Source organism: Ylistrum balloti, unplaced genomic scaffold (assembly GCF_031769215.1).
Source record: "Ylistrum balloti isolate Yb309-2 unplaced genomic scaffold, AGI_CSIRO_Ybal_v1 Utg370038, whole genome shotgun sequence".
Classification (NCBI taxonomy): Eukaryota; Metazoa; Mollusca; class Bivalvia; order Pectinida; family Pectinidae; genus Ylistrum; species Ylistrum balloti.
The window spans coordinates 1483162-1546159 of NW_026782097.1; the positions used below are offsets into that span (position 1 = coordinate 1483162).

Genomic DNA, 62998 nt, shown 5'->3' on the forward strand with positions numbered 1-62998 from the left:
ACCTTCTGACTGTGTGACGTGTGATCAATGACTGTGTGATCGTGTGATCAATTATAAATAATACGACCTTCTGACTGTGTGATCGTGTGATCAATGATAAATAATACGACCTTCTGACTGTGTGATCAATTATAAATAAATCGACCTTCTGACTGTGTGATCAATGATAAATAATACCACGTTCTGACTGTGTGATCGTGTAATCAATTATAAGTAATACGACCTTCTGACTGTGTGATCGTGTGATCAATGATAAATAATACGACCTTCTGACTGTGTGATCGTGTGATCAATGATAAATAATACGACCTTCTGACTGTGTGATCGTGTGATCAATGATAAATAATACGACCTTCTGACTGTGTGATCGTGTGATCAATTATAAATAATACGACCTTCTGACTGTGTGATCGTGTGATCAATTATAAATAATACGACCTTCTGACTGTGTGATCGTGTGATCAATGATAAATAATACGACCTTCTGACTGTGTGATCGTGTGATCAATTATAAATAATACGACCTTCTGACTGTGTGATCAATTATAAATAATACGACCTTCTGACTTTGTGATCGTGTGATCAATGATAAATAATACGACCTTCTGACTTTGTGATCGTGTGATCAATGATAAATAATACGACCTTCTGACTGTGTGATCGTGTGATCAATGATAAATAATACGACCTTCTGACTGTGTGATCGTGTGATCAATGATAAATAATACGACCTTCTGACTGATCAATGATAAATAATACGACCTTCTGACTGTGATCAATTATAAATAATACGACCTTCTGACTGTGTGATCGTGTGATCAATGATAAATAATACCACCTTCTGACTGTGTGATCGTGTGATCAATGATAAATAATACCACGTTCTGACTGTGTGATCGTGTGATCAATTATAAATAATACGACCTTCTGACTGTGTGATCGTGTGATCAATGATAAATAATACGACCTTCTGACTGTGTGATCAATTATAAATAATACCACCTTCTGACTTTGTGATCGTGTGATCAATTATAAATAATACGACCTTCTGACTGTGTGATCGTGTGATCAACTGTGTTGATAAATAAATAATACGACCTTCTGACTGTGTGATCGTGTGATCAATTATAAATAATACGTGACTGTGTGATCGTGTGATCAATTATAAATAATACCACCTTCTGACTGTGTGATCGTGTGATCAATTATAAATAATACGACCTTCTGACTGTGTGATCGTGTGATCAATGATAAATAATACGACCTTCTGACTGTGTGATCGTGTGATCAATGATAAATAATACGACCTTCTGACTTTGTGATCGTGTGATCAATGATAAATAATACGACTTCTGACTGTGTTCTGACCTTCTGACTTTGTGATCGTGTGATCAATTATGTGTGATCTGTGTGATCGTGTGATCAATTATATAATACGACCTTCTGACTGTGTGATCGTGTGATCAATTATAAATAATACGACCTTCTGACTGTGTGTGATGACGTGTGATCAATTATAAATAATACGACCTTCTGACTGTGTGATCGTGTGATCAATGATAAATAATACGACCTTCTGACTGTGTGATCGTGTGATCAATTATAAATAATACGACCTTCTGACTGTGTGATCGTGTGATCAATGATAAATAATACGACCTTCTGACTGTGTGATCGTGTGATCAATTATAAATAAAACGACCTTCTGACTTTGTGATCGTGTGATCAATGATAAATAATACGACCTTCTGACTGTGTGATCGTGTGATCAATTATAAATAATACAACCTTCTGACTGTGTGATCGTGTGATCAATGACCTTCTGACTGTGTGATCGTGTGATCAATGATAAATAATACGACCTTCTGACTGTGTGATCGTGTGATCAATTATAAATAATACGACCTTCTGACTGTGTGATCGTGTGATCAATGATAAATAATACGACCTTCTGACTGTGTGATCGTGTGATCAATTATAAATAATACGACCTTCTGACTGTGTGATCGTGTGATCAATTATAAATAATACGACCTTCTGACTGTGTGATCGTGTGATCAATTATAAATAATACGACCTTCTGACTGTGTGATCGTGTGATCAATGATAAATAATACCACGTTCTGACTGTGTGATCGTGTGATCAATGATAAATAATACCACGTTCTGACTGTGTGATCGTGTGATCAATGATAAATAATACCACGTTCTGACTGTGTGATCGTGTGATCAATGATAAATAATACGACCTCCTGACTGTGTGATCGTTTGACCAATTGGTAATGGCAAAAAATGCCGCGCCACGAATCATATTTCATCAACATTACAGTGGACAGTCCTTACAGTAATGAACGTTCGTGGTAAGTGAACACTCATAGGAGATGTTTATAAACAAATATATAAAAACAAAAGCCACATTTATATCGACTGTCTCAACAAAACAATGAAACATGACGTTTATAAATTTTCCGGATGTAATCCCAAGTAAAACTAATTTGACTGGATGTGTTTAAAAATAAAACTTCCGTCTTAGTTCCTTGTAGTCGACTTTGTCTCTCTGTTCCCTACTGGTGCAAAGCTTCTTGTTGACGCCTGACAGTAAATCTGATCAGTGAAGGTTGTCGCTGGCGCTTGCCGTGTCTTTGTAGCCAAAGGTGATGCTAAATACTGCTGACAGCGTTAGTTGAAGGCAGTCATCTTAAAACGAGGATTACTCCGCCCATGATAATTAAGGTATTTTCCGTGGAATCTCTTTGCGTGCAGCATGCACATTTGTCTCTGGCTAATCCAAGGCCTGCATTACCTTCTGGGACTTGGAGGCTTAAATCGTGCTATGACAGTATCTTTCCGGTTCCTAGTATAAAGTTGATTTGTTTGGATTAACTCTCAGCAATTTATGGCCAATATTTGAATGTTTTCTTATTTTATATTTTAACTATAAAAAGACAACATAACCCTATTTTCTTCAAGAAGTGTTAAATTATTATCAATATATAACAGTGGATATTCTTTTCACAAGGGAAATTCATCATATTTTCTCTCTCAATTGTGTTTAGACAAAAATCTATCTGACAAAGAGATCAAATAAAATATAATCTGTCTTAACGCGTTTAACATGAAATGTCTTCACAAATGAGATCAAGGTCTAAAAATAACCAAACCAGATGAACTAAGTAGAAATCACATCATGCGTTCAATGAAATAATGTTATCCGTAAGTCACTAGCACTATGGAAGTCCCATACCTCTAGTTTCGTTGTTTCACACAGCTATCACCATGGATACTTTTTCGGGTGTTGACGTCATGAGATGCTGAGTCTACTAACAGATACAAATTAAATTAAATGAACCTGAGATACCTCAAATCTACCTAAAAAGAGAGGAAAAGAAAACAACGGAACCATCCACTCATTCAAGATGTCTTCCGAGGTCACATGGTGTATAGGTCGGTATCCAGCTAAACTTGTCGTCACCCATTCAATATGTCTCCCGAGGTCACATGGTGTATAGGTCGGTATCCAGCAAAGCATGTCGTATCCCATTCAATATGTCTCCCGAGGTCACATGGTGTATAGGTCGGTATCCAGCAAAGCATGTCGTATCCCATTCAAGATGTCTTCCGAGGTCACATGGTGTATAGGTCGGTATCCAGCAAAGCATGTCGTATCCCATTCAAGATGTCTTCCGAGGTCACATGGTGTATAGGTCGGTATCCAGCAAAGCATGTCGTCCCCCATTCAATATGTCCCCGAGATAACATGGTGTATAGGTCGGTATCCAGCAAAGCATGTCGTCACCCATTCAATATGTCTCCCGAGGTTACATGGTGTATAGGTCGGTATCCAGCAAAACATGTCTTCACTCACACGACATGTCTCCTGAGGTCACGTGGTGTAAAGAAAAGAGTGATATATATCGTACTAGGTTGAGAAGACTTGAAATTATATCTTATGCATTTATACTTCACAAATTACGTTATCACTTAAATAAATCATAGATCTCGTTTGTTTACACCTGTGTATCACTTTCACGACAAGTAGCCAATATGCAAAGTAAACAATGAAAACAAATAGAGCACTTAAACAAGTACTAGGTCGCAGTAGAATATCTGGCAACACTAAAAATAAATTACCTCATGACAAACATATTGTTTGCTAAATTTTATTCTGAGATTTATTCTGTGTTGGTTTTTACACGTATTGAAACAGACTTTAGCGGCCCGAAATACGATCCTTCGTATGTAATTATATATCTGTGTGTAAAGCCGTGTCGCCTCCCTCTCTTATCACAATATGATAACTCCATCAATATTTCACAAGCTCTACAATCACATACAATCGCATTAATTATGTTATCAAATTATCTGCCTACCTGAGGTAACCGAATCGGCTCTCTAATTTGGATCAGACTATTGTGACAGGTTGCTACCCTGGTTTTGATCTCACTTACAGAAAGCATGGTCATCTTTCGTTCCATTGTTATAGCGAATACCACCAAAACGACAAAATATAACGACACGTTTTTGTAAGCAAGTTGTATCATAGAACTTGTGATGGGCATTTCCCCAGGGAATCCAGTAAAGGATTTGATATTAAGATATGTGTCTTATCATTAATCTAACCGGTGTCAGCGTTCGTGGTATACTTTGAGTGTCAGTTAAGATATGTGCTGTTTTACATCACGAATATTTTCTATATATTAACAGAGTTGCTGCCCGGATTTAAAATGATAGCGATCAGACCATAAAATCAATTTTGAGTATGATATTCGGTGCATATTTTTTTGAATGTAAAATCCCGTGTTCAGTGTAGGTGTTCACTGGGACTGATAGGTAGGAGTGTCGATTAGACAAAATATTATGTGTTAATATTGAATCAATACTTTCGTGTTAAACCGCTTATTCGTAATTAAAGAACGTTATCATAAAACAATGACATATATTAACACACCTAATATATACATACATTTAAGAAGAACTGACAAAAAAAAAAAAAAAAAAGAAAAAAATTAAATTCCCAGGAATTTGTACTTCAGATTACAGATACTTGGTAATTCATGTTGATTACATAATAACTGGCAATATATATATATACATTGTATATATATTCTTAAACGTTGCTGAATATCTTGATAATATATGACTGGATGACAACATAGGTACAAATTCTGAAGATCTTATGTAACAAAATATCATAATGTTGATATATTTACGGAATTCATAATAAATGGCACATTGACATAAAAAACCTAAGAACTTGAAGTTAAGATCTCAGAACTTTGTAATTACTTAACACAAAGACGGAGATTCTTAAGATCTTGTACAGAAGATCTCAAAAAAATATATATTATTGTTCACTAAATATTAACTGACACTTAGACATATATTCTTTAGATCTGATATCATCAGCAGACAGATTTATACTTAGTTTATCTTTTACAGGATTAACAATGATACCATCTGTTTCCTGAAGCTTATTTGGAGTGAGAGGTACACTATGAAACCTCAGGGAGTTTCTCCTCCCATACTGTTCAAGATCTTCTAGATCACGTTCTAGAGCTGTCATGTGCTCAGTAAGTTTGTAGTTAGTTTCCTGTACATCTTTCAGGGTACCTTTAGTAGTTTCTAACTCATTCGTTGGCTATTTTGAGTTCCTTTTTTTCGAAAGCTACAAGCTTTATACGTTCTGTTAGAGAATGGATGAAGCTAATGCTGTATTAACAGTTTCTTGGAGGTCCGATTTTCTAACCTCGGATACTGATGCTCCGATCTGCTTCAGAAACGCAGGATTTGTCACACACGATGTGATAATTTAATTTAACACGTTTTCCTTTCCCCAACTGTAAGTTAAAACGGCATTACCTGCACTTGTATTGGGTGTGGTACAAACAAATGGTAATTCCTCACTTAAATCTGACATGGAATTACATCTTGTGGGAAGTTTAGCTCGTTTACTAGGAGGAGCTGTGTGGCTAACACTTTCACTGTTACTGTCACTCATCTTAAAGGCGTATGTACCGTACGTGTACCCAGGTATAGACAGGTAAAAACGTGGACAACGGACCCCGTCGATAAAGTACTCTATTTAGATACGTCCGAGCTTCGACCAAAACAATGATCGCGTACAAACAACAAAAATACTACACAAAAACGTCAAATTTCCAAATTCCATTTACACAGGCATATATACATGGTGTCTTTATATGTACTACTGCACAATCTCGATAATCGTACTTAGCTTAAAGTGGTCTTTTAGGATAATTTTTCTCTCCAGCATTGTTTACATGATCTTCACCAGGCCATTCGGATTGTTTTCAAAGTCAATATATATATATATTCCATAATAAGAAGCTCTTGAAGATTTTAGTGAATACGTCAACCATATTATTCTCTTTATATATATATATATATATTATATTTATTTATTTATTTCATCTCGGGAAGACTTTTGGTATTATTGTAACATTGACATTACAAAAACAAATATTCAAATAGTAGGAATACTACGTCATCAATTTGCAAGGATACCACGTCATTGCATCTCTAAGAAAACCACGCCATTCTATCTGAAAGTGTACAACGTCATTGCATCTCTAAGAAAACCACCTCATTCTATCTGAAAGTGTACAACGTCATTGTATCTCTAAGAAAACCACCTCATTCTATCTGAAAGTGTACAACATCATTGCATCTCTAAGAAAACCACGTCATTCTATCTGAAAGTGTACAACGTCATTGTCTCTCTAAGGATACCACGTCATTCTATCTGAAAGTGTACAACGTCATTGTATCTCTAAGGATACCACGTCATTCTCTCTGTGAGGGTACCACTTATTTCGATCAATGAGGGTACCACGTCATTCTATCTGTGAGGGTACCATGTCTTTCGATCTGCGAGGGTACCACTTCAGTCTTTCTATAAGGGTTTCACGTCATTCTTTCTATAAGTGTACCACGTCATTAAACTTGTATGGCAACCACGTCATCCTATTTGACATATTGGTATTTTCTGATCGTTTTTTTTCTTTTTTTTTTTAAATATTTTTTTTATAAGGCTATCGTGCCATTCTATTTGCCAAAGTTACCATGTCGTCACATTGTACGGAGTACAACATCATCCTATTAAAAATGGCGCTAAAGCATTCCATTAGGATACCACGTCATCGAATTGGTTAAGGTAATACACCATTCTATTTGTGTAAGGATACCGCATCATGTGGCGTTTCAGGGTAACACGTCGTCCTATTTCAAAAGGGTATCGAGTCGAGTACTAGAACCAAGTTATCAAAATATCGACAATTAGCGAGGAGAAAAGACGAAAATTGTCGTTTCTGTCGGAGTCACAAAAACGAAGCATGCACAGATATAGGCTTAATACAGCCTAGGCACCCAGACGATGTGTTGTTCCAGAACAAAATCATATAGGCATTTATTTCATGTTACACATTGTTTATACTCCGCTCAAAGCCAACCGTGTAGGTAAGAAATGCACTTGTTCTTCAACTTTCGGTGAACACACCACGTTAAAGATATGATTAAGGTATATCTGAGGTGGAGAAGAAGTAGGTAAAATATTGATTTATCGATAGTATACTATACATGTGGAAACGTTTAACCTATCTTCGTGATGGGTACTGCTGTATAAAATACACGTGTCCACGTACACCCCATCAGCGCATACACATCGTTTAGGTGTAACGTAATGCTATTTTTTCTGTCGAGGTAAAATTTTATAAGAGTTGTGTGGCTATCTCGTGTATATTATTGTTAACTTGCAAGATCAGAAACCGCTGCCTTTTTTCAAGGTTACTGTATAACTATCGATCAGGTGTTCGCGGCAAATAACGCCCTGATTAAATATATCCGCCTTTAAAACCACGTTACCACATGTATTCGGTCTGTTTTGTTATAAGAACACGCTCGTTTATATCATTGTATACGTAATATATTTTCAATGACTAAAATGTAAATTTGAAACTCTTATTTGAACATATTAGTTCATATTGTCAGGTTCTTCGATCGGCAAATAACGAGTCTTGACATTTGATTGCAGTAAAAAATCGTTCTATACAAATGTTTTCTGGTGGTCATCATACATACTGTAATTGGATAAATATAGATATAATTTCTCTGATTTTCTGTATGCAAAATTGATGGTGTTTTAGCGCAGTCCTATAGATTTTCGATTGTGTTTAGCAGAGTACTCTACATTTGATGATGTTTCAGAGACGCCCTCTAGACTTTTGATAATGCTGCTCTTTCCCTGTATACCTTCTGTGGTGTTTTACCGTACTTCCGAATTTCTATGTTACCTAACACACTCCCTCTAGACTGCTGCTCGTGTTTTAGTGCAGTCCTTTTTTTTTTTTATTTCAGCACAGTCCTCTGGACAAATAGAGGTGCTAAAAAGGTATATCTCCAGAGTTTTTAATAATATATTTAAGCGCGTTCTTTTTATGGCGAGTATGTGTTTCTATATATACACATGGTACAGTTGGATCTATTTATGTAGAGGTCGGCTCGATTTTAGAAATAATGGATTGATATTATCTGTGTTCTGTTAGAGCTTTTTTAAAATTTTACGTTATACATAATGGATAATCTCAACTTTATATAAAGTAATATCACCAATAGTCGTATTCCAATGTGTGAATATTCAAATTATTCCGGTCAAGAATATTAATTTTGAGAGTATAAGTCCATTTTTATCTCAATATAATTCATAATTGAAAAATCACATGACCCCCTCTTAGCCAATCAAACCTTGAAAGATGTAAACATTTATTTAGTGACAGGACTACATGAATTGTGTTGTTTGTAGGACAAAGGCGAGACAGATGAAGTATTGAAGTTTGAGGATGACACACAGGGCGCTGAGCTGTGGGTGTGGCATATTTAGGAGATGGAAAGGAAGTCTTCTGAATGCTCAACGATCTTTTAGTTCTGACGTACCTGACAAATTGTCGCACGGATTATCGAACGAATCTCCAGATGAGGGGCGAGAGGTATCTTTTGTAGATATTTCTAAGTTAATGAGATTGCGAAGTTTGAATGATTCTGACAAGAACTCAAAGAAGATCGTTATCATATTTGATTGGTTATATGCAAAGCCTGCTGCCGTCGATAAGTACTGCAATTTGTATCACGCTAAAGGTTTGGATGTCCTTACTGTGAAAGGCCGCCTGGCACATTTTCTGTGGCCACCAACAGGATATGAACTTGCAAAGAAAGTACTCAAATTTATTTTTCGCGATAATAGAGACGAGGTTCTTGTTCACGCTTTTTCTGTAGGAGCATACATCTATACTCTCTGTCTCATGATATCGAGGCGTGAACCAGAACAATACGGAGCTTTTCGAGATAAGGTCAAAGGTCAAGTCTTTGACAGCGTTGTCGTTGGTTCTTATGACCATATGTCGACAGGGATAGCAGTGGCGCTTCCTGGGACTAATGCTTTGAAGAAACCCATTCTACAAATAATGGATGTCTACTACAACAAGACCAAGGAAACGACCCGTGACGAATACGATAAATTAGTAGATTTATTCAAGGCCGACCCTATCACGGTCCCCACTCAACTATTTTACAGCTACAGTGACCCGATGTGTTATGTACCGGCCATGGAGGATATCATAAAGAATTGGCACCGTTGCCATCCGGACTTTGATGTGACCAGTAAGTGTTGGAACAAGTCTATTCACGCTGCACACCTCAAGTGTCACCCGGAAGAATACCTACAACATTGGGAAGAATGGATACAAAGAACCAAGATTACACAGGATGAATGACAATGCTTATTACGAGTTGCTCACGACATAACGAAATGATAATATTTATAATCTAGCACAAACCTCTTGGGAATCTCAAGATTTTGCAACAGAATAGCGACACTATCGTGAATGGCTGCGAACAATACTCTGACTGCCAATTCTTATAGACCCTATGAGATACTGTGCTATTTTCTGTAGTATTAATCTAAGTTTGGTATTGATTGAGGTGGGTAGAAATAGTTTAGAAACAGGAAAGAGTGAATTGTAATTTGTGTTTTGAGGGAAATATCCATTTGATAGTGTTGTCTTGTAATGGCATTGGACACAGTCACCTGTAGTTATTTTCCATTTTTAATACATAAGCGTTGTATGTCGATTTATCTGATTTCTCCATAGGACATGTAAGTTTGAATGAAGAGAGAATTGAGATACAAATTCAAGCGAGAGTCAAGTTCGCATTTTCTATGAAACAATATAATGCAAACATTGACTATTGATAACTTTCTAACAAGCTGGTATGACGATATATCTGGATATATGTTAAACAATTCTTGTAAAGTATCTGTTTTATGAACACTTTCTCTTTTCTCTATGGATCTATCAAAGTGTACTCATTTATCGTGTCAACGGTGCGAATATTGGTCATTCTTACAGCATTGACCAATTAACTGCCACAGTTTCAATCATTCCCGATGATAACGCTCGTTTTATTTCAATATATTTTGTTAGATCGAAAAGATTTAACGGAAATTAGGCTACAGGCAATGCCTATACACAATACATGTACAAGCCCTCTTCCTACCGACCAGACCAAGGTATCATGACAAATACGTTTGAAGTAGAATACATGTCTTCTAAAAAAATTGTGGAGTTAAGTAAAATTGTGGTTGAATTTGAACAAATTTAGCCTAATGGATCTTTACTGAATGAGATCTACTAAGTACCTTTTACATTCCAGGTCTTTCTACTGTCCATATTACTTCAGTACGAGGTCCATACGATTGATGTAATCTCTGGACAGTCACTATGTGATGATTTCAATATTGTATCGTGTGATATTGGATAGTGGATTAATTCAATCCCTATGTGGGTCAAGGTGTAATTTTTCTTTCATATTTTTACCTGTTCGGATTGATCCACGGTATCCATGTCTTATTCCCATAGAAAAATATTTCTTGTCTTTATATTATTTTGTTAACCTCTTGTTTTAGAAATAAACAATAAGCTGAATCTACCACTTCTATTCATTTTGATATGGGAACCACATTCTTCAGTCTAACACTACAGATACATATAGTTTGAAAAGGGGAAAACCATCTTAACTGGAATCAATTTATAGAAGATTTTAACCAGTTCAATCAATTGTATTTACACTGTCCTGTCTTGGTGATATAAACATTTCTTAATTGTAAGGGACTTCATCGTAAAATTTGAGAAGATCTTTCAAATTCCACAGAATTCTTATTCATGTTTCTACATTAAATTCATTCAAAAATACTAAAAGACGTACGTTACACTTTTAATAATTAAGTCACTCATCATATCATGTCCAGAAACCAAGCCGTTGCTGTATAAATATACTAAAATACTAAATCTAACAGAAATGCCAATTAAAATAAGAGATTATGGCACCAACCACAGTTTATTTTTATTTGTTCTTTAAAAAGTGGGATATTTCCCCCCTCATTTCTGTGGTTTTGTTCTTAAATATATGAAATGTGAAAACTCGTCTTAAAAAGAAGCAATAATAATGCAATTGAGAAGGTTGCCTGTCGGCCATTTTTTATGTTCTAACAACAAATGTGCCAAATCGATGTGTAAAGGTCAACCTGCTCAGGAAATTTGATGCAGGTCTATTAAGTCATGGATCAAGGTCAACCTACATACAATGTATGGGATTAGATGAAGATCCATACAGTCCTACTCAAGCAATAACAAACCTTCATTGTCAAAATCCAAGAAGGACACCTGTCAGCCATTCCGTTTCTTTGGTCGATCCCAAATTTAAATAAACACAACTATGGATCAAAGAAAACCTACGTTTGAGAAACAAACTTTCACTGTCAAAATGCAGGAAAGACACATTTTAATCAGTTCCAAAACCAAAATGTCTATTACTTTTCAAAAAATTACGATAACAAGAATTGAAAAGACTGATGACGGATAGTGGAAAGACAACGGACGCAGGGCGATTTGAACTGCCGAAAAGTCCTCTGATGATGGTGGTCAAGAAAAGACAAAGTCAGGGTGTACAGGTACACATACATTGTTTCTGGAGGGTAAGCGTTGTCCACTCATTTGAATAAGTTTTGATTTCCAGGATAAGACGTTTACGTACTGAAAGTCAGGATTGGACAAGTGACATTACAATCATTTGTCATTGATAAAGCTACTGATGAATTTGTAATAGAGTCTCCTTATTTTCCAACTGTCGGAATCTTGAGTTGTACGCTAATCGGTCAGAAGTCAACAACAATCACGAGAAATACGATATTGGGACCAATTACTTAAATATCTATTTAATTTCAACATAACAGAAATGTTACCATAAAGAAAGGGGAAATTCTCGTTAAAAAAACTGAAAACCACCACGTGCATACAAACCATAGTATGTCTGTTCTTATTTCATGAACGAACAACCCTAATCCAACAGAAAACGACTAATGGAACCGAGTGATACCGAAGGTTGTATAAAGGTCATGAATTAATGTTGCTGCTTTTTTTGTTAAAGCTGTCAGGGTATACCGTATGAAGTTATGAAGTTATCCACTTTCGCTTAGAATTCTTCATTTCATCATGGAACAAGAAGTCTATGTACCTTAACCGTCATCTAAGGTCTTCAGGTCTTTTAACAGTTTTAGAACCTGCCATAAGTCCTAGCATTGGGACAGAACAGAAGTAATATGCCCATACTTACAAAGTTGTTATAGTTTAGCATATTTGACCCCTTTGACCTTGCAAGTAAGTCAAGGTAATTCATTTGATCAAACATGATAGCCCTTCATTCCAGCATGTTACTGGCCCAATATCAGCATTCTGGGCCTTTTGCTTGTTGATAAGAACTGGTTTAGAAATGTTGGAAGTATTTGATACAAGTGAGCTTGAAAGTGGGTCAAGGTAAAAAATATGAACAAACTTGGTAGACCTACATGTCAGCACACTACAGGCCCAAAATCAACATCCTGGGCCTTTTAGGTTATTGAAAAGAAGTTGTTTAGAGAGTTCAATACATTTGACCTCTGTGACTTTGAAAATATGTCAAAGTCATTCAGTTATACAAATGTGGTTGCCCTTCATCCCAGCATGCTACAAACCCAATATCAGCACTCTTAGTCTTTTGGCATTGAGGAGAAGCCATTTAAAGATTTTGATATATTTTACACCTGTGACCTTGAAAGTAGATCAAGGTCAATAATATGAACAAACTTGGTTGCCCTTCAGCCCAGCATGCTGGGCCTTTTGGTTATGGGGAAGAAGTTGTTTTAATTATTTCAACACATTAGACATCTGTGACCTTGAAAGTTAGTAAAGTCAATAATATAGGCAACCTTGGTAGCACTTCATCTAAGGATGTTTCAGGCTCAATATTAGCATCCTGTGCCTTTTGTTTATTGAGAAGTATTTTAAACATTTAAACATAATTGACACCTGTAACCTTGAAAGAAGGTCAAGGTAGTTCATTTTAATACACTTGGTAGCCCTTTATCTCATCATGCTCGTACCCAATATCAGCACTCTGGCCTTTTTTGGTTATTGAAAAGAAATTGTTTAAATTAGACTGACATATTTCATACCTATGACCTTGAAAGTGGGTCAAGTTCAATAATATAGACAACTAGGTAGCACTTATCTAAGGATGCTACAGGCTCATTATCATCTGTGCCTTTTGTTTATGAAGAAGTCATTTAACATTTAAATATATTGACACCTTAACGTTGAAAGTGGGTCAGTCATTCATTTTCACAATTTTGGTAGCCATTCATGCCAGCATGTTACAGGCTAAATATTAGCACCCGGGGCCTTTTAGTTATTGAGAAGAAGTTGAAAATGTTAATTGTGTATGACAAATGACACTTGATGTTTGACAAAAGGTGATGGCAAAAGGACTTCAGGTGACCTAAAAATGCTGAATTAGAGTTATTTACGGAGAAATCTGTTTTTCCTCTATTTTCCCACAAATAAAAGAGTATATGCAATTGAGGTTTGACCTTAAGTAGGACATTATTCAATAGAAAATGAATTTCAACATTTTATCTTAAACTTTTTTTGCACTATCATGAGATGTTGGGCTCCGTCCTCTCAGATTTTACTTTCACATGCAGGTTCTCTTTAGTCCCTAGTTGTGTCCGCTTCATTTTGAGTCTTTGGATCAGAAAAAACGAAATGGCAGACAGGTGGCCATCTTGGATTTTTACAATGAGATTTGTTATCACTCTTTGGAGAAAAACTGGAAAATTTCATATGTAGGTTCCTCTTTGTCCCTGGTTGTGCCGGTTTGATTTTGGGACTGATTATAAAACAATATGGTTTCTATTTTGTTATCGCTATTTCACGAGACACACCAGACAGATCTTTCTTAAATTTCATATGTAGTTATCCCTATTTCTGCAAAGAATGTTTAAATTGTATATCATTAGGAGCGAAAAAGGGGAAAAGATCTAACTTTTAACAAGCTTCCTTTAGTATACATATTCATCATTGTCTGTAGTTTTATTTATTATTTTGCCTGTAAATGTCCAGGGAAGTTGATGTCTGGTTTAGTTAATAGTACATTGTATCAACACATACTTCTTGGGAGTAAAATTTTACTTTCGTTTTTCTTTCTGCTTTCATTTCTTCCTGGTTATAATTTTGATGTGTAATGCTGAGGAAAAAACATTTTCTGAATATTTATAAAATCCATGCAATGACATTTAAGGAAGTCATTCTTTGTGAAAAGAAAGTATTAATACATTTTGTTTGTCTGGAGGCAGATACAAAAAGAAAAGGGTAGGATTTGAGAAATAAATTTATTGTGTCCAGGATTATCATAAGCACTACATGTGCTTCACAAAAAATGGAACATCCACATACATTTAGTGGGAACAAGCCACTCAGAACAATAATTCTTTAGATATATTCATTACTGGTTACACATAGAAATAACAGAATATATAAGACACTCCAACTGTGTTCCAACATACAACAAAACCTCAATGTGACGAGTAAAATTGTGTTAATAAGGGCACACTAACAGGCAGAATTTTGCAGACATGAAGGGCACATCAATGTTAAACAGGAATCTCACAAATTCAATACTACATTTTACCCAAGCTATAGGTACCTATAGCATGTTAACAATGACTACATGCAGCGACATCATAACTTCTGAAGTCGGTCCCTGAGTTGTGTATTACAAGAACACTTACAGATAGGTACTACATGAAGTAATCATGAAAACATGTATTCAATGACTGGTAACTATTTTTCTGTATGAGCGACCTTTATCATTAAGGCATTAAAAAAACATCAGGTTTCTAGCAATTAACCATACATTATATCTATGTTAACTCCTTTTCATAGGAAAGAAATATTGATTTGTGAAGTAAACATGTCATTTGGTAAACATAGTAGGCGCATCATTCCGGAATCTACATAGTAATGTGTTGAGCATACAGAGCTAGTATCTATACCTGTACATGTGTTTGCCTGACAATGTCTCTTTAAAGTCAGTCTTCACAATACATGGTGATAATGTGTCTTTAAAGTTATTTTACACAACACATAGTGATAATGTGTCTTTAAAGTTACTTTACATAACACATAGTAATAACATGTTTAAAGCTACTTTTTACAACAAATATTGATATTGTGTCTTTAAAGTTCCTTTTCGCAACACATAGTGAAAATACAATGCACTGTTACAATATGTATCCAGGGAAAATTAAGCATTTTTTTTAGTACTTCAAAAGACTCTCTTTAATCAACATGTGTAGCCATTTTGATTACACTGTTCAGATATTTGGAATGTGGCTATAAACATCAGTAAAAAAGCAAGCATTTCATTGCAGCTGATAGACAAATTATAAAAGTTCAAAATCTGATATTTTCAACACAGTATACCCTAACCTATCAAACATGACTACTACTGACAGCATTTTCAGAGTTGATAAATCTGACAACACTTGATTGCTTTTTGAGAATTAAAAACACTAACATGATGTTAACATCACACAAGAATAATCTTCAACAAACACTCCAAATTTTTAAAAAATGAAAAAAAATCTCCATGTAATTAAGTAGCCATGTCATTGTTAATGTATTACATTGTATATTTATATATAATTATGTTGTCAGTGACAAAGACATTATATTTTTTAACTGTTACTCGTCAAATATCATAAATAAGGACGTCGCTTAATTCTACAATCATAATTATTAAACAATTCAATAATGATAATAAAAAAATGCTGTTAATAATAATTTCAAATTAGGAAATTTGGTATATAAAATGAAAAGATAGTCAAATTAAGTCACCACTTACTGGTATTTAACAAAGTTGTACGAAACAGAACAGAATTCCCTCTATCCAATGATTCTTCAGACCAAAATGATGGATGCATACCAGAAAGATGGACACTTTTTTATGCCATAAACTCAGTTGGGTTTTCGCTAGGGACCTTGGTTTCACAAACAAATTATTGTAATATAAAGTTTACATAAAAGTGATTTGTGATTTCAGAATTTTTGGACAATCAATTGAATCCTTTATAAACAAACACTTTAAATTCTCAGAAAAATCTTCGTATTTTGATAAAAGTTTGGTCCAAATCCATATAATTACCAAGAGGGTGGTACAAAGCCCAGTAATATCATACTATATTACAGGAAGTACTGTGGGACAGTGTTGTCTACCAAACAAGCTTAAATCAACATCACCAGCCTAAATTCTGAACCAAATTATTCAAAATAGAACATCAATGCTTAGTTGTATAAGATTCAATATAATGTAAAATTAATGATATATTATCTGATCTGACAAAATATTTCAACATTAAACTGGAGGTATTTAAGTTTTTTACCTGTATTAAATTAAAAAAACAATGAACACGTTAAGGATAACCATGATACATAATAATATAAGTAATTTGACTGTGAACGAAAAAAAGCAGATGTATTTGATGATAGAGCAAAGTGCTGACTAAACTGCTTTATTGATAACAAGAGGCCTAGCAGCCTTGACAGTCACCCGAGATAAACAATATTGAATATAAAGTCAAAGGATGACCTAAAAGTAAAATTTGCATTCCTGTACCAATATCACTCATGACGTAATACTATGCAAAATTTCATACGTTACATTTAAGAAATATTTTGATATTTTTCTGTGGTTTATATTGCAGCCAGGTCATGAAAATCTCATGTTTTTTTAAATTGCACGACAAGACCCTTCTACTAGCACCCACTGAAAAAGAAGTCTATCTTATTTATCTATAATTAAAAAGTAATCCCTCCTAAGTTGCTCAGCAAACATTTGGCTGAATATGATTTCTGTTTAAACAAGCTGGATACTTGAAAAGAAGAAATATATCCACAGAAATAATAACACCTGCCCTTTATCATTGTTTGCAAATATCATATCGGTAAAAATATTTATAATATTTTATCAATTTGCAAAATAAATTATGTGTGTTATCAGGGTATAATCTTTCTGAGCCACAGCAGAAAGGAGTTTCTCTCATGCTTAAAGTGTAAAAAAAATCTTAAACCTAATGCCCATGTAAAAAAAATTTCATCTGTTAAATCACATTTTACAGATTAACTGAAATATCTTTGATAAACTTTTAATCTACACTAATCAATGTTGTTTCAAACAATTCTGAAAACAGCATAAACATACCATATGTATATGGTAAAAAAGCTTTTTACACTGGAAATGATCTATACCTTTAAAAATCTTTATACAAACCATCAACAATCCACACAGGTCTAATTCATAATTGTCGCATCAACACAAGGGACTGGGTCCTAATTTCACCAATAAGCAGACAGCTTTCTCATTACCTCATCAGTGTTACAACACTAGGAGACTGGTCCTAGTGTCACCAATAAGCAGACAGCTTTCTCATTACCTCATCAGTGTTACAACACTAGGGGACTGGTCCTAGTTTCACAAAGAACTCAGGAAAATGACTCTAACTTCATGAGTGATATACATGTACATATATATCAATATATTATGACAGTTTCCCTACCTCCCATTCATTCCTTACAGTGGGCAATCAAATACTTTCTATATTCATCTCCAAACAGAACATATGACAATGATATTAAACAAAGAAGGGTCTTTTTATATCTTATTCTCAATAAAATCAATGCTTTATCAATAATTACCATCTTTTTCAACATTGCACATTTTCCTTGTATAGTGAGAAGATATTTATATATTATGTACCTAGATGTAAAACACATCGTTCAGATTCGACAAACATGTGACATCATTATTATGCTTCCTTTGGTCCACTCAGGTATACTGAAGTATAAACAACAAATCATCAAGGATAATCTCCGTTTCCTTTTCAAAACTTATTTATGATTTTCTCTTTAATCATCAATATGGACTTTGCATGATTTGAAGCAAATTTGATATTAAGGAAAAAATTTTTTTGTACACATCATGAAAGGTACAACAGAATTATCTATTAAAAAGAAAACACGATTTTATATATTTCAACACTCTTATCGTTTCAGGATGAATATAAGGAGTCATCCATTTCTCCATCACAAAATCAGTGTAAAGTAAAGATCACTAGCCAGCAGTGTTTCAGTAAATGAACAAAGGCAATCATTGTACAGTCTTATCATCCTCTTACATCTCCCAATATACATATATATATATATCAGGTATCAAAATCCAAAGTTGCAACGTATCCTTACAACCCAATCATCCTAAATACTCTATACATACATAACTGAAACTGGAAATTGTAACCTCATTCTCCACCCCTATTCCAACCATTTTTCTTTTCATCAGCCTATCTATCCAACTCCCACCCCCCCCCCACCATTTCCAAAACCTTTTTCTTTTTTCTAATCTTTCTCCAAACACCTCTCCTCAACCTTTTTCTAATCTTTCTCCAAACACCTCTCCTAAACATTTTTCCAATCTTTGTCCAAATCCATCTCCTAAACCTTTCCCCAACCTTTTTTCACCATCCCTCTCCCAATCCTACCTTTTCTCATTCCCTTTCTAAGGTTCACTCAACCCTTTTTCCAATCCCCTAGTCCTTTTCTCTATTCCATTGACAACCCCACTCTCCACCCTTCTCCCCAAACCTCTCGCAATCCTTCTATCAACCCCTTTCCCAATACCTCTCCCCAACCCTTGCATAATGTATATAATAATCATATCTGGAATTATCATGACGCATATATTTTAATATTTTGAAAATTTAACAAATTAGGAAAATACAGATATCATTTTTAATTTGAAAAACATTCACAATTAAACAGAGCACTCTTCCTTGCTGGTTTTATTATAACATGTACAACACTCTTAAAAAAAAAAAAGAAAAAAAAAGGTAAGAAAGAAAAGACAAGGGGAAAAAAACGTAACAATATCCTGTAGTATATATACTTTTCCCTAATAAACGTGTCTTCTGTTCTCTAAATCCAGAACAACGCATTTGTCAGCTATACTATACCCGAATATGGAGTACATAGCTTCATGTATGCAATGTTGGTAATTTTTTTTTTGACGACGAAGTAAATGCAATGTTCATTTTAATAGGATTTTACCAAATGTCAGTCGGTGGTCATAGCCAATCAAATGACTGAGAAAAATGACATACAATTCAAAAGATCAGTAAGGTATTAAATCTAAAAGATGTCCTTATGAAATCAGCAAATTATGCCAATCAACTTTAGGTGCTAAACACAATGGAATCTAATTCACCAATGGGTCTACAGGTAACTCATTATATCAATAAGTCATTAAACCATGGTGTGATCATTTTAGATGGTTTAATCATCAACTGGACATGAGCTGTGGCTGGAACTTCTCAAGTGCCCACTGCATTGACCATATGGCCAGTGGCCTCATGTATCCCAGTGATCTGTAGTGTTTATCCATCATGTAGGCTTCAGGTGTCTGGAATGCTAGTCCATACCATTCCCAGCAAACATGGTAGGCACCCCAGGCTGTTTGGAATCCCTCTTCTACCATTCCCTGTACAGACAGCATAAATACAAAGTTAATGTTGATATATATATATATATATATATGCATTAATTATTTTGAAACTTTAAATGTGAGATATAATCCATCACATGCAAAACCATCAAACACTTTTGTAGATGGCTATCAACAGCCTAATTGGGAATTTTGAATATATTTTCAATCAGATTGTGATATCTGTGCAATGTATAATTCACTGAAACAAGTTAGAGGTCCTTATCACTGACATTGGAATTTGATATTGAACCCAGAACAACATCAAAACTTTACACAGTTTACAAAAGTTCAATGAGTTAAAATATGGTACTGTTAATGGCATTGTTCCTTGTCTGACATTACGTAACATTGTATGGAACCTATAAAGCATATGAAGGTACATATAATATGTTAAGTCCTTTGATGTCTTTTTTATTTCACGATACTTAATTTATAGTTTACAGATGTTGCCCTCGAGTGTGATATTGTCACCATGCACATATGTGCCTCTTGGTTACCTGACAAATTTTACCAATATCAATATGAAACATGGTACAAAGTAGAAATTATGATTAAATCAATGGTGATCATTTAAAGAGATATTTTCTGAAGAAATCTTCTTGTCTTGTACTTATGCTGATTTTCACTTGCAGATGACTTTTAGACTGCTAAGACTAAATGTGTGCTTGGCCATTTTGACCCACCTCCAAGAATTCGCATCAAACCAGAGGAATACAGCATCCAATAGTCAGATATGTAAAATTGCAAGCAAGTTATTATCAGTACAACAAATCATAACCAGTGATAGTGCAACACCACTTTGAAATTAGACTTCTAAAAACATTTTGGAGATTCACTAACATAGGTTTATTAGGGCTTTTTACTAACTGGTGAAAAGACCTATTGCTACTGTTCTGTTTCATATCATTATTCTTATTCTTCGTCCATGACTTTGTGGCATCAAAATTTCAAAGTGGTAAGAGATATGTTTAGAGTCTTTTAAAGGTCTTTTATTATTACTACAGAAGATGTTCTGTGTAAAGCAATCAGCCATTCAGGTCACAGCTGCCTCATTAGATATTTTTGAAGAATTAGCTGATAACTTAAGAGAGTATATTACATATTGGTTTTGACACCAAAATGTCAAATTTTAGCAAAGCAAAATAAGCTGGTATACATGAATAGAGTATTAAATATACTTTCTTTTATTTCCCACTGGAAAATTTATGAGAGAAACAGAATAATATTTGAACTTTAAAAACATGACTGGGAAAACTCTCATCAGAAACCAAAACTTGTACGGTTAAATTTATAGCTGAGAGTGATATGTATTCATCTGAAGGCATAAGACAAAGGAAAAATAATTAATTTCTCATCTATTTATAGACTATCTTTAAAATTAAGCCAATTGAAGAATTATCTGAAACGAAATGTTGCCATTGGAAACACAAATCTAACTATTCATCCAGTTTAGATAACACAGTATAAATGACTTTCACTTGACGAAAGTCATCAAAATAATTAAGTGGAAATTAAAAAAATTACAAATATTTTGATTTTCAACAGAAAATACAAATGAGATTACACTACATCACTTCAAGATTCAATATGATTACAAATATTGACAAGATGTCAGCCTTTGTAGTGATGATGATTATCTAAATGATGTTTTAAGCAGCATTACATGTACGTCATAATTGACAAAATCACTGCTTTTGACAATTTAATTAATCATAAATGTCAGTCTCCTATCATTGAAAGTATGATTAATTTCAGCAATGTGATATTAAATGGACTATTTTAAGTCTACAAAGTATATTACAGTGATGAAAATAAACAGATGAAACACTTTCAATTTCACAGGTTTTACTGCTAAATTTATAAATGTATAGACAATGTCTTTGTGTTAACTTTCAAAACTCTATTTCTGTTCTCGTCTATAGTTCATAATGTTTAAGCTGATCAGAACTACTGAGGATCTTTTGTGCTGAACTGCCTCAGCTCACTGATGGAAGATTATATAATCTCTAGGCTAATGAACTGTATTTATCAAGATCAAGGGATTTTTGAGACAAAGATTGCTATTGTTTAATTACTCAAATTCATGTTCATTGCAGAAGGACTACTAAAATCTGAGTGGTAAACAAATCAGTGGTATGGTTTGATGAAATTAATTGTTCTAAAAATAAAAAAAATTAACCCCAGATTAATGCCAGTGATATAGAATGTGGATTAATGATTGTCACAACAAGGCTACCTGTACCATAATCAACCTTCTCTCCTAAGGTCACTGAGTTTATTTGAGGATAAAATGCCCAGAATATCTGGAAATGAAACACACCTATGGAAAATGGAAGAAAACTGGTTTAAATTTAGAAAGTTTGGAGGATTTCTATGTGTTGGTTTCTTGACCAGTCTTCATCTACTAATTAATTTGACCATATATAGACTATCAGTTAAAAGACATTGAGCTACATGTAAATTTAAGCATTAAAACAAATGTTCATAAAATATTGTTTTATTTTTTCAAAATTTAACTCCATGACAATATATGATTTTAGAACAGATATAAATCACATGAAACAAGCAGGATTTATGTAGTAGAGCCAACGCTGTTCGTGCTAGGTAGATTGGGTGTTCAGTTCCTTTACTCTTCGTCTCGATACCGAGAGTATGCAGTGTGATTGAGCATTAGAGAATATCAGATACAGAGTATCAAACACAACAGCTTCGGAGTAGTGTTTTGATGTTTATTATTATCGTCTATTGGTTTCGCTTTCTCCAGGCATTGTCAGATCAAAACACTTCTCCGCAGCTGTTGTGATCGATACTTTGACTTGAAACAAGATGTGTAAAATTTTGGAAAACGCTGACAAAGCCATATTCGTACATGTAAGTAACCTATATTGGTGATCTAAGAAATGGCAGAAAAAAAGGACAGTTCATTGAATTTCATTTTAATGTCACAGCATAATGTCATGAATGCAAATTCTGATAATGAAAGATGAAAACTTATCAATTATACCTCCAATACCCTAATCATATTACAGATGGCGCATGAGATCTTGAAATCAGGAAATGGCAAAATGTTATCAAGGATCCCCATACATCATCCTATTGGATTTTTAAGATAATAGCTCTACCTGAATGTCTTTGACACAGGAATTGGCTTGGAGGTGATTTTGAGGCCTAATAAAGTTCAGCACATCTGGGTTCTTATACTGCCAGGTGAGAAATCACCCAGGAAGTATAGAAAAAAACAAAATTCCATTTATGAGATGTGATGAACAGGTGTTCATGAATGCCTGGAGAACTTTATATCCAAACTGTAAATTTCAAGGTTTTAAGATAGAACCAAACAGTCAAACCTGATGACAGATCCAAACTGTTTAACGCTATGATATAACCAAACTGTGTATTGTGAACTATTCTGGTACCTGTTGAAATATTACTGGCTGAAACCGGTTTTGAATTGAGTCATATGAGTACACTTTAATGAGGTGCTGGGTATAAATATCTACAGAAGTGTCTTGGTTATTCAACAGAAGCAGTTTAAAGATTTTAACAAACCTTATTCCTATGACCTTTGACAGATCATCAAAGTAATTGATTTCAACAAACTTGGCAGCCCTTCATGCCAGGTTGTAACTGATCCTATATACGGGCTACTTGATTGTCAATGGAAAAAGTTGATGCTGTATCAACATTTTGCAACCACATAAGTTTGGAACTGAAAATTTGATATCATGTGAATCTGAATGAAGGTAAAGAATGCCTGTTTTTGTAAGTTTATGTCACTCAATAACAGAATGGTCAAATATTATCCTTCGCTGAATACATGGGAGTGTTCGGTGTAATTCCTGTGATGAATTTATCAATTTATATTTATGAATTAGTACTGTGACATTGTCTATAGATAAAGGGCATTTCTTGGATTTCATGAACCTGGTTGGGCATTGTGCCAAAAGAGGGTTTAGATATATTGTTACAAAATGTGGTTTTGATACTAGTGTAACCCAGATACATAAGTCGGTAATATTTAGGATTTATCAATACATAATATCTGGTTGACTGGGTGTGAATTATGAATGCACACCGTTCTCTGTAACTGTATTTACAGTGGATAGTTCTGCTACCTACTAATCCTATAAGTCTATACCATTGACAAACTTAGCTATCTTTTGGACAGCAGTCTGCCTTTGAAAATGCCCGCCATGCCAAAGACAAGACTCCCAGTTAACATGTATTAGACAATTTCATCAGCTGAGGTCCACCTGATATGAAACCAAACCAATGCAGCATTGGATTATGGCATCGCCATGACAAGACCTGAAGGATAAAAGCAGGGGAGTTTTGGGGGTGGGAGAGAGCTCATTAGCCCTATGGACAAACAGAGAGAGGGAGCTCACTAGCCCTATGGACAGACAGAGAGAGATAGTTCACTAGCCCTATGGACAGACAGAGAGAGATAGTTCACTAGTCCTATGGACAGACAGAGAGAGAGAGAGAGCTCACTAGCCCTATGGACAGACAGAGAGAGAGAGCTCACTAGCCCTATGGACAGACAGAGAGAGAGCTCACTAGCCCTATGGACAGACAGAGAGAGAGAGCTCACTAGCCCTATGAAGAACAGGTTGCACGATGATGAACAGTATAACTGTATGTTGATGTGATGTTGTTTTTGTACATGTAACATTATCATTATCCTACATGTACCAACAATTACGTGTGTTTATGCCTACTGTGTTACAGCATATAATAATGCTGGAAAATGCTAAGCAAACATCAAGACTTTAGCTTTCATCAGAAGCTGTTAAAAACTTTTAAATAAATCAGACCTCATTAAGCCTGAATACAGTGTAGCATGGTATTGTGAAGTATGGGGAAATGAACTCGGGTCAAAATACATAATGATGAAATGAACCCCTCCCCCATAGTAAAGTGAAGCCACTTTATATTTTGTTTTTAATCAATGTTTCTTCACTTAATTCCTTATTTCTTTGATTAATTAAGCTCCTCCAAACATATTAACACTGAAAAAATAACAAGGGTGGGGAAATTTAGGGTGGGTTTATATGATTGAATCAGGGCAAATAGAAAAAAAAATTAGTGAAAAAAAAAATTGGAAAAAAAATTCCCCACACTTTTTTTTGGTTTTTTTTTTGTTTTATTAGTGAAGAAAGAGCAATTGAAAAAAAAAATAAAGTGGCTTCACTTTACCATAATTGTGAAATGAATCATGGTTCACTTTACCATACAGCAACGGGTCAAGGCACTTTTCACAAATTTGGTGTTAGTATAAACAGCAGTGTTTATCTTTTATATTGACAGACATCCACAATTTTCTGTGCTGGTCACCATCACACATTTACTTGTTGAATTCACCATTTAGAATTACACTACTGGTTTACAGTGCTCATGGTGCACATTGGTTGCTGTAGATAATTCTTGAAGGTAGCATGTTTGTCAAATTGTTTGTAATCAAGAAAGACCATAACATCAATTTGTGTCTAGTGGAATTTCAATAACATTGGTATCATTCAAAACAGACAAATGCTCCTAAATTTCTCAAAATGAAAAAATACAACTCCCCACCCTCAAAATAATAACAAAAAGAAAATGTCTAGTGAACGTTTTGATTTGGAGTAATTTGGGCAACAAAAATTCCCTGAGCGATCTTCACACCCATCATGGAATGATCTTTATTAGTTCTATGCAAGACTGATAATTTATCTTCTTTTCCTTTCTTCTTGCTGTTCCTCCTTATCAGAATATCCATTCTGACCCCAATGACTTGACCAATATCACTTCTGGTGTCCCTATGCATTTCTTGCCTGTTCAAGAGACTTGATCAGTATCCCTTCTGGTCCCAGTGACTTAACCGATAATCCTTTTCTGTCACAATGACTTGAATGATATCCCTTCTGGTCCCAGTGACTTAACCGATAATCCTTTTCTGTCCCAGCTACTTGACTGATATCCCTTCTGGTCCCAGTGACTTAACCGATAATCTTTTCTGTCCCATCTTCTTGACTGATATCCCTTCTGGTCCCAGTGACTTAACCGATAATCTTTTCTGTCCCATCTTCTTGAATGATATCCCTTCTGGTCCCAGTGACTTAACCGATAATCTTTTCTGTCCCATCTTCTTGACTGATATCCCTTCTGGTCCCAGTGACTTAACCGATAATTTTTTCTGTCCCATCTTCTTGAATGATATCCCAAGTCACTAAGAAACATATTGTTAGGCCTCACAATAAAAGCTTCATATACCTCATCACCTGAGGACAAACGCCCATCCAATATATCACACAGAAACATACCTGCTGTATCATGTTGGCTCCTAGACTGTAGGTCACACCCACCCAGAATTCCTCTGACTGACAACTGGTGATGTCCTGTCCACCATCTGGTCTTGCCCCATTGATGGCTCCCATATTTCCATTGCCAAATCCCTTTACATTGAATTTGTACACAGTCTCCAAAGCACTTTGTACATGGTCCTCTGGGAATATCTGAAATGTTTGAGCGTACATTAATAAAAAATATAAATATGTTTTTTTATTTACAAAGTATAAGCTTTAATTCAACTAGGACATATGAACAGTTGAGGATTACAACTTCCTTTATCAGAGTAAAGAAGTTTCTGTTATAAACAATCCTTTGTAATAGAGAATACAATATCAGCTTTGATCATTTATAATTACCATAATACCTATAGTTAAAAAGATATTCAAATAAAAAATGCTGAACTTCTGATGCTGACAAAGTAAAACAGACACAAAATCAAGTTACTCTCATCACCAAAACCGATGATCTGTAGCTGGTGTACATACCGATGTGTCGGCGAGGCCTGATGCCGTGAGGAACCATTGTCCAGCCAGCTGGTCAGACATGATACTGTCATGATGTCCACCACTTGGATTACTGTCGTAATTGTAATACTTTCCTGTTCAATCACAAGGACAGTGTAACAGTCTCAGTGGGTTATATATATTACATATTAAATGAGGTATTTTCAATTTTACTCCTTTCCTATATCCCCCCCCCCCCCCCCCCATCTAAATATTCAAAGCATATGTTTCTTCTTCGTGAACCCTGAAATAAATCTTTACTTATGATATCAAGATTTTGATAAAATTAGAAAAGCCTGACATATTTTGGACTATATTAAATCGCATCATGGAGAAATAATTCAAGAGACAATGAAAGGTATTTCTATTTATTCAAATTTGAAGTCAAACCAAGTGCCCAAATAAGGTCGATGATATCAGTTTCCTGACAATGATAGCTGTTCAATGAAGCATGGGTTAGGATAGAATGGTACTTTGTACATCAAACAGCGTAAATCAACTTGTTGTTTGAAAGGTTGTATTTAATAGAAACAAAAAGATTTCTACTTTCTACAAGAGGCCTAGTGGCACTGACAGTCAACAGAGATAAGCAGTATTGATTATAAAGGTTAAAGGGAAAGCTTACAAGTGTCATAAAAAAGAAACTGTGACATTGTTGATAGCAAGTCAGTGTCAATACCTGAAAGCAAAACTGTCATCCTTTATTAATAATACCTACAAAGCTATTTCCAGTGGATAATGCTCAACTTTATACTCAAAAATACAATTTTTCAATAAAAATTACAGTAACTGAGAAGAGGATTTTTGAAATCTCTAAGTCAATTTGACCCTTTTTGGCCCCATCCATCAGCCCTTGGAGGTTAGTCTGGATCTATATGCTCAATTAAGCTCAAAAATATATTTTTCCTTGATAAACTATAGTAAATTTACCCCCTCCCCACAGGGAAATGTGAGACCCTGGGGCCATTAAATTCACAATTCTGGTAAAGCACATTATGATGTTTCCATCCATGAAGGGTATTTGATTCTGCCATATCTGGGTGTTGAAGAGAAGATTTTTGAAATCTGAGACAGTCTGACCCCTTTTAGCCCCGCCCATCAAAACACTGTAGGGTGGAGACCATATAATTCTATTTTGGACCAGTTCAGTCACAGTTCAGGACAAGTAAGTCACTGCTACAGGACAGGGACACAATTCAAGGAGACAACTTTTAATTTGATAATTAAACAGGTAATTATTTGTCAAGAGATCAACTGTTTTGTACCAATAAGCTGTATATGTAGCCATGTGTTATGCATGGGTGACATTAAATTCTGTATATGTATGGATTAAACTCTTTAGAAGATGTGTCCATGTTCTGACAAAATTAATTTCAAGACAACAAATAACTTTTCAACTGCTTTTCAATTCCAGGGACTGAAAAATCACTTTGATTCAAACGAAATTTTGACCCAATGAAATTTGAGTCATCCAAACAAAACCACAAAGATGAAAAAGGTAAAAATTTGTGACTTGAAAATTATTCCAACTGAAACAGAATTTCTAGTAATGTGATTACAAGACAACAAGTTTGAACTGTATGTATAAAAGACAGATGACTAACCATTCCAGACCTTTGCTTCAAAGGACACCTTGCCTTTGTCGAGTATTTCTGTGTATTTTTTCACATCCTCTTCATTTCCAAGGACTTTTCCCATCTCTATCATCATTCTGAGTGTAGCCAGCCACATACCACCACAGTAGGCACTATTTCAATGTTATAAATGTAAATAAAAAAACAAATCCAATCAAGATGAATTAAAATCTATCTTTAATCTGATCTGATATGGGTGTTAACAGCAAAGTAGATGTTCCATTTTGATATTTGTTGTTGTTATTTGAGCCTGCTCTGTTTTTTCTTACATTTGGAACAAAAATGGAGTTGGTAGTCCGAATCATGATTACAAACATTACTTAGAATAATGTTGTTTCTTACTTCAATATTTCTTGCAAATCAGAGAAAATAATAAATGATCTACTTGATAAGCTACTAAATTTTTCTTCCCAAATGGAAAACTTTGGCATACATGATTGTAATTTGTGTGTTTGTGTGCAGTGTAGGGATCAGTCATAACAATAAGAATCCTTTATACGCACAATCAAAATATACACAATATGTATGCCATGCACTCCCCTCTTCCCCACAGATTCAAATCACTGTGATAGAACTTGAAACATGCTTTAATGTCGTATGTCAGCAATCTGTATTTTTATATAGTCAAGGTCATTTCTTTACACAAACTTTGTCGGGCGTCATCCAAGGAACATATCAGTCAAATATCATGCCTCTGGGCATTTTAGTTCATGAGAAAAATTGGTTGAATGTTTTAACAAATCTGATCCATGTGACTTTGCTCACCTTTAGGCGAGATGAGCTAAAAATGATAAATGCCTTGTCAGCCACTGGGAGGGGAAATCAAATTGAAAACAATTTAAAGGTATATTTTCCACATTACCATGACAACTGACCTTGCTCCAGTCATGGACCAAGCATCAAATGTTTGGTCGGCAAATCCACTGTTTTCGATCAAGCCGTCGCCATCTGTATCCCACTTTTCTGCTATCTCCATTACTGTCTAAAATACACAAAATTTGATTTTGTCTTTATATAACTGGCCCCACTTGTATAAAACATCTCAACTTGAGATTTCCTTAAGCCCAGATTTTCCTCAGCTAATATCTCCTTGTAATATCTTGTATGAAAATTCCTCAAGGAATTTCAGGACATCCTAGCTGATGCCTTCCTCCTGTTCCTTGAGAAAATTTTATACAAGCCGCTTTTGAGGAGATATCAGCTGAGGAAAATCTCTACTTGAGGAAATCTCAAGTTGAGATGTTTTATACAAGTGGGGCCTGGTACAGCATCACTTCAACAACTATGGACCAAGAGTTAAATCAAGCAATCTCCATCTACTCAAATCTATAATGTTAACTGATATTAAAAACCTTTATAAAATATTCTATAAAACAGTTTCATAAGGATGACTACCTTTGCCACAGGGTACATGTTCCTCAGGTATTCCTCATCCTTGGTTATACTGAAGTCACGGTAAGTCTGAAGGACAAACTTTAGGTTCAAATCTTTCCATTCACATGTTGGGTGGATGATGTAAGCATTCAAGCAAGTCCATGGTTCATCCTCTGTGGCAAAAAAGTTTTAATGATAAATCCATCAATTTGAAATCAGTCCTTTAATTTCAATTGTTTGGAATAAAAAACCATATTTGTATGAAAAGTTCGATTAATTGAATGTCAAAAAGAATACTGATCAAAACTTTCTGAAGTATACTCTACAGTAAAGAATGGTTACAAGAGCCCCATGGGCCTTAATAGCTCCTCTGCTATTTTCCAATGATGTTTCAGGCCTTTGGTTGAAATCTATGCATCCATATAGCAGAACTTTAAAGTAAACATTCAGTTTGTTTGTTCTTTGTAATCCCTGACCCTTCTCCATTAATGCTTTAAAATTTCTGTCAGGTGTTAAGGAAGAGTAACATTTTGAACCCAAAACTTCAGCTGAAGTCCTTTTTTGAGGCCTCCTGCCCCCAGTGGTTGACCCAAACTCATTTAAGTCTTAAATGATTTTCCTTCCTCAATGATGTTTTGGAGCAAATTTGGTTGAAATTCACCAAGAGCTTTAAAAAGAATAGCATTTTAAATCAAACTTTAAACTGGCTTCCAATATGGGCCCCCATATCCCACCACCCTGTCCTGTAAGATTTGATTGTTTATCTGTAGTAGTTGTATTATATCACTAGCAGATACATGCTATGTATTGCCTGTAATTGTTCAAAGGGAGAAAACTCCAAAACATAAACTCTGATAAACAATGGCTACTCTCTACAATCCCAGTGTTGTCTGAACCCTTACATTAACTACCACGTTCCCCTCTGATATTACCTCATACCTATCAATGTATACCAATATTGCCTTATTTGGATTATTCCTCATCAGTTTTTTCCTATGAAGTGTGAATTTTAACATGTAATGCTTTCTCTCACATCTTGAACTAAACATGACTTCTGATGTCCAGTTTATTGGAAAAGAAGCTACCAGTTCCACTAACCTGGATCTCCAATGTCATGTGGTACCGAATTGCCCTTCTTTTTGATGCCTCGCATTCCTTCCATACAGAACTGGATGGGTGTGGCATCCTCTGACATCACTGCTTTAGCTGGAAAAGACATTCACATCAATATCGTAACATTACAGTTTTAATCTAACAACATGAAAGTGCTTCTGGTTAGAATTATATATCATACTTTTAAAAAAACATATTTCAGCACTCAAAGTATTAGAGTTTGAGGAAAAAGCTGAAAAATATGGATTACTGATGTTATACTGCAGAGAGAGAGGTGTAGATCCAAGACTTATTATTGTCAGGTTGTAATAACTGCATATAGTCTAAATAAGGCTTATTGATAACACATTGTGTCAGTATGGCTTATTGATATGACCTTGTACAGCTGTGTTAGTAGTGCTTATTGATGTCTTGCTCTTTTTGGACCTGCAGAAATGGAACTTGTGAATGTAAATAAGGCTTACCAATGTCATACTGTAGGGACAGTTGTATCTTAGGCCACAGCATGATGAGAGAGAACGAGGCATAATGGTGGACGTCATACGTGTTATACATCCTGTACTCATGACCTACAATACATTTTACAGTGGAGCAGCAACATACAAAATATATTTCTATGTACATAGACTTAAGCAAACAACTTTCAGTAATGTAAGTTCCTCTGAATAGAATTCATGATATCACATTCAAAACAAACCAATGCCAACTGAATTCCACATGCCATCATGTACATGGTGTCATCTGTGACATTAACTACAGGGCATGATTAGCCAAAATAATGTTCATCTTGTTTAAACCAAACGACAAATAAAATAAACCAACGTTACGAGAGATCTGATGGGCTAGCATCATTCACCTGATATAAAATGCTTTACATAAATATATAAACATCTCACATCATTGATCATTACAGTGGGTCTTCATCCAATTAAACTACCTTCAAAAACCTGCTTTCCTTTGGTTAATCAGTAGGTAAACTGTACCAACAGGACGCTTCCTGCTCTCAGAACCAGCCCTCACCTTCTAAGTAGGCAAACTTGCTGTATTCCTGAATGACAGCTGCCTCACTAGGGTCCTTGCTGATACACAATTCGCCGTCCTTCCTTTCTAGAGGGTCAGCCCAAATTGTTCCTCCATCACTCACATAGTACAGCTCATTGAACAATGCAGACTTATACCAAGCTGGTAGATTGCTGGTAAAATCATCAACAATCATCCTTTATAGTGATATTCAGTGAACTTGCATCCAAGAAAACTTACGTTTGAAGCATAATTATGGTGTTAATGCTCATCTGATAAAATTTGTGCACACCTATTTTGAGAAATGTTTTCATCCATTCTAAAAAATTTTCATATACTTTTTTTTTAATATTTTCAACATTTCAAAACATCAAATAATCGTATATTTTTTTTAAAAACATTTCTTAAAGATGCACATCTGCTTACATACCTATTCTGTAAGATTGGGTTCTGCCATGCCTCTATCTTCTGTTCCCATGATGAATAGTGTTGTAGAGCATAGCTACACATACGTGGGCATGCATCATTCTTGTACCCAAACCAGCGTCCATATCGCCTGAAAAAAATATCATCAGCAACATTATGTATATTCAAGCTTAGCAAAGCAATTATAATCTCGATAACAAATGAAATTTTTATGGTTCATTTGGTTGATATCATGACGAAGGTGTTATTGTTTCTGTGGTTGATAAGCTACAGTGTATATATTTTCAGTTGGCAGTAGGTAATAAAACCTACATCATCTATACAAGTACAACCATTCCTATGTTGCAGTAGGTTCTAGGCAAACATATCTTGATAATACCTATGTACAATATTATCTCCCCTGTTCAGTAGGAAGACACACCTACATACAATATTATCTCCACTGTTCAGTAGTTAGACATACCTACATACAATATTATCTCCACTGTTCAGTAGGAAGACATACCTACATACAATATTATCTCCCCTGTTCAGTAGGTAGACATACCTACATACAATATTATCTCCCCTATTCAGTAGTTAGACATACCTACATACAATATTATCTCCCCTGTTCAGTAGTAGACATACCTACATACAATATTATCTCCCCTGTTCAGTAGGTAGACATACCTACATACAATATTATCGCCACTGTTCAGTAGTTAGACATACCTACATACAATATTATCTCCCCTGTTCAGTAGTTAGACATACCTACATACAATATTATCTCCACTGTTCAGTAGGAAGACATACCTACATACAATATTATCTCCCCTGTTCAGTAGGTAGACATACCTACATACAATATTATCTCCACTGTTCAGTAGTTAGACATGCCTACATACAATATTATCTCCCCTGTTCAGTAGTTAGACATACCTACATACAATATTATCTCCCCTGTTCAGTTGGAAGACATACCTACATACAATATTATCTCCACTGTTCACTAGTTAGACATACCTACATACAATATTATCTCCCCTGTTCAGTAGTTAGACATACCTACATACAATATTATCTCCCCTGTTCAGTACGAAGACATATGTACATATAATATTATCTCCACTGTTCTGTAGTTAGACATACCTACATACAATATTATCTCCAGTGTTCAGTATTCTACATTTATATTACATAGACAGCACTGAAGTGGGTTACAAAAAGGTGAAGGTCGCGGTAACGTCACTGAAGCATAACTTTTCATGTACAGCACCATAAGAGCGTAAACGTAAAATAGAATACAATAAATCTAGCACTTTGTATATGTACATGTTTATCAGTATATGTATTTAAAATCATAAACAGAAGTGTATATGACAGATAAGTATTTCTATCATTCTGCATCAGTGCAGTCATCATTTGTTTTTTCCTTTGGTTTCACAGCAGATTTATGGTTAACAGACTACATCGTGTTTTGTTTATGTTTGGTTGCCTAATTCTGTATAAATTCTAACTTTCGACTGTGCACCTGTGTAAACACAGGGATTCATGTTCAATCGAAAATTACAAAAGAGCTAATTAACACAGATACGACTGACCGATAGTATTCAGTCATGCTGACCAAAGCCAGGAAATTTTACAAGAGACAAGGTGATGTTTGAATGTTCAACAGAAACGAGGAAATTTTGGTAGAATTTAGCAGGGATGAACCACAAAATATATTCGACACAAATGCAGTATTCGATTCAACAGTGTTTGAATCATCCCTGTTTATTTTACTGAGATAAAGAAGAGAAAAAATCCGGTCTGAACAAAACATTGGACTTATCTGATACATTAGATTCAAGCATGTTTGACACGAGTGAGTTTCACTGTATCTGTACAATACTATGCCAAAATACAGTACCTTCCATAGAGTTTCTCTTTGTTTTTAAAGTGTACAACAGGCATATCCCACGTAAGTGTGAAGTCCATTTCCTTCTTGCTACTTGGTGGCACTGTTACTTGAGAGCAGACAGCGACAGCAGATTCTTGTCCCTTTCTCTGTGGTTTGTCTGAAATATTCACTTTCTTTCTTATATCCATGCAGGTGACAGCATCAAAAAATAGTTTTGTTACAGTACTTATATATAGCATTAATCTACATCATGCCAAGTAGCCACAACTATGACAAGTGTACTAAGTTAATGTATGAGGGCTGAAGTAAGGATACTACAAAATATTTTTGAAGCTCTACATTAAGTGTACTTTTTATTCTCTATGTTTCTTTGATTTATCACAACTTCCCTTCACATCTAAACTTAGCTTCCATGGAAGAAAGATGCAGTATAATTAATGATAGTTTTTTGAAGTGAAATGTAGTGAACTGGGAGAAAGTGTAACCAAAGGGACATGATGACAAAGAAATTTGACAGGGGAAGGAGGGGGTTAACTACAGGTATGTAATCAATACAACATGACATAAAGGTACTAGAAATGAAAAAATTATGGTTTTAATGACCCGTCAACACATAAAAGGTCATTAGGGTCATAAACCATTGAAACACAGCAATCCCAATCCAAAATGGAAAAAAACATCAAACAAAGTGAAAGACAAATGCTTAAAATCTTAAATGGTTATATAATCACAAAAGATTAAAATAGTAAGTCAGAGTCTATAATATAGACCAACATCTTTCAGATAACCTAGAATTTTGTAAATCTCAACAATTTCAAAAAGGGTTTCTAGACTTGTAACGTTACGATAAAAAAGTTTCTCGATAAGATTGAAGGTCAATGCAGTCCAATAAAAAATGTTCAACGTTGAATGGCTAATCACATCCTATGCATCGAGGATTATCTTCGCCTTTCAACATATATGAACGTGTAAGGTATGTATGACCCATCCAAAGACGGGCAAGGACAACTTTGTCTCAATGGTTGTCTATAGTATGGTGACCATTCACCGATGATAGGTTTTAGGGAGTCCAATTTATTATTGGTATATTGATTTCATTCCTTCTGCCACTGAGCTGGTAGAAATTATTTGATAAATGGTTTAAAATCAGTAAAAGGAAGTTTAAAAACAACAGGTGGTGGTGATAAAGCTGCCTTTTCAGCACAATCTACTTTTTCATTCCCAGATATTCTCATGTGCCAAGGAACCCAGCAAAAAGCAAAATGAAAGTTGAAGACAAGTACCTGATATAGATAGCTCGCGATTCCACCAAGAATACTGAGGTGTTGTTCAGTAGCCAGTATCCATAGGTTTATCTTGTGTAACCATGGCCGAAGCAACCTTATCATTATCTTTTGAACCATCAGTACATAAATGTAGAAATACTTTATATTTCAACTGAAATTTCATGAACTTCAGGTTAATTCAAGGGCCAGACTGGAATTTCTATTGTAGCTCTTGAATTCACATGAAGTTGACTTCACTTCATGGATTGGTTAAATCAGACACTGACAGTTGCACCTTTCATTCATCCTTCTTGCAGTTAAAATATCAAATAGCTTATTTATGTTATCATGATGTTTCTATGATATTTACTGGTATGTTACTTTACTATACACTATAACTGCAGTTTTTTACATTATTTCATATACCCGGTACACTCAATAAAAGTAGTTGTCTACATTATTTAATGTACTCTGTAGAAGTAGTTGTCTACATAATTTTATGTACTCTGTAGAAGTAGTTGTCTACATTATTTTATGTACTCTGTAGAAGTAGTTGTCTACATTATTTAATGTACTCTGTAGAAGTAGTTGTCTACATTATTTTATGTACTCTGTAGAAGTAGCTGTCTACATTATTTTATGTACTCTGTAGAAGTAGTTGTTTACATTATTTTATGTACTCTGTAGAAGTAGTTGTCTACATTATTTAATGTACTCTGTAGAAGTAGTTGTCTACATTATTTTATATACTCTGTAGAAGTAGTTGTCTACATTATTTTATATACTCTGTAGAAGTAGTTGTCTACATTATCTAATACACTCTATAAAGTAGTTTTCTACATTATCTTATATACAACATAAATGTGGTAGGAGACCCAACCTCCATATATATTTCTAATAAGGACTGACAAGGGAAATAACTCTGATGAAATACAGGGGATATTATTATAAAAAAACAATTTTGATCTTAACATGTTCCCAAAATTTTGATAAAAATTCTTTATTTTCAAAGAACATAACGCTAGCAAAAACCAAAAAAATTGACCAAATAAAAATGTGACTAGCATATTATTTCTACCTAAAACATAACATATTATTCTATATCAATATTCATGAAAGAAGTAAGTCAGTGAGAATGATGGAATGGCAGCTGAAGGTAATACTCTGTACCTCGACTAGGAAACAGCAAGGGCATAAATACATGAGACATAACATATATTAATATCACTCTATATTACTGATTAACATTACTCTGAACCCCTAAAAAAACCTAAGGTATTAGTGATTAGGTAAATATTAACACAAACAGTGAGACTTCTTACCTGGACTAGCTGGGGGGAGGATGAGGTTGGCCAATGCACGAACCAGACGCACAAGTAGAAGGAAAAAAAGAGTAATCACTGTCTTTGGTACGCTATCCCTCCCCCTACTCTGGTTCTCTAGAAACAAATACACAGCACTTAAATCTGGAAATTAGATATACTACCTTAAGTACACTATCCCTCCCCCTAGTCTGGTTCTCTAGAAACAAATACACAGCACTTAAATCTGGAAATTAGATATACTACCTTAAGTACGCTATCCCTCCCCCTACTCTGGTTCTCTAGAAACAAATACACAGCACTTAAATCTGGAAATTAGATATACTACCTTAAGTACACTATCCCTCCCCCTAGTCAGGTTCTCTAGAAACAAATACACAGCACTTAAATCTGGAAATTAGATATACTACCTTAAGTACACTATCCCTCCCCCTAGTCTGGTTCTCTAGAAACAAATACACAGCACTTAAATCTGGAAATTAGATATACTACCTTATGTACGCTATCCCTCCCCCTAGTCTGGTTCTCTAGAAACAAATGCATAGCACTTAAAACTGGAAATTAGATATACTACCTTAAGTACACTATCCCTCCCCCTACTCTGGTTCTCTAGAAACAAATACACAGCACTTAAATCTGGAAATTAGATATACTACCTTAAGTACACTATCCCTCCCCCTAGTCAGGTTCTCTAGAAACAAATACACAGCACTTAAATCTGGAAATTAGATATACTACCTTAAGTACACTATCCCTCCCCCTAGTCTGGTTCTCTAGAAACAAATACACAGCACTTAAATCTGGAAATTAGATATACTACCTTAAGTACACTATCCCTCCCCCTAGTCTGGTTCTCTAGAAACAAATGCATAGCACTTAAATCTGGAAATTAGATATACTACCTTAAGTACACTATCCCTCCTCCTAGTCTGGTTCTCTAGAAACAAATACACAGCACTTAAATCTGGAAATTAGATATACTACCTTAAGTACACTATCCCTCCCCCTAGTCTGGTTCTCTAGAAACAAATACACAGCACTTAAATCTGGAAATTAGATATACTACCTTAAGTACACTATCCCTCCTCCTAGTCTGGTTCTCTAGAAACAAATACACAGCACTTAAATCTGGAAATTAGATATACTACCTTAAGTACACTATCCCTCCTCCTAGTCTGGTTCTCTAGAAACAAATACACAGCACTTAAATCTGGAAATTAGATATACTACCTTAAGTACACTATCCCTCCTCCTAGTCTGGTTCTCTAGAAACAAATACACAGCACTTAAATCTGGAAATTAGATATACTACCTTAAGTACACTATCCCTCCTCCTAGTCAGGTTCTCTAGAAACAAATACACAGCACTTAAATCTGGAAATTAGATATACTACCTTAAGTACACTATCCCTCCTCCTAGTCTGGTTCTCTAGAAACAAATACACAGCACTTAAATCTGGAAATTAGATATACTACCTTAAGTACGCTATCCCTCCCCCTAGTCTGGTTCTCTAGAAACAAATACATAGCACTTAAATCAGTTGAAAAAAAAAGAAAATTTTGCTTTGGTACCCTATCCAGCTACCTAAACTGGTAGTCTTGTCCTTCAGAAACAAACAAACAGCACTCAAATAAAAAAAAGTCACTGCCTTTTGTGCAATGGAATATGCAGAGTCCTAAGCCTATAATGTTTTGAGTAAAAGCAGTGTGAATACAAATCTGGGGTCATATTAGGCACTAGTTACAGGACAAATAGTGTGGGTGGTTAGTTGAAGGAGGTATTTTAGGAGATTGTTACTCTATTCATTATTCATTAATTTCCAGTTATGGGCTTTATTTTCACAAAAACAAAGGGAATGAAAAAGGACATGAAATTTACATTGATCTCTACAACCAAACTCCTTTAAGACTGCTAAAAGGAGTATCTATCTTAATTAGGAATATAAGCTACATATACTTTATGAATGTTTAAATCTGAAAAAAATATGCTTTAAGACATTGCGACGTGGAATAAAACACCAGTAGAAATTAAAAAAAAAAAAATTATATAGTCAATTTGTTTACAGGTAGTGATTATTAATTTGGATGTTGTTATATAGATCTGTACCTGGGGTAGAGTTGAGCTGTCCATCTTCTGCTAGATCATCCCAAAGCACACGTCCATTTCCCTTTGGGTCGAAGTGCAGCTTGTGACTTACATGTACATCTTCCTGATGTAACAGAATATCCAAGTAAATAAAGTGACATAATATCCAGGTAAATAAAGTGACAGAATATCCAGGTAAATAAATTGACAAAATATCAAGGTAAATAAAGTGATGGAATATCTAGGTAAGTAAAGTAATAGAATATCCCGGTAAATGAAGTGACAGAATATCCAGGTAAATAAAGTGACAGAATATCCAGGTAAATGAAGTGACAGAATATCCAGGTAAATGAAGTGACAAAATATCTAGGTAAATAAAGTAATAGAATATCCTGGTAAATAAAGTGAAACAAAATCCTGGTAAACAAAGTGACAGAATATCCTGGTAACTAAAGTGACAAATATCCAGATAAATAAACTGGATGTAAAGCTGTCTTTCAACAGCAAATACACCTCAATGTATTACATGTTTGTGGTTCAAATAATTTTATATTTCTTTTGATCAATTTTCACTTCCCTTCATTGCATTCTAGATTTTTGAAAAAGTTCAGCCCTTAGCATCACTAATGAGTCTTAGAAGGATGTAACAGCTGCATGATGCAGTTTAATTATTTATACCACTGTATTTAGTTCTAAATTCATATTGAAAGGTGTTATTCACATCTGTGTCTTTGTACACTCCTCAGTTTGAATGTTTATATATATTTATATATATTTTATACAATATCAAACAAATCAGGGTTTTAAAGTCGTTTACATGTAAATCTAATGCCAAAATACATGTCACTTTAGAAAATTTCTTGTTAAAACATCCATCACTCGTGAATTTCTATAACTTCTTTAAACCTCTTTCTAATGTCATGTACGTGTTTACTTACCAATGGCTGACCATTACAGTATCTCTTTCCAGTGGCTATAATTTAATTTTTATCTAAATACCATAACATATGACAGCAACTTCATTTTATGAATAAGTTGGAATGTTCCTAGCAAAAAAAAAAAAAAAAAAACTCACTACACAAGTGGTTAGATTTGACTTAGGCTGTACATGCCAGCTACTATTCTCAGTATCACGTATAAGGTACATGTGACCTTTACTGACCTTGTTGGCAGCAGCTATCCCATAAGTACACTTGATGTCACGCAAGGAATGGCGAATAAGAACACCCGTAACTTGAGTCCCCTCTGCATCACTTTCGAAGGCCTCGTTTTGACACTCCCCTACAGAGTCAGTTTTGGAGCCTGTTCCGTTTTTAAAAGTGAAAACAATACTGACATCCAACGGCTCTGATCCATTATTTTCCACAGACCATGCAAACACTCCCATGGGGAAGCTTGTTTCCTGAATAGTAAAAATTGACACATGGGAAAATTGCTGTGTAAAATTGAACGACAACCCAACAATCCAGGAGTAAGCTAAAGAGTGAAACTGCACTGTACTGTAGACACTGCTAGGTCATTGATGTAACAACAAACAAGAGCACACCAAAATGCGTAAAAAAAAAATTCCAGTCACATTTAAAAACATTTAAGGCAAATAGTGAACCATGTTTAAATAGAACTGTAATGTATAATATTTCCCATATATTAGATGCATTTTACATTAAAGAAAAGTGATTTTGGGTTCACGATTCAGTTCAAACAAACTCTTCTAACACATGATGGGACAGACTTCTTTGCGTGAACAGTCATACCTTCCATAGGAAATCAGAAAACATCTAGAAATTTCAATTATTTAAGATTTCATCCCAAACAATTTCAGATTGAAATATATCTTATTAGTTTGTTTTGGTGTACAATAGAGATGTAAAGTCTTCACAAGTCTGAAGGTAATCAAAAGTGTCTACACCATATAATGTATGTTTATACAAAGCTCAGTACACACACCAGAGTAACACATGCTGGAACCTGGCTTAATTTACACGTAACTAGTAAGAAGTAATTTTCAAATCACTTTGAAATGATATAACTCTTCAGGCATTAGTCAAATCTAAATTTTAGTTTATTTTTCAAAGTAAATCCTATTTATCAAAAAACACACGTAATGTGTGTTTTTGCGTCATAAGGACAAATTGTATCGTTAGAATGACCTTTCATGATATAGATCCTTACCTTGTAGTCATGAGGAAACACTGGAGAGATCTGACGACACACAAGGCGCAGTTTGTACTCAGGAATGTCATATACAGTCCACGCCCGTGGGTAGAGTGCATGGTAAGTGGCATTTGCAGCAGGAAATCCCCATTCCCAGGCCTTCAAGTGCTTTCCTTTGCGCCCAGTCAGGACCTTCTGATACACTGTTTTACCATTCTTACGAATACACAGGATAAACTGGTAACAAAAAAAACACAAAAATCAATCAGCGGAATTGTCAAATTGGCATATTTTACGACATTGCACTAACATTACTTCAACTCCTCCTTGCTAAAGATTGTTACATCCATTTGTAATATTAATAATCATGTAGTTTTCATATTCCTAATATGACAGGAGAGAAGAGGACAAACGTGTCTTACCCAAGGATGATTCTAAGATCATTTTGTAGTGATTTACATTTTTACAGTGCTTACCTGGTTTGCCTGGACAGTCTGGTGCTCATATAACCCTGGTAACATCTGGAAGCGACAGAATTCTCCTCGGAATCCTCGTCCCACTGTGCCACACCCTATCCCTCCTAGGGGGCAACCTGTGGAAACAAATCATCTCCACAGTTCACATACTCTGAGTGTTTATTACTAAAAAAAAAAAAAAAAAACCAGATCAAATAAATTTCAAAAAGAGAGGGAAAATAAGGAAATAAAAAAAATTCCGAAGGTAATTCCCTTAAAAGTGGCTCCATGACCATGTTTTCTCATTTCTTACATCTGAGAACAAACTAATTTCTCGATAAACTAAGATAAGATCAAAAATCACTAATATTTCCCTGAGCTTCGAAATGAGAAGTTTTCCCACATTCAGAAACTGCTTACCATACATGGATTTGTGCTCTACTTGGTCCAGGTGGTCGATGAATAATCGTCTCCCTTGTCGTCGTGTCTTCACCCATACTTTCATATATCTGACAGAATGACAAAACATTTACAAAAGCACTGTAACGCTTATATAGTTGATCTATCAATTTTTTATTAAGCCAACTTTGTTTTTCAATATACCAAAATACTTATTCTCTGTGATCTATTATGCATACCAAAAGTTTTATGGTTGAATTGTATAATTTCTATCAACTTTAAATTGGGTGATTCTTCTTCTAAATAAACATGTACCAAAGTTTTATATCGCAACATATTTCATTATTTTACAGGGAAACTTTCAACTATAAATAAGTTTTAAAAGTACACAGTGCACTTATGTATTTAGAATGAAGATGGTAGTTACAAAATGCAGGGTTAATACTGTAAGATAATTATATAAAAGCAGACTGGTGTGTATACTTTAATTTGTGAAACATATAATTAAGATATAATTTCAAAACCCAACATTCATGTAAAACATCACACTCATTATAACTGATTGACCTCATGTGTATGCAATTTGCAAATGTCATTCTCAAATATATGAAATTTTTCAAATGTCATAAACAAAGCAGAAAGTAGTAATATTTTCCGCAGTTTTTTTTTTTGAGTGAACGGACTAGGAGAGAAGAAAATACAAACAACTTGTCATTGAAGTTATTCAACTTTTTGAAATATTCCTTAAATCAAATATAGAGACCATACAGTTAGAAATTCCAGCTATTACACCTAGCATAATGACTTGTGGTTTAAACTAATTGAGCATGTGTCTTCTGTCTTTTCTTTCTGACAAAACAAAATAAGCTGTTGTAAACTACTACATGTAGTACATACATCTATATGTGTCAATGAACAGCTTGTCATTCAACTTGGATTGTAGAGTCATTGATAACACAGGGAAAATTTCAGCAATGTGAAGAGAGTAACAGGCTGGTTTCAAATGGCTTTGTCATTGTTCAAGTGTTATTGGTACCATAATTCTATTTAACCTCATAAACAAGTTAAATTACTCCCTTGATTAGAAGCAAGGGAGCAAGTGGTGAGGAATTCAGTGCTGACACCGGATGGAAAAATTGAGTAATGGGAGTTAATAAATCCTTGTATTCACCTGAAAACAGGACAATAAATGCATTATCATATGATGACAATCCATGCTTAAAAATGGCCAAAAAATGTAGCACAGGTTCTACGATTGTAATATTTACCTGTAAAACACCTGACATGGTTTTGAACTATAACATTTACTTCACATACACAGATTCAGACTCTCTCTGTATAACAGTGCAATATATTTAGACCTTTGACAGGTATTTTGACCAATCAGCATGTTGGAGAAATGACAGTTGTATATAATGATAAGAGCACAGCTCACAGAAGTTTCAGGCAAATGTGGCTCTTGTGGGACTTGGAAATGATACATTCAACAGAGTTGCTACCCTTCCCAAATATGTCAATAATGAAAATGGTATGGTTCTTAAACTGGAAACAAAACTTCAATGGAGAAATAATCCTTCTCAAGCATCTCTTAAAAACTTTAAAAAGAGATTAAGTGGTTGGGTGACCATAAAAAAGTTGCTTTCATTATAAAAATGTACCACAACAGTTGCTGTTGTGTTCATTCTACAACTGGTAAAGATGTACAAGTAACCACTCTTAAAAGCAAATTTATTACATAATCAAAATTATTTCATGCAAAAAAAGGGTAAGTAATCATTCTTTTCTCATTGATAAAAAGTAAATGCTTCTTTCTGGCGTGATTTTAGGACGTAACAAGCGCACTACAGAATCATGTGATCAGACCTTGGGAAATAAGTGTTTGCAGTCAGCGAAATAATGTCATATGATAAATTGGCTAACCAAGAGCCTTCTGAAGTGATTGGAATATGGTGCATACTTGATACCAACAAGTCATGACTTCTTACATTGATACAAGAATATATATGACTAACCGAGACTAGAGCCAACACCGTGATTTTTAGAACAGGTGTATAATGTTCCCGATACCCGTCACTTGGATACCTACGCTGGTATGCAGGGCGATTAAAGAATCAGGAGCAATCAATGACAAATATCAATCGCAACAAGCTCAGGGTTTGAAGAATATATATGTTACTATTCGTTCAGAGAATATTTCATGTTCAAACTAAGCGTACTTTGTAGAAAATATGTTAAGTTGGAATTATATGTTTTGGCTATGCAAATATTCATGTATCTGAAGTGCAATTTGCATACAACATTATCACAAAACTACATAGACACAACAAAAAAGTAATACAGATGTAAAAAATATGCTATAAAGATCATATTAAAATAACGGTTAATGTAACACATTTTGTTATTGGATAAATTTCCAAGATCTAATCCTTGATATATTCCTGAATTCTAACTCTAGCCAAAGATGGCAGACATCCTTCCTGCTGAGACAGACAATCAATATTGATATAGGAGAAACTACTCATAAAGAAATGCTAAAATATGTCATCGAAATGTGAAGTAGAGAGTACGATAATCATAATCCTGTTTCTGATTCACTTCTTCATTCCAAACGAGTTTGTGGGTAATGTAAAATGTCGATAAAGATGATAACATAATTGCATTTGGTGATATTCTAAATCCAGGCATCAGTTTCAACTAACAATATCACAACTACATAAAATCATATCACATGGTATTATTGTCTCTTAACTTTACTGGATAATTCTTTAGAGAATGATATATAAATCCCAATCTCCATATGAAAAAATATTATCCCAAATTTTGTCATTTTAACACTCAACTTTGTCACATATTAAAAACAAGTTACTTGATCCAGAGACGTATGTATATATATATATGTCTCTGCTTGATCTAATCTCCATTACAGGCATAAAACAAGCATACTATCCTCTAAATCAATCAATAACAAAATCATCTAATGATATTGATCAACATGACATGACTCCTAAAATTTATTTGCTTTCTACACAAACTAAATTATACAAAAGTACATTATACTGTATTTATACCTTATTTAAGTCCGATTCCTCTGTTTCAGTAAGTATAAAACTTCACTTTTCATATTTTTATAATAATATGTATTATGTAATTATACATGTAAATCTATATACATAATGTAAGTCGGGTTATACATGTAAATCTATATACATAATGTAAGTCGGGTGTTCGTGGTGGTTTACATTGTCCCTGTGGTTGTATACCGAACAATTACCAAGACACGGAAGTATGTCATAACCAAAGGGATATTAAACAAAAGAGAGTAGTATTTACCCACTATGAAAAATATGATGTACACGTTTGCATGCATCAGTGCACATCGTGATCCACTGACCGAAGATCTAACTGCCGGGGTAGGAAAATCGATAACAAATTACAGTACAACCAAGACTATAGTAACATTTAAACAACAAATACAAATAAAGACAAAGTATCAAGGAAATTAAATGTCTGTATATTCACCTTAGTGACAGTCCTATTAGTGATGGTATCTGACTCAACCGAGGTTTTGTGAAAGGGGTACATTTCGTTTTGCATTCATAATCTAGTTTCACTCGCCACCCGTAATCGGGCACCCCTGGAATATTTTCCTTTGGTGTCGTTTCACTGTCCTGTGGATTTTTAGGGTACGTTGCCATGTTCTTCCTTTCCAGTACCGCATCCGCTCTATGACAACCTTGTTTACCACCTGACAACGAGAAAATAGGACTTTTCCGTGTCTATTTTATCCAGAGACGCCGCAATTGACTGATCGTGTCACGTAGTCGTTTATATGTTTTAGACGGAGGTTCTAATTTAAGAAACGTCCTCAGAGGCGGATATTGATGTTGTGGTAAAAAAATAATAAAATGACTGAAGCATTGGAAAAATGCACATTAATCATATTATAAAAGAGCAATAAAGTATGTTAGCCAACAGTGTATTTTTTGTTTGTTTCGAAATAGTTATTAATTCTTCAAAACCAAAATACCGGATATTTTTTCCCGACGGCCGTCTCTTAAGATGGATTGTTTAATTTGAAGCGTGTAACTGAGTAACAGGTGTTTGATTTTCAAAGTGGCACGTTATCTTTAAGCTAGGCATAAAACTATTAGGTCTCATAGAAATAATCGATTCGAGATTTTTTTAAAAATTTATACATGTATCATTGACAAAATTAAATAATGATAATGAATTATTAGATGATAAGCAACAGTTTCCATTCTATCCAGCGAGGGCAGGTTACTTGACAGTCCTGCATATGGGATATTTATTGGGTTTAAACTATATAGATTTACGAAACCAGTATCTTCAATTATTTTTGAAATTTAAGTATTAGCAGATTGACTGGTTTGAAGTGTTTACAAGGTGGTTGTTACTGTTCAAGATAATTAAGATGATCAAATGCGTTAAGCAGAATAATTATATTTAAAATCCTCTGAAACTTCATAGATGTAAGTCTGATACTGAAGCTTGGAGTTAGCAACTTGTTAGATGTCTGTATCTTATTTGTTGTCATTGATTGTATCTACAAGACACCAATATCCATTGTTTTCGCCTTAAAGAATTCAGTATGTGAGCTTTCTATGGAAGATTTTCACCAAATTCAACCAAAACTTGCCTTGCTATACTTTAGTTTCAGTATATATGACTACTGAAATCCTGTTAATTTTTTTTCCGGTTGCGGATTTTCTTTCAGATTTGTGGGTCATAGTAATTGAGACCTTCACTTTTTTTTTATCAAATATAGTGCAGAATTTAATATACGATCTGACCTCTTGGTGATTCAATACCTGGGTAATCATATGAAAATGTTTGAAATCTTATAACTACCGGCGGTATATACATTTAACATAAAGGTGCTGGACATGCAGATTAGGAACACAAGCATGTTACCAGATGTTATGGATGTTGTGTATATGGCTATTATCCTCAGATATGGATCCCAGGATTAACTTTGAGCGATTACCATAAGCTTTTGTGATACCCACCCTGTGACCTATGTACACGGTACATAAAGACTTGGATGCACTCCTGATGTTAATACTGTTATCATGTTCGTCGAGCCTGGTGGTGATTAGTTAGTGGATAATAACTTTGAAACCATTCAGAAAATCACCTTATAACTAATACATGTTTGGCAGGATCACTCCAACATCAGGTACATCAGTATTGATACCCTATGACATATGATTCTTTTTGATATAACAATAGATAGGCTTTAGATCTAACAAGGAATCGAATGATTTGTAGAACCATGGAATATTAAGTTATGAAAAGGGAATGTTTTACTAGGAAGAAGAGCATAAATTTGTTAATTTTCCAGTAATTATTAATGTTTAGATGTGGAATTTGGGTATTTTGAATATCATATGAAATTAAATTATACAGAATTATACAGTATGTTCAGATTTATTAAAGGTCCTTAATGTATCAAAGGCATGTATTGCTCCAAACTGACCAAAGACTACAGAAAATTTCAGATCAATCAGCTTATTGTCATTACTTAGCAGTTCACATTAAATCTAATGATTTGTTCTACTCAATAGATCTCTAGATCAATAACAGATAAAAATTAAGTACACAATATTTTACAGAAAAGGTAAAAACTTCACAAAAAGAACAATAAGAAATAGTAGACACTGGAAGGGAGACAACTCTGTTGACTCAACCACAATGGTTTGAGGAAGACTGATGAACTAATAAGTTTCCCGGTTATGAAACATGTTATTTAAACAGCAACTTCTAACAGTTTTGTATAGATGTGATGTTCACAACCCCAGTCAGCTATGTTGTTGACCAAACACTGACACTGGTACTAAAGGATGCATATTGCAATTTTATGTGAGGTGGTCTCTTGTTAATCAGTTTTAATTATCAAAAGTTCCAGTTTATTATTTATAAAGAAAACAAAGAAACGAAAAGTATCTAAATATGTTCTGTTACCTTATTCCAGGGGTCCCAATCATCAAAATCAAGTCCTGACTTCTTCAGAACAATTGAGCAAAATGTTGACCACAGTGTTTGTTTCTTTTTTTATTTTTTTCTGATCAGTTTTGAAACTGAGAAATTGAATGAAAAACTGAATACTGAATATTTGCTGTCATCATTTATAATGTTGACTCGTGAAATTCTTTGAGTGACTTTTTAACTTGACAGTTTTACAAATTGTTGCAACAGAAAATTGTGGCAGAAAACATTTGTCAGAATTATTTTTAAAAAAATCTTGTGTATCAGTTTCACAGTCCTGTAAGATATTTCACATAATTGGCAGCTCCTTAATGTGTGTTAGGAGATGGCACATCCTGCTGGACACTCCCTTTAGTGTGTTAGGGGTAGCAGTCACTTCCTGTTGGACACTCTCTCTAAATGTGTTAGGAGAAGTGGTCACTTCCTGCTGGACGCCATCTATAGTGTGTTAGAAGAAGTGGTCACTTCCTGCTGGACGCCATCTATAGTGTGTTAGGAGAAGTGGTCACTTCCTACTGGACACCATCTATAGTGTGTTAGGAGAAGTGGTCACTTCCTGCTGGACACCATCTATAGTGTGTTAGGAGAAGTGGTCACCTTCTGTTGGATACCTTCTATAGTGTGTTAGGAGAAGTGGTCACTTCCTGTTGGTAACCTTCGATAGTGTGTTGGGAGAAGTTGTCACTTCCTGCTGGACACCATCTATAGTGTGTTAGGAGAAGCAGACACTTCCTGTTGGTAACTTACCAGAGTGTGTTGGGAGAAGTGGTCACTTCTTGTTGGTCAACTTCTATAGTGTGTTAGGAGAAGTGGTCACCTTCTGTTTGATACCTTCTATAGTGTGTTAGGAGAAGTGGTCACTTCCTCTTGGTAACCTTCGATAGTGTGTTAGGAGAAGTGATCACTTCCTGCTGGACACCATCTATAGTGTGTTAGGAGAAGCAGACACTTCCTGTTGGTAGCCTTCCAGAGTGTGTTGGGAGAAGTGGTCACTTCTTGTTGGTCAACTTCTATAGTGTGTTAGGATAAGCAGCCACTTCCTGCTGAACACTTTCTTTAGTGTGTTAGGATAAGCAGTAATTTCCAGCCAGACACATAAATTAAATGTGCAGTTACTTCCTGCTGGATATGTCCTTCTTTTAGATTGTTAGGAGAAAGGGTCGTTTTTGTCGTCTTATTAATTTGTATTTCGTAATACCAGTATATAGTGATTTCGGATTATGTGGTTTTTTGTCTCTTCTTGGATGTATTTTACATGTGATAAGGTCTTAAATTTGGTTGTGTTTTCAGTATACATTATTAAAATGTCTTGGCTGTTTTATACTAAAGAAAAGTATCAGAGAACGGTTGTAACTTTGGTTAAAATTAACACTTCAAACATTGATCCTATGTCTTTGCTTATCTCACAGAGTAATACCATAAATATACTTGGAAGTTTCTTTGATAAAAATGTTTGTGACGGAATTAATGTCAACAATATAGCAAGCCTACTTCACTGGGAACATAAGCTATTTGTACTGGCTAGTGATTAGAGACAGAGAAATAAATTATCACCTTCTGTTGAACAAATGTCTTTTTCATTATGTGTTTGTAGACTTGTGTCAATGTGGCTTGTCAGAGAAAAGATAGGCAGGGCAAACACTGCCTGAGAAATAACTTGTGTGTCAGATAATTTGATAATTTGGTGTCCTGCTAAAGGTCAATAAATCCTTAAGGTACAACCACCAGATATAGGTGTACATTCCTTCAGAAGGCCAGGGGTGGGATTTGAAGAACTACATTACTTTTTCTTCACAGCATGCTTGAACCTCTTGTAACAAAGTTTAAAACTATAGCTTAATTATGACATTAATAATAGTCATTAATTTAAAGATTCGAATCCATATTTTCAATTCTAAGTGTCCTCGGGGAACCAATTAAATTCCATTAATTGATCTGTTTTGCCAAAATTTTGTATGTTTTTCTTTAGCACATGCTTGTAACAGTTACAATGCACTTGCAAAATTGAAAGATGATGTTGTCATTTCAACCGTCACATATTGTATATGAAATGCACAGTTAAAGTTGTGGTTCGAAAAAAAGTACAAAATTGACCGTTGTTTAAATTCAGTTGAAAAACATGCATGCAACCACAATTGAAAATACAAAAACAAAAACAAATAGACAATCTCACAAATCATTGGGTGGCTTCGATTGTTGATTAGAATAGGCGGACATTACTAAACTGAATTAATGCATTGTTTGAAATTACTCAGAAGTCAAGATCAATAATTTAAGTCTATTATATTCTATGTAATAACTGCCCATTCTGAAACATTAGAATGTGATATTCATATTATCATTTTGGTTTAAAATACTTTTCATAACATTTTAATGTAGACCACATTGTGATTGTAACTATCTGTATGGTAACCCAACAACTTATCGTGGTTGTACCTGTTGGTATAGTAACCCCTGACACCTTATTATGGTTGTACCTGTTGGTATAGTAACCCCTGACACCTTATTGTGGTTGTACCTGTCAGTATAGTAACCCCGGACACCTTATTATGGTTGTACCTGTCGGTATAGTAACCCCTGACACCTTATTGTGGTTGTCCCTGTCGGTGTAGTAACCCCGGACACCTTATTGTGGTTGTACCTGTCGGTATAGTAACCCCTGACACCTTATTGTGGTTGTACCTATCGGTATAGTAACCCCTGACACCTTATTGTGGTTGTCCCTGTCGGTATAGTAACCCCTGACACCTTATTGTGGTTGTACCTGTCGGTGTAGTAACCCCGGACACCTTATTGTGGTTGTACCTATCGGTATAGTAACCCCTGACACCTTATTGTGGTTGTACCTGTCGGTATAGTAACCCCTGACACCTTATTGTGGTTGTACCTGTCGGTGTAGTAACCCCTGACACCTTATTGTGGTTGTTCCAGTCGGTATAGTAACCCCTGACACCTTATTGTGGTTGTACCTGTCGGTATAGTAACCCCTGACACCTTATTGTGGTTGTACCTGTTGGTATAGTAACCCCTGACACCTTATCGTGGTTGTACCTGTCAGTATAGTAACCCCTGACACCTTATTGTGGTTGTACCTGTCGGTATAGTAACCCCTGACACCATATTGTGGTTGTACCTGTTGGTATAGTAACCCCTGACACCTTATTGTGGTTGTCCCTGTCAGTATAGTAACCCCTGACACCTTATTGTGGTTGTACCTGTCGGTATAGTAACCCCTGACACCTTATTGTGGTTGTCCCTGTCGGTGTAGTAACCCCTGACACCTTATTGTGGTTGTACCTGTCGGTATAGTAACCCCTGACACCTTATTGTGGTTGTACCTATCGGTATAGTAACCCCTGACACCTTATTGTGGTTGTCCCTGTCAGTATAGTAACCCCTGACACCTTATTGTGGTTGTACCTGTCGGTATAGTAACCCCTGACACCTTATTGTGGTTGTACCTGTCGGTATAGTAACCCCTGACACCTTATCGTGGTTGTACCTGTCGGTATAGTAACCCCTGTCACCTTATTGTGGTTGTTCCAGTCAGTATAGTAACCCCTGACACCTTATTGTGGTTGTACCTGTCGGTGTAGTAACCCCTGACACCTTATTGTGGTTGTTCCAGTCAGTATAGTAACCCCTGACACCTTATTGTGGTTGTACCTGTCGGTATAGTAACCCCTGACACCTTATTGTGGTTTTACCTGTTGGTATAGTAACCCCGGACACCTTATCGTGGTTGTACCTGTCAGTATAGTAACCCCTGACACCATATTGTGGTTGTACCTGTCAGTATAGTAACCCCGGACACCTTATTGTGGTTGTACCTGTCGGTGTAGTAGCCTCTGTCACCTTATTGTGGTTGTACCTGTCGGTATAGTAACCCCTGACACCTTATTGTGGTTGTACCTGTCGGTATAGTAACCCCTGACACCTTATTGTGGTTGTACCTGTCGGTGTAGTAACCCCTGACACCTTATTGTGGTTGTACCTGTCGGTGTAGTAACCCCTGACACCTTATTGTGGTTGTACCTGTCGGTGTAGTAACCCCTGACACCTAATTGTGGTTGTACCTGTCGGTATAGTAACCCCTGACACCTTATTGTGGTTGTACCTGTCGGTATAGTAACCCCTGACACCTTATTGTGGTTGTACCTGTCGGTGTAGTAACCCCTGACACCATATTGTGGTTGTACCTGTCAGTATAGTAACCCCTGACACCTTATTGTGGTTGTACCTGTCGGTATAGTAACCCCTGACACCATATTGTGGTTGTACCTGTCAGTATAGTAACCCCTGACACCTTATTGTGGTTGTACCTGTCGGTATAGTAACCCCGGACACCTTATTGTGGTTGTACCTGTCGGTATAGTAACCCCGGACACCTTATCGTGGTTGTACCTGTCGGTATAGTAACCCCTGACATCTTATTGTGGTTGTCCCTGTCGGTATAGTAACCCTTGACACCATATTGTGGTTGTACCTGTCAGTATAGTAACCCCTGACACCATATTGTGGTTGTACCTATCGGTATAGTAACCCCTGACACCATATTGTGGTTGTACCTGTCAGTATAGTAACCCCGGACACCTTATCGTGGTTGTACCTGTCGGTATAGTAACCCCTGACACCTTATCGTGGTTGTACCTGTTGGTATAGTAACCCCGGACACCTTATCGTGGTTGTACCTGTCGGTATAGTAACCCCTGACATCTTATTGTGGTTGTCCCTGTCGGTATAGTAACCCTTGACACCTTATTGTGGTTGTCCCTGTCAGTATAGTAACCCCTGACACCTTATTGTGGTTGTACCTGTCGGTATAGTAACCCCTGACACCTAATTGTGGTTGTACCTGTCGGTATAGTAACCCCTGACACCTTATTGTGGTTGTACCTGTCGGTATAGTAACCCCTGACACCTTATTGTGGTTGTACCTGTCGGTATAGTAACCCCTGACACCTTATTGTGGTTGTACCTGTCGGTATAGTAACCCCTGACACCTTATTGTGGTTGTACCTGTCGGTATAGTAACCCCTGACACCTTATTGTGGTTGTACCTGTCGGTATAGTAACCCCTGACACCTTATTGTGGTTGTACCTGTCGGTATAGTAACCCCTGACACCTTATTGTGGTTGTACCTGTCGGTATAGTAACCCCGGACACCTTATTGTGGTTGTACCTGTCGGTGTAGTAACCCCTGACACCTTATTGTGGTTGTACCTGTCGGTATAGTAACCCCTGACACCTTATTGTGGTTGTACCTGTCGGTATAGTAACCCCTGACACCTTATTGTGTAACTATCTATAGATTACCCCAAGAACATTTTTGTGGTTCAGCTGCTGTCACCATCCATTTGACCTGATGTACATTTTTCATTTTTATTTCAAATGATATGTTATGCACAGACTGTACATATGCAACTTTTGGTAATTCTTTAATAGATAAAAAAAATGTTTCTTCCATACATAATCATGTATGACATATCAGTTTTGTTAGAACATAAGATAATTGATCACCAACAGGAAATGATAACAACATTTTCATTATCATATACTGATACATAAAATGCCAAAGTTTAGAAAAAAAAACACTTAGGGATATTAAAGTTGCTAGCTTTTGGGATATTAAAATTGCTAGCTTTTGGGATATCAAAGTTGCTAGCTTTTAGGATATTAAAGTTGCTAGCTTTTGGAAAGTTGTCCTTGTCTTCCTTCTGACAAACTAATATTTTGACATGGTGTATTTCAGAAGCTCCTCTCTCTGTTGCATAATCTGGTTGGTTTTGTGTTTTCTTTCTGGTAGTTTAAATTATGCGTAGAATTAAGTAATTACTTTCATTTCTGGATGGACAAGCGAAGGCAAGCATGGATATATACTTGTACCAACAGTATAAAAAAGTCATTTCATAATTGTAGGTCTGTGACATTTTGACAGCTTTAATGTGAAGATGATGTCAAGACAGGCTATTGCTTGTCCATCTGTCAGAAAGTTAACACTCATCATCTTGCGTGTTGGAGTGGAGGCAAATGAATTATGATGAAATTTAGGTATGCTATAGTGGTTAATTTTGTAAAATTATTTATTATGATAGTTGGTGATATAATGTACATAAAATTACTCTTTAATATCCCTTTTATGTAGATCAAATATAGAATTTTAAGATCCGAACCTAAAACAAAATGAGAGTGATCTGTTATCCACACCAGATGCAGCCTCAGTTAATTACCTGTGATCCATACCAGAAACAAGTGCAATTAAGTTGTAATCCACAACTGAAACAAGTCAGATTTACATACAATCCACATCAGAAATAGGTTAGATTTACATGTAATCGACACCAGAAACAGGTCAGATTTACATGTAATCCACATCAGAATCAGGTTAGATTTACATGTAATCCACATCAGAAATAGGTTAGATTTACATGTAATCCACACCAGAAACAGGTCAGATTTACATGTAATCCACACCAGAAACAGGTCAGATTTACATGTAATCCACATTAGAATCAGGTTAGATTTACATGTAATCCACACCAGAAACAGGTCAGATTTACATGTAATCCACACCAGAAACAGGTCAGATTTACATGTAATCCACACCAGAAACTGGTCAGATTTACATGTAATCCACACCAGAAACTGGTCAGATTTACATGTAATCCACACCAGAATCATGTAAGCAGGTAAGATAACCACCATTATCAGTTATCACAGAGAACCTGATTGACTGGTGAATGGAAGATAATAACTTTGCATCTATAAACCTAGTTGACTCTCTATTCAAACTAATTAGGGACGAATAAATAGCCTTTAAAACATTTTCAGATCCCACAACCTAATTTAGGGCAAGCAACCTGATGTGAAAAATTTTCATTTTTTCTATCATTTTTTTAGTCTTAACCACCAAGACTCCCTGAATTGTAATTTCCTTTCAGAATTTGAACTTAAAAGTTATTTTCTGCTACCTCTGAGCTTCTCTTCCCCTCTCAATTCAATTTCATGTCATAAAATCTCTAGATTTATTCTGATTTTTAATTTTATTCTTTATTCTATTTCATCTGATCTTTTGTCACCTTTAAATTAAGTATACTTCTAAATTTCATGTGGCCTCAATGTTCATTCCAGCTTTAAGTTTTATTTCACATCCTAATCTTAATTTCATGGATATCATTTTACCTTGATTGTTTTTTTATTATTTGTTTTCCTTACATTTATATTGGTCCATACATATATAACAGGTATGCCCTTCTGTTTTAAAAATAAACAAAATTTATTCTTCTCTTAGCAAATATACTTTACGTAATGCAAAGTGATATTATCATTTATGGTCCATTAACTTCCCATCCAGTCTAACATAGCCACTTCTGCAACGTTACAATAAAAGGGAATTCATTAGCACTATATATATACCTGAAGAGAGGAAATTCAATAGCCTGCATTGAATACTGAAATAGAGTCTATTCTTTCTACCTAAAGGAGTGGGAGTTATCCCTGCAATAACACAAGCTACGTTAGTATGTAATTGATGTCCCATAAAGCTCCTAGGTCATTTTTATATTAACTTATCATCAATGTGAAATTCTCATCTGATATATTTCTAAAATTCTGTACAAAAATATGAATATTAGGTGGAAATTACATCTAATGATGAATAAATACCATCATTTTTTAATTTGAACAAAACGTTGTGTTGTTAGAGTCATCAGACTGTGTCTTGTCAACTTATGGCCTGCTGTAGAAACTTTTAAGCCATTATTAGTTATAAATACATCCCTGTAAACTTGACTGTTGAATGTTGTATCATAGAATTATATTTTTCCATACAAATTGAAAGGCTCTGTGTGTTTCCATCACTTATAACCTACTCCCAGATGGTGTAATATTGGTGATCATAACAGCATAGGTAATGATTTCTTTACAGACATTTACAAAGAAAGGAGAGATGATATCAAAAGAGAACACACAAATTATACCTATATAAGTGTTGTTCAGAATATCATTGATGATTTTATTTTTCTGTATCCCTTGATGTGTAGCTGATAGAAGCTGAATATGGTGTTTTGTCCTGAATGTCTTTATAGTGCAACTTGATGCTGGTCAGAAAATCGCCCACAAGGATGACATGGTGTTGTAGACCAGTGCCAAGACACAATACTAATCACTGATCATTTGAATAAGTTCTACATGTACACTTGAAACCGTTTTGGAAGTTTGAAGAAAGAAATAACAATATTAAAATGCTTCTAATCAGATTCAGATTTTTTTATGTGATTTTGTTTTGCTATTGATAAAATGAAAAAGATGACTTTTTACGATGGTTTACTACAAATGTCTTCTGTTTCAGTGAGAACCAATTGGGTAAATTGAATCTCTGGGAAACTAGAGTCTTATCAGTGCTACAAAAGCTGACGCCCCCAGAGGATATGATGAAGATATATATTTAATTGGATTTTTTTTTCTGTTTTCTGCTATGGTTTTGCCTAACTATCACCTAAACAGACAAGGTCATTGACTGATGGATTAGGAGGTAGCTGGTTGTTAGCCGCTATGACAAGCACAGGTAAAATTCAGGTACGTACAAATGTCTCTACACAGGTAACAGAGGTCTGACTGCCAGGTAATGATAGATCTAGAGGAGATAGATGAGAAATCTTACGCAGCTCACTGCTACTTCTGATATTCATCATCAAATATGTTATTCAAAAGGAATTTCAGCTGGTGTATGTAAGTATATTTGTTTACATGCAGGAAAGATCCTAGGAATGATAAATGCATTGAATCAAAACAAATTTTTTAATGAAGGCACTGACAAACTAAAAAAAAAAGAAAGTCATTGAAGGCAAAACTATACATCTTTTATCTGAATCTAGAATATCTTTATGTTTTTTCAGGAGCATCAGATTAAAGTTTTCGTTAATAGTTTCATAGATCAGGTATCAGCTTAAATCACAACAGTCCAGGGATGAAACAAGGAATTTTAACTAGGAGATTTTTAGATATTGGTAGATTATGGATTGATGTTATTTCCCATTTTCTGGTAAGTCTACATGAATATTCATTCTGAAGTTGGGCGGCATTCATTAACATATAATACATATTATATAGTTTATGTTAATATAACCTTTAATTCCATCAACGAAATGAATACAAAAAGCAGAAATTCGCACTTTGTTGGAAGCCCTGATAAATAACCTATGACAAGATATCGAGAAATATTATTCTGCATATCAGCATGTTTACTAGCATGGTACAGACAAGGAAATAGGGGGATATGTCAGCATGTTTACTAGCATGGTACAGACATCGAAAGAGGGGGATATGTCAGCATGTTTACAAGCATGGTACAGACAAAGAAATAGGGGGATATGTCAGCATGTTTACTAGCATGGTACAGACAAGGAAAGAGGGGGATATGTCAGCATGTTTACAAGCATGGTACAGACAAGGAAAGAGGGGAATATGTCAGCATGCTTACTAGCATGGTACAGACAAGGAAAGAGGGGGATATGCCAGCAAGTTTACTAGAATGGAACAGACAGGAAGGAAGAAGTTTACTAGCAAAATACAGACAGAGAGGGATGTAGGGGAACTACAAAGCCAGGCTTGGTGTAAGGGAACTAAGCAGTCCAATCTGGTGTAAGGGAACGAAGATTCAGGCCTGAAGTGTGGGAACTATAGAGTCAGGCCTGATGTAGGGGAAATAAAATTTCAGGCCTAGTTTACCTGGGAAACTAAGTTGTCAGTCTCGGTGATGGGGAATGAAGGAGTCAGTCCTTTTGCAGGGAACTTAAAGAGTCATTCCTGGCTTAAGGTAGCTAAGGAGTCAGATCTGGTTTTTGGGAACCACAGATAAAGGATTGAAGGGGTGAATGTCAAATAAATTTTATGGATCATATCATTATCTTATTATTTCTGTCCAGTTATGGAATGTTTGAAGGAGTATACCTTACTTACTCTCCCTAAACAAAGTAGATATACATAAAACAGATGTATATCAACATAGTTAACATGTGAAATGGTTGATATAGTGTTATTAGTGCCTATATTATAGTCACTGTACAATTTAAATATGGTGTCTTCATATTTCATAAAGTTTCACGATAAACAAAATAGATTTTGTTTTCATTAGTTGATGGTTAGTGACAGCGAGCGTGTAAACCTAAGTGGTAACTCATGTTTAGGAGGGGCTGTACAAAAACCTTTTCCAATAAATGTTTAATCCTGCTGTCAAAATTAAATCATTCCTAATGATACTGACACTAATGTCTTAATATTTATAAGCGTGTCTTGTTTTTTGACATTAAATCACCCACCAACTTGTACATCAATTTGATACATGTATCTTTGATATACAGTAACATGAACGAAACTTACCATTGTCAAGTCTCCTGTAAGCTCTGGAGCCTTGGTCGGCTTGATTTCCATAAATTTGGCAACCTCTCGTATAAAATATTGCATTCCTGTATTGTATTCATGCAAGACATATATGTACGATTCAGTATGTAACCCTGGTAAAATATTAGCCACAATTTACCGTTCTGCTAGAGAGAACTTTTCTTTAGCTTGAATGACGAAGGATTCAAATCCTAGCAGAGGCATTAAAATTGATATCTATGTAACCCTTGTCAACTCCAATACAAGTTATTTCCTGAAGTGGAAGAGAGAAATTCACTTTAGCTCGGTTGATTGAGCATCAGACTAGTAAGACAGAGGTCCCTGATTTGATCTTAGTAGAGACACCGAAATAAGAAATGATCTCTGTTACAAGTACACGGGGCCTAAAAATAACTTCTGATACTAAGCCATGGATGGCCTTATTCCACAACACTTTAAAAAGGATTGGTTGGTAATGCTATTAAAAATCAATAGATATGGATGCTTTATTACTAGAAATGGGCTTATTGTCATATATTCACTGTATGTATTGCCTTTCTGATTTCCTTTAAGCAGTGGTGATGAACTATATTTTGAAAGAGCAAAATATTTTACAAAAGGACATTGGCCTTATCAAGTGGTTAGATATGTCAATCCGGTAAGGTCATTCAGAGAAGGTATTCCTACACAACTAATCAGTCCCAGTGATTGTTTACCTCTTGTAAACCAGTATGATGACATTTGATCAAATTCAAATCTGTAAAGTGAAGTTGTGTTGATATCTCCTTGACACACAAAAGCCAGTGTGTACTTATCCCATAGCTCGGCACACATCAGCTAAGAACTATCGTAAGATTCAGTCACCTTTCAGCCAAAGCGATCAATATTACACGATATAGATAAAAAGTAAACTCTTCCCACAGCTATCAGTCTAATAGACTGGAAATTAATTGTCCTAAAGCACTCGGTAAAGATAAAAGACAGGAAGTTCCCTAATCTACTGTTAAAGGAGACTGGCATTGATATATAATGTGATGGTGTAACTCTATCCTTCTACGTTGGCATGGAAGAATTCTGAAAACTTACATTTTTATTGCTTAAGTTAGAAAAAATGCAAATTTAGTAATCAAAACAGTTTTGGAACATTCCATTATTAGCTGTGATTATCTAAATATGCTTGTGAAGTAATCACTAATACAGGTATTGCAACTGATCTAGTCTAAAACAGACGCTTAGACCCAACTCTAACCATTACACATTTGGAAAGTGGAGGCTGAAGTCTAATACAAATGCAGTCACGAGATTTTATATCAAACCTGTTTTGTTTTAATTTTATTCTTCGTCCATAGAAATGAAATCAGTTTATAAATGTGAGCTGTATTCTTTATCTATAATATATCATTTAACACTTAGGTAATCACAGCCTTGTTAACACAATATAATATCAAATTCAGCATTTAAGAAAAACGAAAAAAAAAATGTTATCTGATAGCAGTCATATATTTGTTTTCTCTACTGAAAATTATTTACAAATATGATAGAGATTTTTAAAATGTTTTTTTCCCATGTTACACAATTTCTTAATCCTTCTCCTCTTTTTCTCCACCTTGAATTATATCTGTATTAATTTCAATGAAAAAGATGACCATTTAAGATAAACATGACTTGTTTACTCTGCAATATGTGTTGTTTATTTATTACTGAGCAATGTATGTGTGAGAAAAAATATTTTTGTGTTAACATTCAATTATTTGGGTGACTGCAATGAACAAACAATAACAATGTTTCTAAGCATGGTCAATGTGTAACTGTTTAAATGGATGCACCAGGTATATTGTGGTTACCCTCAGATTTTTAAAATTGATGATGACAAACTGATTATTTAGATCCAGAACATGAAATCTGGTAGCAAAGTAGGTCTGTGGTCACAGTGTATATTTTTCATATCCTGTATTTCTACAAAATTGTAGTGTGTTTAATGATCATCTGACCCACTGCCTGGTGACTCGTCAAACACCAGTGAATGGTAGCAGTGAGACTGGACAATATCGACAAACTACCAGTCGATAGACTACAAAGAGGAGCTAATGGTGTAAACAGAATGGCAATTTCTCTTTAGTTCTCTCACCACCCATCTTACTATGGTCAATGTATTACAGGAAGTCGGTTGACAAATAAAACATATATATATATACACACATACCTGTAATGTTAATGACCTTACCTGTGCATTAATGACTTTACCTGTGTGTTAATGACCATTAGTAGGACCTAGTGAGAATTCTGTCGGTACACCTCTGTACACCTTACAGATTCGACTTTAGCGTGGAATACTGTCTTTTCTGTATTAACATGAGAGATGGTTTTACACCTGTCTTCGGTGTCTGTGCTGTCTATGAGTGACACTTTCGAGCATTTTCACAGCAGACTTTCGGAATAATTCTACTACTGTGATGGTTTATTCATCAGTCTAGCAGTAGTTTGTCTTTTCCTCTCGCTGATATACATGTACTTGCTATGGATCAGTGTTACCACTTCTGGGAATGTATCTTGAATCTTACTTATAAAAGGTACGTATAGTTACAGATATAAATGAACATGTGAACATAATTAAAACATGGGGCCTATAATTATAGACATCACAGATATAAATTATCCAAATAAATGGTAATTATATAATAAACATTATCATTTGTTTATTGGTTTTTTTCTTTGGCCTCGTGGACAGAAATATTTAAATTAATTGTAGGTGTTGATTTACTGCAAGTCAGTAACAATAACATAAACTAACATGACATTGTTTAATACGCACAAGTTCATTAATACTTATTGACTGTAAAATAGAGTCACTGCTGAAAGCTGTCAGTTTTAAGGGTGGGCTAATGTTGAGTTAAGTTTGCTCGTTTCGTTGAGTGCATGTAGTTCACAAAGACATCATCTTAAATGAACATATTAGAATTCTATATTGTAATGTAAATTATTTACAGGAGTTTATATGTTATATAGAAATACAGGGGTTTATATATTAATTGCACTGTAATGTAAAGGCCAGTTTATATATCAATTCCATTGTAGTGATTGTAATGTGAAGGAGCTGGTTTATGTATTAGTTACTTTGTGATATAAGGGGTTATCCTGGTTTATTAGTTACAATGTAATGTAGGGGTTTACTTATTAATTACATTATATTACTGGGGTTATATGTTAATTACATTGTATTATTGGGGTTATATGTTAATGACATTGTTATACAGGGGTTAATATGTTAATTACATTGTTATACAGGGGTTAATATGTTAATAACATTGTAATATTGGGGTTTATATGTTAATTACATTGTAATACAGGGGTTTTTATGTTAATTACATTGTAATACAGGGGTTTATATGTTAATTACATTGTAATACATGGGTATATGTTAATAGCATTGTAATACAGGGGTTTATATGTTAATGACATTGTTATACAGGGGTTAATATGTTAATAACATTGTAATATTGGGGTTTATATGTTAATAACATTGTGATATTGGGGTTTATATTTTTATTTACATTGTAATACAGGGGTTTATATGTTAATAACATTGTAATATAGTGGTTAATATGTTAATTACATTGTATTACAGGGGTTTATATGTTAGTTACATTGTATTACTGGGGTTAGGTGTGAATTACATTGTAATACAGGGGTTTATATGTTAATTACATTGTATTACAGGGGTTTATGTGTTAATTACATTGTATTACAGGGGTTTATGTGTTAATTACATTGTATTACAGGGGTTTATATGTTAATTACATTGTATTACTGGGGTTTATGTGTTAATTACATTGTATTACTGGGGTTATATGTTAATTACATTGTATTACAGGGGTTTGTATGTTAATTACATTGTATTACAGAGGTTTATGTGTTAATTACATTGTATTACTGGGGTTAGGTGTGAATTACATTGTAATACAGGGGTTTATATGTTAATTACATTGTATTACAGGAGTTTATGTGTTAATTACATTGTATTACAGGGGTTTATGTGTTAATTACATTGTATTACAGGGGTTTATATGTTAATTACATTGTAATACAGGGGTTTATATGTTAATTACATTGTAATACAGGGGTTTATATGTTAATTACATTGTATTACAGGGGTTTATGTGTTAATTACATTGTATTACTGGGTTATGTGTTAATTACATTGTATTACAGGGGTTTATATGTTAATTACATTGTATTAAAGGGGTTTATGTGTTAATTACATTGTATTACAGGGGTTTATATGTTAATTACATTGTATTACAGGGGTTTATATGTTAATTACATTGTATTACAGGGGTTATGTGTTAATTACATTGTATTACAGGGGTTTATGTGTTAATTACATTGTATTACAGGGGTAATGTGTTAATTACATTGTATTACAGGGGTTTATGTGTTAATTACATTGTATTACAGGGGTTTATATGTTAATTACATTGTATTACAGGGGTTTATATGTTAATTACATTGTATTACAGGGGTTTATATGTTAATTACATTGTATTACTGGGGTTATATGTTAATTACATTATAACATTGTGGTTTGTATATAAGGTATATTGTGATATAAGGGCTTATATATCAGTTATATTATAATATAGAGTTTACAGTATTGTAATATAGGGG

The 62998-nt window shown here is 34.9% G+C and overlaps 2 protein-coding genes across 5 annotated transcripts; one reads left to right on the forward strand and one right to left on the reverse strand.

The window, feature by feature from the left end:
• The first annotated feature begins 7444 nt into the window (after nucleotides 1–7444).
• LOC132548994 (uncharacterized) lies at nucleotides 7445–10997 on the forward strand. Of its 4 annotated transcripts, none has more exons than XM_060212899.1 (3): nucleotides 7445–7476; nucleotides 8374–8407; nucleotides 8819–10997. In XM_060212899.1, the coding sequence occupies exon 3, from the start codon at nucleotides 8856–8858 to the stop codon at nucleotides 9783–9785; it is 930 nt and encodes a 309-aa protein (XP_060068882.1). In that variant the 5' UTR covers nucleotides 7445–7476; nucleotides 8374–8407; nucleotides 8819–8855; the 3' UTR covers nucleotides 9786–10997. The 4 variants fall into 4 exon arrangements, with proteins under 4 accessions (XP_060068882.1, XP_060068884.1, XP_060068885.1 ...); XM_060212900.1 differs by lacking the exon at nucleotides 7445–7476 and adding an exon at nucleotides 7533–7559; XM_060212901.1 differs by lacking the exon at nucleotides 8374–8407 and having other exon boundaries at nucleotides 7452–7476.
• An 8643-nt stretch (nucleotides 10998–19640) lies between these two features.
• On the reverse strand, nucleotides 19641–45672 carry LOC132548987 (non-lysosomal glucosylceramidase-like). The gene is made up of 18 exons (XM_060212889.1): nucleotides 45466–45672; nucleotides 41968–42056; nucleotides 41569–41684; nucleotides 41111–41329; nucleotides 40101–40340; nucleotides 38960–39062; nucleotides 36853–36969; nucleotides 34275–34422; nucleotides 32385–32510; nucleotides 31955–32127; nucleotides 31399–31503; nucleotides 30920–31027; nucleotides 29843–29994; nucleotides 29323–29429; nucleotides 28418–28560; nucleotides 26796–26908; nucleotides 26283–26474; nucleotides 19641–19974 (listed from the first exon to the last, which is right to left on the reverse strand). Exons 1-18 carry the CDS (start codon nucleotides 45639–45641, stop codon nucleotides 19777–19779), a joined length of 2625 nt encoding a protein of 874 aa, XP_060068872.1. The 5' UTR covers nucleotides 45642–45672; the 3' UTR covers nucleotides 19641–19776.
• Nucleotides 45673–62998: the final 17326 nt, after the last annotated feature.

Bases quoted from the DNA above. Each gene is read 5' to 3' on its own strand.
- LOC132548994 (XM_060212899.1), top strand. From the start codon at position 8,856: ATGACACACAGGGCGCTGAGCTGTGGGTGTGGCATATTTAGGAGATGG.
- LOC132548987 (XM_060212889.1), bottom strand. From the start codon at position 45,641: ATGGCAACGTACCCTAAAAATCCACAGGACAGTGAAACGACACCAAAG. The intron at 32,511-34,274 runs GTACTGTATTTT...TATTTTTTTCAG, and splicing joins AAAGAGAAACTCTATGGAAG to GCGATATGGACGCTGGTTTG. The intron at 29,995-30,919 runs GTTAGTGGAACT...TTTTTGCCACAG, and splicing joins ACATGACATTGGAGATCCAG to AGGATGAACCATGGACTTGC.